Source organism: Gigantopelta aegis, chromosome 12 (genome assembly GCF_016097555.1).
Source record: "Gigantopelta aegis isolate Gae_Host chromosome 12, Gae_host_genome, whole genome shotgun sequence".
NCBI classification, from domain to species: domain Eukaryota; kingdom Metazoa; phylum Mollusca; class Gastropoda; order Neomphalida; family Peltospiridae; genus Gigantopelta; species Gigantopelta aegis.
Window position 1 is genome coordinate 36,906,970 of NC_054710.1, and position 72,089 is coordinate 36,979,058.

The window sequence follows — 72,089 nt, forward strand, 5'->3', positions numbered from 1 at the left end:
TAAGATCATTACACCATCTTTTCTCTCACTATCCACTAACAAATAACTCACTATCCTGGACTGACAGCCCATAGTCCAGTTAGTTATGTAAATTTGCTGCCTTTTTTGCTCAAGTTGGATTTTTTCATTTAGTTACCTCCGTAAGGGTGTCATGACATAAAAATCCATTGGTAAAAAAAAAAATTCGGTCATCCGATCATGGCAGCCATCTTGATATTCAAAATGGCGACTCTTTTAATATAACTGTCATATATTTCAGTTTCTGTTTATCACAGACACATAATTTTTTTTTTAAAGTGTTCATTTATGAGGTGAGAATATTCAAATATATGTTTCGTAGTAGTCATGTCAAGGCAGCCATCTTGAAATTCAAAATGGCGGCAATTTTAATATAATTGTTACATATCTCAGCTCCTGATTATCATAGAAACATTTTTTTTTTTTTTTGGATTTTACATTTTTGAGGTTAGATAACTGTAATAAATGTACTGCATTATTGATGGTTTGGCAACCATCTTGAAATTCAAAATGGCGGCAATTTTAAATATAATTGTCTTATATCTCAGCTCCAGGTTATCATAAAAAGAAATTGTTTTTCTAGATATATATTTTTCAGGTCACACAAATTCAAATATTGCATTATTGATGTCTTTCCTCCTCTAAATTTTAAAAAATTAATTATGAACCAATACATTTTTTTGAATACCTGATTAATGATATTTTATATCTATTACAATTTTTTGTTAGAAATGATATAATTAATTTATGCCCACAAATATGTAATGTTAAACTAGTGTCATTTTCATGCCTAGGCTACTTTATAAAATCTGCATTTGTCCCTGACACTAGTAGTACAGGAAGTGCCATTTCTGGTGAATCAAGAAGTAAACAACAGTATCATTATGAAGGAATTTGGATAAATGAATGCTTACAGTAAGTGAAACTTGTGTATATGATTAATTGCAAGCTGATACATTGATAAAATATCAAAGAAATAAAAAACTTGAATAAAGCAATAAACTATTTATTTTAATAATCAATAAACGGTATTTGGAGGATTTTCCCTCGAGGTCTCACTACACAGATGTCATCTGCTTTTGAAAATCTGTTTTCACTGTCCAACTTCAAGCGAAGATGCCCATAGAACGGGTTCTCGTTGGCACTAACAACTCGCCATGCAAACCGATACATTCTATAAGCATTTATTTTCACTCCAAAAGTCCATAGAACATTTTCTCAGTTTTTTGCTATACTCCGCAAACTGGCTGTAACAAAGGTCCGAATAGGTGGTTCATTAACCGATTCACTCCGGGATACTGCGCTATAAACCCATCTCCCCAAAAGGTGCTAATCGAAAATAGTAGTCAATAACATGGGCAAAATACAGCCAGAAGGTTACCATTAATATCTGTGTGGTCCTTATTGTTTGTAATTCCATATAACCATAAATAAAATGTGTTGAATATGTGACCCATAAATGTGTCCCAATTAGGAACTATAGTGGACCGTGATGAATGAACTGTCACCCGGAATTCTGTGTATGAGCCTTAAAGTCTAGCAACCGAGTTTGGTAAACTTGGTATGAAGTCAGTTTGAGCACTGGCTCCAACACTGAGCAAAGCTGTACTGGCTTCATTATGAAGAAAATAATACACGGTGGATAGATGTAGTTATAGCCATCGGAAAACTAAGGCATTGTTAGGTACTAGGTCATCGCAGCACAGAGATGGTCATCCACCCAAAGTGAGTTTTAATGACTAATGGATGGGTAAGATCATTGTTGGTCTTTTCTCTCACTATCCACTACAAATAACTCACTATCTGGACTGACAGCCCATAAAAATATTAGTTTCCATCAATTTTGCTAGCCTTTTTTTGCTCAAGTGGATTTTTTCATTTAGTTTTTTCCGTAATTTCAGTCATGACATCCAAATCCATTGGTAAAAAATACAAAATTCGGTTTCCGATAGTGGCAGCCATCTTATATATTCAAAATGGCATCAAAACTGTGTGTCATATAACTGTACATATATTTCAGTTTCATTTGCACAAAGACACATAATTTTTTTTTTGGATATTCACCTTGTGAGGTGAGAATTTTCCTTTTATAATGAGAAACTCGTGTTAGACACTCAAGGCAGCAATCTTGAAATTTACATGGCGGCATACTAGAATATAATTTTTACATATCTCAGCTCCTGAAAAATATAGAAAAATTTTTTTTTTTTAATTTGGATTTAACATTTTTGACATGTTAGATAACTGTAATAAATGTAGGGCATTATTACACTGGTTTGGCAACCATCTTGAAATTCAAAATGGCGGCAATTTTAAATACATTTTCTTTTGGCTCTCAAACTCCATATTATCATAAAAACAGTAAATTGTTTTTCTAGATATATATGGTCTCAGGTCACAGAATTCAAATATGCCATTGATTGATGTCTTTCCTGCCCTAAATTTTAAGCGATTATTATGAACCAATACATTTTTTTGGCATAACAACATATTAATGATACATTTATATATAACATTTTTTTTAGAAATGATATAATTAATTTTCCGTGCCCATTTTTTATGTAATGTTAAATCTGGCTGTCATTTTCATGTCCTAATAGGTACTTTATAACCGATCACTGCATTTGTTGCGCACATACCCATGTCCCACAGGAAGTGCACAATTTCAAAATAATCAAAAGTAACAGCCAGTATCTTACCATTAATTTGGATAAATGAATGCTTACAGGTCTTGAAATTTGCTATAAGATTAATTGCAACCTGATACATTGATAGAAATATCAAACAATAATAAACCGTGAATAAAGCAATAAACTATTTATTTTAATAATCACCTACGGTATTTGGAATTTCCCTCAACACAAACTTATTGAAAAAATAATACTTTCTAAACAGGCATCATTATTAAGAAACAGCCCCCAGGTGAACTATTTTAATTAACTATTTTTCTTTTAATTTACAAATTATACATTTACGATAGTTCCATAGAATGTTTTATTTAGTATTTGTTACATTTTAATCTTGGTTAACTTTCTCCAGGCCAAATACATTTCAGTTTAGAACATGTCGTTTTTGAGTGAGTTACAACTAAATAGTGTTTTATTTTTCTGTTTCAGAATATGGCATCACCTGAAGAGCCTCCACTGAAGAAACGGCCAACAGATTTTACCCTGTGTTTGCTATGCCAGTCTGAAACAAACGAAAAGCTAGTAGACACTCTATATAGAACTTTCAATGATTCGGCATATGAAAATATTATACGCTGTGTACACCAAAAAGCTGAATATGGGAATTCTTATTATATTTGTATAAGTCAAAGGTTAAGTACATTTATGGCTAATGAACTTAAATCAAATCAAGCTAGTTGGCATAGAGACTGTTCTTCTCAATCATTCAACAGAAAATAGATGAAGGTCTTTATATGAGCATGCCAGAGATTCATCAGATTTATCAAGAAGCATTACTGGAGTATAAAATTGAAAATGTGAAACAAACCACAAAAATTCTAAAGAAAAAAATCATGGAAAATGTCAACAACGTTGTGATTACTACATCATATGGAAATAAACCATCTAATATTCATTCTTCAGATGCCAGGAAATCAGCCATTAATGCAGCTGCAGATGCTCAAGGACATGGAACTCATGAATCATTAACAAATTTGCTCAATGCGGCAGGAGTTCCACCAGAGTTGCTTGTTTTCATTCGGTGGGTGTTACAGGGTCCAAATAAGGCAGTACGTTCTGAACAGTGTTAGGAAGATGTTGAACATTCTGCTAATATCATATCTCAGCATATTCTTAAAAATATGAAATCAGATCGCCAAGTCAACTACAAAGTAGTATCAGCTTCATCCACTGTCCGGACTGTTCATGAAACACCACCAGCTGTGGCACTGTCCCTCTTTAATTATCATATGCATCGTAGCAAGAGTGATCTCACATTAATGAATGCTGCTGCTGTAGGTATCTCATACTACCGTGTCTGGGAGATTACTGGTCAGATTACCAACAGTGTTCTGGAAACTATGAGAAAACATGATGGCATCTACATACCTCCTGGATTAATCAAAGGTATCCCAGTAAGGGCATCTTCTGACAATGTTGACATGAAAGTTGATACATATGACAGTCGGGATTCATTTCATGGAACAGCCACGTCTGTTTATCAACGAACATTACCTGGAATTCCGTAGGACACTGTATCAGAGCAGGTTGAATTGGTTGGTAACAACAGTGACTTGTTGAAAGATGTCCCTCCCACAGTTCTACACCTGGAGCCATGCATTATACATGGAAATCCAAAGCCATGTTTAAGTCCACATTATGAAGATTATAAACTTGGACAACATTCCAAAGAAGTGGCAAATGCTCAAACAACTGACCTACTCTGGTTGATATCTCAGTATATACAATGTTTAAGAATACAGACCTCCGAAATGGCAACACCTAGTGAAGCTTCAGAAGGCTTGTTAGCAGAGACTGAAAGTATCAATCTTCAGCCTGATACATATCTAGAGCAAAACACCGAAGGATCAAAACATTCCCAACCCATACCTGTTTGGCGTGCATACAACTCGATGATACACACAGATCAGTCAGAGGACCTTTCACTAGACAGCAGCCATTCGTTGCCTATTATCAATGCTCCTGCTTATGAATGGGCTACACTTGTGACAGTACTAGAGAATGTGTATCAACTGAACAAGATCACTTGTCCTGACAATTCAAGTAAGGTCATGGTAACCTTTGACATGGATCTTTACAAGAGAGCCCGCAAACTAGAATACTTGGATGAGAAGTACAGGGGTAAATGGTGGTTGCTACCTGGTGCATTCCACATTAGTTTGTATGCTATCAGATGTCTAGGAAAAACAATCGAAGGCAGTGGCATAGATGAAGCCTGGTTCAGATCTGGAATGTACAGTCAAGTGATTGTCAATCAAATCATCAATGGGACCCACTATAATCATGCTGTAGCAGCACATGAAGTAACCCTGCAAGCATTAGCTGACCTGTGGCTTGAAGAGTTTTTAATGAGAAGCCTGAATTACAAGAAGTCTTAATAAACAGTGTCAAGGAGCTGGCTGAAGCATTCAATATCAAAAATGATGTTGATAGGAAGATCGGAATCAAACAAGCTTACCAGAAGATGTTGATTGACATTGAAAACATGAATTTAGAGATGAAGTTAAACGATTTTGACAGGCGACGTTCTATCTACCCCATGTACAGTTGGATTCGAATGTACATGCGTCAAGTGCTAGCACTTCTAAACTTTCATCGTTCTGTGAAGCAGCCAGATCTCTTCTTGTACCTTGCCTCCTTGGAAAATCTGACAACGTATTTCTTTACCTATAACAGACGATTACGCTCAGAACATTCTTGAATTCATAGCACGAACATATGCCTCTGAAAAAGAAGATCCTGCTGTGTGGAAGAGACTGCTGGCTGGAGAGTTTGCCATAACAAAGAAGCCAATTCCTTTCACAAGCATCGGAGTAGATCACGCTCAAGAGCATGACAACAAAATCCTTAAAGGAGAAGGGGGACTTCGAGGTATCACAAACAAGCCAGCCACTCTTCTTAGATATTGTTTGACAGCTCCAGTACTGGGCCAGCTCTCTAAGGAAGCACAGGAAATGTTTGGAGCCACACTTGCTGTAGATACCAGTTGTCACCATCATCATTCTGCTGCCACAGTTGCACACCAAGAAGAAAGAGTAAAACTGTTTTAAAGTATGCCTGCAGCCACACAGTCTGTTCAGTAACCAAAGCAACCAACTGCATAATTTCATGAAGACCGAATATCTGGCAAGGTGAATTTATGGGATCGTATGTCCAAAGTGAAGTTTTTAAACTGGGATGATCTTCATAAAAAAATAACTTTGAAAAGCAACACCAAGGATAATCAGCTGAGATCAACATCACTGTTCTCTAGACTATTAGTCATTGCCAAGTCAGACCGTAATCTTGATTTACAGGCTGCTATATCCCAACATGAGTTTCAGTGTTAACCACATCATTATGAAAGCTGATGGTACCCTGAATCCTTGCAAAGGTAAAAGCGATCTTGTCATGGCTCTCATGGATGCAACACCACAGACAAACTCTGCATGTCCAAACAGTGACACAAGGTACCTTATTATAGATGGGATGGACACAATCTTGAATGCACAGAGTTGTGTAAGTGTGAAGCTGACGAGGACTGTTGTAATACACATACTGTTACTGATGAAGTTGATGCCTAATGTACAATTGAAACACATGTGTTTTTGTTCGTTTATTCACACACAAAAACTTTCCTAATGTTATGAACAGTTCAACATTAATGAAAAGTCACACCAATTTGTACAGGTATGTGCCTTTATTTCACAAATAGCTCAAAATCTAAAGTAGCAAAGTCATTAATTATACACTATTTGAATTCCTTGACATCAAAAAGGTACTTGTAGAGACTAAACGTTTGTTTTTATGTTTTCTAGAAGCAAAGATATATGACAAATTGATAAAAAATAGCAGCCATTTTGAATTTCAAGACGGATGTCTAAATAAGTGTTTGAATTTCAAGATGGATGTAGAAGAAATGTTACCAATGGATATATTTTATTTAGGTTGTTCTTCATTCCTAATTTCACAAACAGATATGCAAACACCAATAACAATTTACATAACTATGTTTTGGCGGCCATTTTGTTTTGTATTTTAGAAGGTCTAAAATTCAAAATTGACATTGGTAACTGATATATTTGGAATCAGCATATCTAAATTAAGTTAAAAAGTTTGATTCCTCAAAATGACCCAATGATGTTCTATTGCTTATGGAATTGGGAGTGTGAAAGGTCATGATAGCCCCACCCCTACCCCCACCCACCCCCCTTTTTAATATTTTGTATAGAAGGTACATTCCTTCACTTTGGGTGGGTAATTTATCAAGTTCAAATATTGAGCATTTTAAAGGGTTTTATTCTTAGTGACAGATGTGTTGTTAGAAAAGGACTGATTTCACAGTGTGACAAAAAGGGGGTACATATTGGTACCCCCAGTACTAACTCCCTAATTAATCTATCATACTCAAAATTTCTCAAAAACTACCTGTCTATGTCTCCAAAGTAACCAATGCTTAAAACAGGCCACAAATGAAAAAATTAATGTGATACAGGGGTTATTTTGAAACAAGGCCTTATTTTGGGGGTAAAAGGACCATTGAAACATTTGAACCCCCTGGTAGGTCGTATATTCAGATTTTGTAAATACTTCATATTTGATCATGTAGAAGACTTAAAATGCTTTAATTTGAGTGGTAAATAATCATTCTAGCATGACAATTGGCCATGTTATAACCAAGTACCTATAAGTTATCGATTTTTGGACAAATCATCGCCATTTTGAATTTCAAGATGGCTGCCGTGATTCGATGACCGAAAAAAATGTTACCAATGGATTTTTTATTCAGGCTGGTCATGGGAACATACTGCCAAAATTTCATCAACTTGAGCAAAAAGGACAGCAAGCATCAAAAATTGAACATAACTACCTGGACTACCAGATAGCTGAGGTGTGTGCCCAGGACAGCGTGCTTGAATATTAATTGGATATAAGCACGAAAATAAGATGAAATGAAATGAAATCAGTTTACAGACAGAATGATATGCCTCTGTGATGTACTGGTTAAGATGAAATCCGTTTACAGACAGAATGATATGCCTCTGTGATGTACTGGTTAAGATGAAATCCGTTTACAGACAGAATGATATGCCTCTGTGATGTACTGGTTAAGCTGTCAGACTTGAGGCTGCTAGGTACAGGGTTCACATCCCGGTACCGACCCCCACATAAAAGTTGATTTTTAATTACTCGATGGGTAGGTGCAAAACTACTTACCTCATTTTTCATTTCTCTAACCACTAATAATTAACATAATATCTTAGACAGCCCAGATATTTCAGTGTGTATAAATCTTATTTGGATATAAGCATGAAAATTTAATTTAGAAAGAAAAATGCTGGTTGTCCCTGGTAATTTAACTGAACCATTTGGAGAAATTTACACTTAGAAAAGAAACAAAATGTCTACCGTTTTAAAATAAAACATTTGCTCCTAAAGGAAGGAAAGAAATGGCGTCGGACATATGGTTAAGGACCACACAGATATTGAGAGAGGAAACCCACTTCATTGGTTATTCTTTTCGATTAGCAGCAAAGGATCTTTTATATGCACCATCCCATAGACATGATAGTACATACCACAGCGTTTCTTACACCAGTTGTGGAGCACTGACTGGAACGAGATTGCTCATAAAGATACCGATTACACATTATAACATAATAATATTTATTACCCATATGGTTCGAAATATCTTGGTACATATCTTTGAAATACATGTACTAGAATGTCAAGTGGAACGTAACACTTCAAAGTCACATGGTGACATCATCGATTGGTGCACTACACCCTTACATGAACGCCCAACCAAACAAGTTGAGTGATATAAATTAAGATCGATTATGTGTAATAAATAGGGTATTAAACTTGCTACTATTTCGTATCATGTTTATGTCCCTTGTGAAATAATTTTCATTGTCACTCGTTGAAATTCAGACAATTGAAAATTATTTCACTCGGGACATGGAAGCTTGTTTAATATCTTATAAGTATATGCTGTGTACATGCCACAGCCTTTGTTACACCAGTTGTGGAGCACTAACTGAAATGAGATGGTTCATAAAGACGCTGAAATTCAGACAATTGAAACTTATTTCACTCGGGACATAAACACGATACGAAATGGAAGCTTGTTTGATATCCTATAAGTATATGTTGTGTAAATAGCCTCAACTAATGACGGCTGGCTGGGGGTGAGGGAATAGACAGTGTAAAGCGATCTCATTTCATCTAAACTTTCCCCATACATACATGTAGCAAGGGTTACATGTAGACATTTTTAATATTTGCAATTTCACTTTTATTTACCACCTAGATGTTGGTCAAGCCTGTCATACTCGATATCACTGCACTGACCTCTTAATGACCGTTCCATCAACTGGCTGTGATGTAGTTTCAACACAATGCAAAACGATCCATTATTGGTTTATGGAACTTGTCATGAAAGCAAACAAAGGGCAATATCGTGCATTACGCTAGACCTTGAGAATGAAAGCTTCATTTGTTTAATGACAGCACTAGAGTACATTGATTAATCATCAGTTATTGGATGTCAAACCTATGGTAATTCTGACACGTAGTTTTCAGAAGAACCTGCTATATTTTTCCATTAGTAGCAAGGAATCTGTTATATGCACTTTCCCAAAAACAGGACAGCACATACCACAGCCTTTAATATATCTGCCATTGACAATAAATGCTTTTTTCTTATTTTCATGTTAAGATTCACTGGGCTGTCTATTTGGGCCACCTGGCAAGGGAGAGAAGAACTTTCTTTTGTTTAAAGATACCACTAGAGCACATTGATAATGAATCATCGGCTGCTGGATGTCAAACATTTGGTAATTTAGACATATAGTCTTAGAGAGGAAACCCGCTACATTTTTTCCATTAGAAGCATGGGATCTTTTATATGCACAATTCCATAGACAGGACAGCTAACACATACCACAGCCTTTGATGTATTAGTCGTGGTGCATTGGCTAGAGCGAGAAATAGCCTAATGGGCCCACCAATGGGGATCGATCATAGACCGACAGTGCATCAAGCATGCACTTTACCACTGGGCTACACCGACTTCTTTCTCACTAACCACCAAAATCTAATCATTAACCCACTGTCATAGACAAACAGTGCCCAGGAACCGTAATCAGATTCAAGCATAAAAATAATTTTAAATGTATGAAGAAGTGAATGAATGAACAGAAAGAATCAACCAGTATTGACAACACCACATTTATTACTAGTAAATTATAAAATATAATATATAGTCCATGTTAAATTATGAAGTTATATACATGTATACTGTTTAAAAAATGTATCATTTCAAAAAGTAAAATACAAATAAGAAGTTTTATAGGTTAACTGTAGGCATGGATCCAAGGAGAGACTCACGAGTCCTGGCACCCCCTTTCCCTCCCCTTAGAAAAAATTTGGGGTCGTAATCCTTGAGACGTAACACTGTCACAGTCCGGAAAATTGTAAATACTCATTTGTTCGACCAACACTTGAAAAGTTTACTTTTAAAACTTAAATAACTAACTTAACATCATACCTCAATATGGCGTCACTTTATAACAATGTGACGTAACATCACAAATGACAATATAATTGACAGCACACAAACCCTAATACATTTGTTACTTCAAGCCTCTGAATATACATCTATTACAATAACTAAGAGAGTCAATAAAACTATTTAATATGCAAAGAATTATAACATTGTTACTTTGATAACTTCATTTAATAGAAAGATGAAATCTTATTCTTTTTTGTTCATATAGGCATTATCCTCTGCTGTGACAATACTCCGGCCTCAGTGGTGCAGTGGTTATACCATCGGACTACAGGCTGGTAGGTACAGGGTTCGCAGCCGGGTACTGGCTCCAATCTAGAGAGAGTTTTAACGATTCAATGGGTAGGTGTAAGGCCATTACACCCTCTTCTCTCTCACTAACCACTAACCAACTAACAACTAACCCACTGTCCTGGACAGACAGCCCAGATAGCTGAGGTGTGTGCCCAGGACAGGGTGCTTGAACCTTAATTGGATATAAGCACGAAAGTAAGTTAAAATGAATGTGACAATAGGCATCATATTCAAATTTTCTATCCACCTCTCTCCCTGTCTATCAGCACCACAGCCTTAGCAATGTCACCCATGCTTGCTTTTACCTTGGATCCGCCAATTACATTTATTTTAATACTAGTATATATATATGTATATGATATATTTAAAAATATAAACCATAACAATAAAAAACAAATGCTGGTACATATATATGATGAGACGTAATGCTAAAAATAATCTCTAAGCTATATATAGAGAGATTGCAAAAAATAAAATACTGAAAAACATTTAAGGCACCCAAAAGGGGCTTATAAAATTAAAATTAAATAAAATTGAGGTATCTGGATGATTAAAATTTGTAAAAACGGATCCGTTTGACTTGTGTTAAGTGATGGTGGATTACGAAACCCATAATAGATTATGGGGAAAAGTTGAGCAAAGGCTTACGGCAATGGTTTCTACGTCATTGTACAGTGCACGGAAATCTATAAATAAAATATACAAAGTGGACAGACTTTCATAACGGCTACATATTAATGATTTGGGGCTAACTCTGGGTCAACAGAAAGTTTCACCAAATTATCTACTAAACTTGAAATCCACTTATTTTAAAACAAAAATATCCGTTATTTCATAAAATTATTTTGCCAAATTAAAAATAAAATTTGCCAACTGTTCTTGAAATTCACAACCGGTGAATTTGGTGAGTGCCAGAGCTAGCCCTGATGATTGGCTGTCACTGTTTGGGACCGATATCTGACATTAGTCCTGATGATTGGCTGTCACCGTTTGGGACCGATATCTGACATTAGTCCTGATGATTGGCTGTCACCGTTTGGGACCGACATCTGACATTAGTCCTGATGTGTCATGTCAAACATGCTTTATGCTTGGAATAAAGTTAAGTATCCCACCAAAACAAAAAGACATTACCGTAATAGAAAACAAATTTTATAATGATTTTCTCTAGTTGTAGCAAGATTTATCATTACGACAGTAGTGATATCAAGCATCGGTTCCAAGCAGTTATATTTTTGGTCTATGGATGGTCAGTTATTTGACTGTAATGTAGGAATTCTATTCCATATTCTTTCATACAAATGAATTTACATTCACCACTCATGTTAAATTAAAGCTTAATTTACACCTGAGTATAAAACTGTTCATGAAAGAATTTGCTTTATATAGTCAAATTAACTAACATGGCCAATTCTGAATGTGAAGCATTGAACTTTTTTTTACCAACCAATTCTCATATACAGAGATATTGTAATAAATAAAATATCGAAAAACATTTAAGGCACCCAAAAGGGGGTTATAAAATTAAAATATTAAGGTATCTGGTTAATTAAAATGTGTAAAAACAGATCCGTTTGCCTTGTGTTAAGTGATGGTGGATCGCGAAACCCATAATGGATTATGAACAGTATAAAAAGGAATAAAAATATCAACATTATGCTTAACACTGCAGAAAAAAGCGACACTGTACAGGGTATATAACCAGATTGTGTCTGCCATACGTGGAAAAAACCCACACAAACAAACAAACAAACAAAACAAACAAACAAATAAAATAAAAAAACCAACATACTGTATAAAATCAATCTTGCTATCACATTGGCATTTATCTCAAGGTCACTTTGTCAATAAATAATTCTTTATATGCAGATCTCAGCTGAGCACCATAAACATTACCCGGCACTATTTTGAACAGTTAATTTAAACGTATATATGTACTATAAATCATAACACAATAGCAACATATTAACAACATAGAACTTTAAATAGTGACCTCATTAAAAAAAAAATATTACCAAAAAAAAGTATACAAAAACCCAACCAAAACTAAGCACACATACTCCCTCCCCCCCCCCACCCCCTCCAAAAAACAAAAAAAAAGCACAAAAAATAACCAACCAAAAAAACTAATAAGCTTAAGTTGTTGGATCAGCTGAAATAATGTTTTTGACGAATATTAACAATATGCAGTTTACACACATTGATTTAGTAGAAAATTGCAGTAATGTGCAAGCTAACTAACTATTGTTGTTTGCTATCCTTTTGGTTTAATCAATAATATGTAACCTTTGTTGATGTTTAAAAACAATTTTGTGAAAATGGGCTGGTTATGTCTTTTCAAAATTGGCTTTGTTCAAGTGGAAGTGGTATCTAAATTTTTTTTTTATAGAATATTGTTTCAACACTTTAGATTAACACTACACAATTACCAGAATTTGTTGTTTAGAATATTGTTTCAACACTGCATATTAACACTACACAATTACCAGAATGTTGTTTAGAATATTGTTTCAATACTGTATATTAACACTACACAATTACCAGAATTTGTTGTTTAGAATATTGTTTCAACACTGCATATTAACACTACACAATTATCAGAATTTTTTTTTATAGAATATTGTTTCAACACTGCAGATTAACATTACTCAATTCCTGCTGTACTCAAAGTAATTGAAGTCGATGAGAAATGTTGCTCCAAGAAGAATTGCCTTCGTCAAAACATCCATGCCAGATGGGACTGAAATAAACGAGAAGTGAATCTGTTTATTACACATTTAGCAGTGCATTATACAATGTTATATTGTAAAAAGAAAAAAAGGAATGTTTTATTTAATGACACATTTTGCCTACAGTTATATGGAAAGAAAGGTTTTATTTAACGACGCACTCAACACATTTTATTTACGGTTATATGGCGTCAGACATATGGTTAAGGACCACACAAATTTTGAGAGGAAACCTGCTGTCGCCACTTCATGGGCTACTCTTTCCTATTAGCAGCAAGGGATCTTTTATTTGTGCTTCCCACATGCCGGTATATATATATATATATATATATATATATATATATATATATATATATACACACACACACAAGTGCATTTCATGATAATACTGCTATGTCTGTCATCTACTGTCACGTATCTACAAGGCATAACACATTTTAAACTCATACCAATTAACGATTATCTCTTATTTCCTTTACGTTCATCTGAGTATGAAAAAAAAAAAGCCATTCTCACATAAGTTTGCAGATGAACTTTTTTTTTCATACCCAGATGAACGTAAAGAAAATAACAGACAATATTTATATTTTAATTTGAATCATACTTACTAATAATAGCACTAAAGGTTCATATTTTATTGTGAATTATTTTTCGGTTCTTAAACAATAACGCTCAGTAAGACAAAGTACCACTATAAAGTGACGTCATTAGGTATGACGTTCCCTGACAAAGAAATGAACAAACTCCTGTTGCTACGGCTGAACCAATGGGATGATGTTAAATTGTAATGAATGTAATGGAAATTTAATTATTCTAACTTATTAAACCACACTGTGATGGAGACAGCCGTTTGCATATTAACTTTTGACCGGGGTCTGAAACAATTGGAGTAGCACTTTAATCATCGAAAGCCATTGCATAGAGTAATTAACCCAAGAAGGTTCCCCATATTAGTAGATGGTATCTGTATTTTTGATAGTTTTAGAGAAGTAGGGTGGCCATTATTTCGCCACTCATCCATAAATGACAGGACTGCCAAAGATGGGACCCATCTGCCAAACACCGAAACGGGGGTTATAAGCTGGGAGTTCTTTCTGTATAGGGACGGGTGGCAAACAAGGAGGCGGTGGAAACGCTGTCCGCTGGGCGAACTTTACTAGTCCAGTGGACATAGGTAACTATACTTTACTCCTCTGTGGTAACTGAAAGGTATTTTGTGTGGCATTCAAGTATTATAATTATGTGTATTCTTGTTTTACTGTGTTTTAGTGTGGGAAGGACAGCTGGTAGTCAGACCAACTAAAGTAAACTGTAGGCATCTCTTACCCAGAGGTTACTAATAGTTATAATATCTATAAGTTATAACTGGTAATCCTAGTATCATGACCTGGTAAATTGTAGGTCCTCTGAATATTGGATGTAGAGAAGACTGAGGATAATAATTAATTATTCTACGGTTGGGTGATGTTTAACTGTGAGGGGTAACTATATCCCTAATTGCCAAGTTATTAAGTTTACGTGTGGTGCTCAGCCTAGAGGTGGTGTGACACCGGTTTTAATAGGCCATGTAAGTGCTGTAACACTTACCTGGTATTATATAATACATATTTGAAACTAAACTTGTGTTGTTGTCTTTCTAGTGAATTTAACATTGATTTATAGTAAATATAAATATATACGATCCTGTTCCCTGAATACCCCTAGAGCCAGCCACTCGGGTAGAAAACTACCCGATACAGGGAGATCTATATGTACAGGTTGGGATATTTGGAGAAATACTGTTACACCCATTGCGTGTTTCTGATTCTGTTACCGGGGAACTGAGTGATGAGAGCAGTTGCTGGTAACAGTGTTAGAAGCTCCGAGACACACACAATGAGTGAATATTACATACATGAATCAACCATTGTACATGCATTTTGTGTTTCTGATTCTGTTACCGGGGAACTGAGTGATGAGAGCAGTTGCTGGTAACAGTGTTAGAAGCTCCGAGACACACACAATGAGTGAATATTACATACATGAATCAACCATTGCACATGCATTTCCTGTTTCTGATTCTGTTACCGGGGAACTGAGTGATGAGAGCAGTTGCTGGTAACAGTGTTAGAAGCTCCGAGACACACACAATGAGTGAATATTACATACATGAATCAACCATTGCACATACATTTCGTGTTCATAAAAAATTACCCATCTACACAAAACGGTATATCGCTATAATTGATCAGCTCGATACGAACCACGGTACAGTTTTGCGTATAGCGATTTTTACACACTATTTTTTCTTTGCATCTTATATGACTTGAAATAGGCAAACAAATAAACAAAGAAAAACCCCATCATTTTATTAATTGGTGATGACAGGAAATGTCACAATCACGTCAAGCGTAGTCGGCTTACTTGTTGGCATACGAAGTGATAGGTTGGTTACTTGGTTCCAACTTCTAAACAAAATGTGTTAAAAGTCCAATAAAAATAACCAGTTAATGATAATTACAAATAAATGTTTTGTAACTTATACATTGTTATTCATTGTTCATTTAAATAAAGAAATAAACCAACAAGTGAGAATTGCACTTCACTGTTTTTCCCTGAACTCGGAACATTTCGGCCGATCGTTCAAAACACCTTGGCCAATAACCTCTGGTTCAGTCAATCTGCCGAAACATTGCGACTCAATACATACATTTCTGTGTCAAGTGAGCTGCAACGGAAAAGCCTGACAGTAAGGATTTCCGAATGTGACAATTTATAAATAGTTTGCACCGTCACACTGGTGTTCTAGGATTGTGTTAAAAAATAAAAATGACCAAGAAGAACATTATGCTACTAATAAATGTTGTGGTTTATATAATCATTTAGGTCTATGCTACTAATAAATGTTGTGGTTTATATAATCATTTAGGTCTATGATGGAATCAATATTACAAATATTTCGATTTATGTACTTAGTTTATGCCTTCTGATTTCATTATAAAAAAACCCCACCCATAAATATTAAATTTAAATAATATCAACTTTATTGCAATACGGTTTCTTAGATCGCAATATATCGCAATACGGTTTTCACCTCAATATTTTCAGGTATTGCAAAACAAAGTCCAGAATTTGTTTTCCATATCTCCTAAGTTCAAGGGCCATAAGTCTGTCAAAAATGAGTAAATCGCCATGAAAGTCAAACTTGATCTGTAACAGTACACAATAAAGCTATACACAAAATGTCAGCTCAGTATCTCAAAGCCTTCTGCAGAAACCATCTGGAAAATATGTAGGACAGACAGACGGACAGACAGACAGACAGACAGACAGAAGGATGAAGATGAAACCTATAGTCCCCTCCTATAGGACTGTAGAGCATTAATACTAGGAATCCATGAAAATAACTCACAACGCAGAGAAAAGTCGTTAGCTCCTCCGAACACTTCCCTGCAGCCGCCCCAGTGTTTGATGATCTGTCCAGTCTCCACCGACTCATCTTCGCCATGGAAAACCTGAAAACAATCAAGAAGAAATAAATTTCTGTGACATTCATTACAACATAACGTCATCCCATTGGTCCAGACGTAGCAACGGGAGTTTCTTGATGAATGTAAAAATTATGTCGTCAGGGAACGTCATATCTGATGACGTCATTTTATATGGGCAAGTTGTCTTAATGTGTGTTATTGTTTACGGACCAAAAATAATTAAAAATAAAATATGAAGTTTTAGAAGTATTGTCTGTTATTTCTTTTACGTTCATCTGGATATGAAAAACAAAACGATCATCCGCAAACTTTTGTTGATGCCATCTGAAAAAATAATACTTATTTATTACCCCAGCAGTCACTCATAACAAGGAAAATATTTTTCATATTTACTCAGTGAGAAATATTCTACATTAGTGTAATGTTGGTACTAAAGATGACGTCATCACGATTTGGCAAACACGACAAGATTGCATCTTGTAAAGGCGAGACAAAAATAAACAGAGAAAAAACAAATACCTTGAAAATAACGTCGGAACAGCATTTGCAGTAGCAGCATTCACCGAGGATGGTGAACAGCGGAGTTCCGTTCATGTCAAACACTTTGTAGCGTGGTGTCCAACACGTCCAACTAAAACACACAACACAGCCACAGTTTTAGAGGGCACCAAATCTGACGCGATAAACGGCGTGCCCAAACTAAGTGTGCCCAAAACAAACAAGCCCAAATTAAAGGGACATAACTCTAATTTCAACTCGTGAAAATTAACACTAAGTTTAGTTAAAGGGACAGACCCTAGTTTCAACCCGTGAAAATTAACACTAAGTTTAGTTAAAGGGACATAACCCTAGTTTCAAAAAGTGAAAGTTAACACTAAGTTTAGTTGAAAGGACAGACCCTAGTTTCAACCCGTGAAAATTAACACTAAATTTAATTAATCTACAAACATGATAACATCAAAACATTATATCTCAAACTCAATCGAATGTTCAGCTATAACAGACACAAATTTAGTATAAAATGGCTTCGCAACACTACACAATTTTATACAATTTGTGTGTGTGTTACATCAATAAATTTACCCCCAAAATTTTTATACAGAGGATACTACCCGAGTGTCTTGTGATATCATAATTTATCAACACGATTTGATATAAGTATGAAATCCGAGGCTTGATATCACAAAACACGAGGGGGGTATTCTTTTTATCATCCATTATCATTCGTTTCATTTGTGACAGTTGTGAACAATGTCAATGTGGGTTGAATGTCAGCGGTAGACTCGTTAACTAGCAGAACGGCAGTGGTGTGATGTCACTAGTGCTGAAAGAAACAGTGACGTAACAAAACATTGTTATGTGATTAAAATTTGACCAATCAAGATTATAAGAAGCGATAGTGCCAGCAATATCTCCTACAAAAGCCTTTAATGGATGATAAATAACTTTATTCGTGCATTCCAAAAAAATATATACTGTAACAACTGACATTTCCTTGATGGTTGCTATGGGAACCCCAGCCGGCGAATGGATCTCCATCTCCTGTAGACAGCAGCACCAAAACATGCTGCCTTGACAACGGAACGGCCGGTGAAGCTGTATCAGGTTCTGACCGTCGTTATCCGTGATGTTCATCACAAATGGTCGCGCCGTCCCGCAAACCTGCCGAGTGCAGCAGTCCGTGTCTGAAAAAAACATGAATTTCACAGAATTAAGCATTACAGCCAGTGCTTATAAAACTTTTAGAGACCAGACTCAATCTCAAATGACGTCATATGTATGCAATTTGTATGACATTGCCATGACGTTAAAGTCTTAAGACTATTAGAGTCTCTATTCTATAGACTCTAAAAGTTTTATAAGCACCAGGCCAGGTGCATACAAAAACTGATTCAGTGAAGGAATAATTTGTCATTTGTCATAATTCTAGACGTTTTTCACTATTCCTTTTTAAATAGCAGTTCGGAACTAAACTTCTTTAAAACTAGACTTTCTACTTGGTCCTGTGGGTGTCTTTGTCATAGGGTTACACTGTAGTTCTTTATTAGTATTTAATTTCTGAACTGTTTAAAATGCACTGAGATGAACATGCATATAAACCAAGTTTCACTGATATAGAACATGTATTTTGTAAGAAACGGGTCTAAACACAAAACACTTAATGTTGGAGATCAGTGCAAAATTTGATGACATAATTTTCAAGGTTCTACCAAAATTATCTGATCATTCAACATACAGTAATGATACGCTACGTAGTCTTCTTTATTTATCCCGAACAGAAATCCTTATTCTGGCTTTTCGTGCCTTTTCCTGGCAAAGGTCTGCTAGGACTTGGCTCCCCAGATCTTGAACATTTTCATGGATTCTTAGAAGCCAAAGACACCGCTGTTGTGTTACTAACAAACCTTTCACAAGCTTTATTTTTTCGTCTCTGAACTTTTTTCTTCTTCTTTTTTTAATCCCACTGCCCCCTTTCTTTCTTTTTACCCATTAGCCACGAAATGTTTTTTTCTAACAATTGATTGATGGAGTTACTTCCCTTCAAATTGAAGTTCGGTAACTTTTGTGAGATATTGGGTGAAGAGTCGGAAAATAGTTTTCACGAATATTATATGCGATCTTTTTTGATTTACTCTACATCTAGCGTAGCGAGGTGTTCCGATTAATAATAATAATAATAATAATAATAATAACTATATTTAATGATTTACTCCAGCGACAAACTGGCCTTGTAGAAATTTAGTGACCTTCTGATAAACTAGGGGAGGGATGTTTACCGATACTGATGGAGTTACTGCCAAATCAAATGATTAAATATGTCAGTAAGATCTCGATGCGTTTCGTTATTTTTTGTAAGTGGTCACCTGGGAACTTCGCAGGTTTCCTCTAAAAACAGTGTCAGAATGACCATGTGTTTGACGTCCAATAGCCGATGATATTAAAGATAAAAATCAATGTGCTCTAGTGGCGTCGTTAAATAAAACAAACTTTACTTTTCAACATTTGTTTGAGCATCCTGAGCATTTGTACTGCATTTCTATTCATTGGACCAATTGATTGCTTCAAACCAAGTGTGTACTTTAATACTGGATGCATACAGAATAAAACTAACATTGCAAATTATAAAATTGGTAACTACCATTTCTTAGATACACTAGGAAAGATAATATTCATAAAAAAATTTTTTTAAATGTTATTGTTGGACAGATAAATATAGAACCCTTCTTTTCAGATTTCATTAAAAGAAATTGTTATAACTTATTTACTGGTTTCTATCCAATTAAGGTTCAACCAAGTCTGTCCTGGACCAGTACAGAAGTTCAGTGTTAGTATGAGAGTAAACCTTCTGCCTATTATTAAACAGCAAGGGGTCTTTTGTATGTATTCTCCCACAGATAGGTTAGCACCATGATGCCCTCAAAATGCCTTGCCTTTTATAAATGTATAAGTTGCCCATGTAAAAAGAAGCCTTTAAACACACCTATGTGAATAGTACTACATATTTCCTTTTTTTAATTAAGTTATGAAATAGATATAGAAAATAAAATGACCATATGGTTTTTGTCCTTTTGAAAATTGTATAATGAAATAAAAAGCCCTTATATTTAAAACTGCACATAAAATATGCCACCAAAATGTCACTTTACCATGCCTTACTTCATTTCTACGGAAAACACTGTGATGAATGGTCTTGTTGGTTTGCATAATGCATTTCTATACATGCAGAGGTTATTTTCGATACCGGTAGTCAACACCTTTATTTAATAACCATAAATAAAATTATTTTTCAAAATAAAATGTTTTTCCTACCTACCTACCCTGTATTTTTCCAGCATGTAATAGGAAACAAGTAATTTTTTTTTTCCGGCCTAATCAATATACCTTCTTTTGCATACATGAACTGCTGTTCCGAGGTGTTACAGATTTTGTATCGGTTGTTTTTCTCCCAGCCAACCAACACTGAAATGGAAAAACTAAATTATATGAAAATAATTATGATATTTACACAACAAAACAATAAACTCAGCAATGGTAATTAAACTAATTATGATATTTACACCACCAACCCCTGCAATTGCCCACGGCAGTTGACAGTGCAGTGGAGAACGCCATGAACAATGTCGTAGAGTTTTTAGTTATCCACTGCACTTTTTTGCCTTGAACTATTCAGATTTTTTCAATGGCATGTTTTTTTTGCCGTGGACATTTTCTTAATTGGAAGGGATGCACCACAATACAATAAAGACAGTTATGGTAGACATATATTTTTGGAAACAACTAGTATATCTTATGGCTAACATTTAGTTATATTTTTGAAAGCAAAATAAAAATCTGAAAAAAAAATCTGAAAAACCCCGAAAGAAATCTCATGAATTGTGTTCATTTGCTGTCGACATGGGTCTCTTGATTACAGTAGATGTTGATGTTTTGGATTTTGACTAAATTCTACAGCTCTGTAATAATTGGCTGCATCCCTTAAGCATTCCAATCTGAACATCAAAATCTTTATCCATGACCAAGACTGTATCTCTGCACAGTCAGAGTCAAATGTGTATTTGACAAAATAGTGTTTGATTCCATGAATCTCTATCCGGTGCCTCGTCTATAGGAGGACAGCCACTCCTAAGGAGCTCCTTTTCCAGACAATATCCTCGTGGTACGGGTTTTGAAGTGGATAAACAATGATCTCGCGTAGTGTAGAAATAGTGATGTTTTTCTTGTTATTATTGACAGAGACATAACCTAATGTATTAGTGGCATATGAAGGTGCCAAAATGTGGGGAGGGGGGTACACACTGCTGCTACTGGATCAAGAAAAGTGGGTGGGGCACATGCCCCCTTGCCCCCCCCCTCCCCCCCCCCACACACACACACACTTCCTATGCCAGTGTATATCATTAAAATATAAACATTAAATTCAATATATAGTGCAATTTTTATTTTTAGTTTACTTGTATAAGGGCCAACTTACAATGATTTAAGCCAGGATGTGACATTCTGTTTGGCAACCAAACCTCAGCTACTGGTTGCCCACTGGGCAACCATCACAATTTCACATTTGTGCATCCCTGTAATATTTATTATTTACTAATGCACAGGCAAGTGTTCATCTGAAGGCCACATTCCCTTTTAGTGAGGGGGAGGGGGGTGGGGTGATGTCTTAATCTTGTGATGTTCATTGTGACATATTGCAAACACACGTGGCCAGAATATTGTATATACCCACGATTGGTGGAGGCGTGGCCCTCTGCCCAACCTCACACCCACCTCTGGCTTAGTATGTAGGTGTATTTTATGTGGTTTTATATTGATTGTCTGTGTTTAGCAATACACGTTTATATTTGTTCAACTGATAGGTTGTTTGATAATGACGGACTCACTGTAACTGATAATGACTGTCATGGGAATAAATTGTTTTCAGTGTCAACGAGTTAATAAATGCATCACACATTATATGCTTGATGGGTAGGGAGAAGCAATTTTCAATCTACCCATATTTTACTCAAATAACAATAATGTATGGAATTTCCAGTAATACATTTTCTGTTAACCTATATACCCTTCTATACTTGTATTTCATGCGGTTTACACAATGCTACAACAGCACGTGCAATCATAGATTATACTTCGAAAATAATATGTTATTGACCATCCACTTGATATGTACAAACAATGTTGTCATATTTTGGACATTCAGGGCCGTGTCATGTGGATGGGCAAGTGGTGGAACCCCCGAAAAATTCTGAACAATAGCTTTTTGGTTTATAAAATTGCTTTGCGCATTACAAAAGTACACCTCCCCCCCACTCCAAACACCAACATAAATACTATGTAAATATATAATTTATAAAATAAAATTCAAATTAATAATGTATTGGCAATAGACTGCATGTACATGGAATGGTTACATGTATTTTACGTATATGTTTTGAAAAAAGGTTAGACAAAACAGGTACACATTCCAAAATATCCATAACCTTGATTAAATGAAACAAGCTATAATAGTCATCACGTAGCCTACTACTGTAGCATTTACAATATCCAAATTAAACCCACGTGTGCATGCATCATCTGTAGGACAGCCACTCCCCAAGAAAATCCTCTACTGGAGATTTTACCCCCTCTTGCATCGTCACAAAGATTATTTACCCCTCTTGCATCCCCATAAAGAGGACTGCCACTCCAGACCTTTATTCTCTTTGTACTGCATTATTTTTTTACTTCAGAGACAATGCATGTCAAGCTGTATACCTCGGCTGTTCTAGCATTTTGTTTTCACCCCTGTATTAAAAACGAGATTTAATCTGTATAATTTAATGGTACATCGGTAGTTTGTAAAAAAATTTTTTATTTATACTGTATTTCTTTTTTTCAAAACATGTTATTTGAGTTTGTATGGGTTTAAAACTTAAGAACATGTTTTTATATGAATTTTAACTTTATTCATTATGAAGTTGCATGCCAATTCATCGGTTTTCATTGTAGCAAACAGACTACAGGGTGTGCACTTTACAGTTGCCCGATTGCCCATGGTGAGTCAAAATAGCGTCGGGCAAGTCAAAACCTTTTCACATGTCGCCCACCTGATGACCGTAAATTTCCGTATATTTAATTATGTATCAAAATGCAAATAACTATACTATACCAAACACCCATTTGTCACTGCGAACGATGTCAACATAGATTGCTGTCAGCTTAGTATTTGTTTAATTCCTCGTCATACAGCCATAAAACTTAGCACCTTATTCATTCCAAGACCGAACCTTGGTAAAACATTCCAGATGTTTGATTGTGTGGGTCCCGTGACAACATAATAATTATAATTTAATTACTACAGTTTGTAATATAACTAAAACAAGTTCTATTTGCTTCTTTTGTGTAGTTATTATTGTTTGTATGATATGATAACATGTTTTAAAAGTGTAATTTAAGTAAGTTCTTTTTTTAAAATGAAATTCGGTCGCGAGCCATTCAAAAGTTGTACGGCGAGTCAGTGTTTCTGTAAGTGGCCTGATTGGCCAGTGAAAAAAAAATCCCAAGTGCATACCCTGAGACTATATACGGTGAACACCAAGCTAATTAAAATTAGCTCCACTATTACATGTGGATCTAACAGCAGCCAGTTGGAGCTCATGTCCACCAATCAAAACCTTACTTGCAGAATCATGCCAGTGATTTGAAAATAATTTGGAAACATTCCGAATTATCCTGAGGGTATACAACATGTTTTGTGTGAATTACGAATGCCTTAAAACATGTTTTATTTTATAAAATAAATAATTTGTAATGTAAAACTGAACACTGATTTAGTTTGGGTTTTTTTATAAATAAATAAATAATTTTTAATGTAAAATTGAAGACTGATAACCCATCTCGTACGTATTAGTATGGTTCGCTGTACTGCGGCCACTAAAATAGACTCGCCCGATATTTTTAGAATTTGTATTCTCCCAAATAATGTTATAAAAGGCTAAGTGTGATTGGTCAATATTTAAATTATTATTTACAGATGAAATGTTACCTGGACATTGGAGACTACGCAGAGTTGTTAGCAATTTGATTAAAATTAGCTCTACTGGTCTAAATAAGGCATTCGTAATTCACATGAGACATATCGTATACCCTCAGGATAATTCGGAATGTTTTTAAATTATTTTCAAATCACTGGCATGATTCTGCAAGTAAGGTTTTGATTGGTGGACATGAGCTCCAACTGGCTGCTATTAAATCCACATGTAATTAGACATGGTTATTATTCAACAAAGAACATTCTAATTTTGTTTTTGGTTGTACCTTTAAATTTCAATGTGATAATTGAAGGGCTAGTTGAATTTGAGAAGGGCCAGTAAGAATTTTCTTCAACTGTCCCTGCTGGCGACCATGGTTTTCATGTTAATTTTCAACCCTGCTGTCGTGGTTTGGGTTTGTTTTCATGCAAATGTGAAGAAAACAAGGATTGAATAGAAATTAAACGTAACATTTGCAAAAAGCTTAGGATCTAAACAATTGAACAGGACTATAGTAACAAGTAAACATAAAATTAATAATAATAAATTATCCCTTGAACAGATTGTAACTATTTTTTTATCCAGTGATAAAAAAATAAAATAAAAATAAATAAATTATAACAAACAAAAAAAAAAATAATAATAAGATGCCATGGCATAAGTAAAACACCTGATATCAGTGTTCGAGACTAACGGTATCCCGATATCACGGGGATACCAGAATTTAATTTTGGATACCAGATTTCAATAACCCAGTATCCCACCGGGATACCATATAATAATATTGTTGGTTTTTTTGGGGTTTTTTTAATCCAGCGTTTTTATTTTTTGCTGAAATAATGAAAGTCATCATTTTGTAGTGAAATTAAGTTTGTTACAATGTTATTTATGAATTTCATTTAAGTGGGATACTAAATTCTCAGGTGGGATACCAGATTTTGAAATGTTAGTATCCAACTGGGATACTGCCCAAAATGTTTAATCTCAAACACTGGATATACGGCAATGCATATCACGGCAACTGTAATTGCCGTCGTTTCCGCCATTAAATTCGAGCCCTGCAGATGAACTTTTAATAGCCCCCCCCCCCACCATCTCCACCATGCAGGCATAGTTAATTTTTGATTCACAGGGAAAACTGAATTTGGCTATCAGTACATTAAAATAATATTTTGTGAAAATATTGTATTACATGTCAGGGCGTAGCGTGATCTGGACCTGGGGGTGGGGGTGGGTTCGAATATGAACCAAGTGGACCTTTTTCTATTTTGTTTTTGCACCACCAGAAACTCGATATTTATAAACCTGTATGTTTTAGTACTGAAAGTGGACCATTTGCTTCAGCGGGGGGTGGGGGTGGTGTGTGTGTGTGTGGGGGGTGTTCGTCCGACCCCCCCCCCCCCAGTCTACGCCTCTGCATGTCAAATGTTGTTTCGTGTCACAATAAATGACACCGATTTCAACACCTCAAACCTTAGATCAAAGCGACTGTCGGTCGCGATCGATGCTATTTTTAGACGCAGTTTACCTTCAATCAGTTCCAGTTCTTGATGTACCCGTACTTCTTCAATAGCGCCAAGATACGCCAAACCCGGAGGGAGACCGGCTGGAACGACGACTGTTGGGGGTGGTGCGGTCATCATAGCGAACTCCTGACCCTTCGCCCCGGCCTGTGGCTGAGTAACGACCGCCGACATGGTTAAAATCGAGAGATTTTTACTTACGTTTGTTATTGTTTAATATATGAACAACACCCAAACAAGTCCAACTAGTGATGAAAAAATGCTACGGACAAATACGAAAACCTTCGAACGCCTGTTCGCTTGAATTCGGTAAATTCCGATGAAAAGAAAGACATGTTTTATTTAACGACGAACTCGTCACATTTTGTTTACGGTTATATGGCGTCAGACATATGGTTGGACCATGCAGTTATTGAGAGAGGAAACCCGCTGTCGCCACTTCATGGGCTACTCTTTCCAATTAGGTCAGGTCAGGTCAGGTCAGGTCAGGTCATAGGGCTTTACGTGCACATTCAGAGCAAGATGTTGTAGCGCACGCCTGTCCTGGGCACAAGAGCCGGTTCCTCCGTCCAGGACAGAATTCCGATTAAAGGCTTAAAAGGACTTTACGTGCACATTCAGAGCAAGCTGTTGTAGCGCACGCCTGTCCTGGGCACAAGGCAAAAGGTGTGTGTGTGTGTGATGGTGGTGGGTGTGTAAAGAAGGGACGCCTGCACTGGCAAGTGCAAGGGAGCACCAGCAGTCCAAGTATTGGTGGCAGGGTATAATATCTGCCCGGTCCCCTCCATTATTATTTTTAGTTAGGGTTGAGGGTTAGGGTTAGGCCCAGGGTTAGGGTTAGGGTTAGGCCCAGGGTTAAGGTTAGGGTTAGGGTTGGGGTTATGGCTGGGGTTAGGGCTAGGGTTGGGGTTAGGGTTAGGGGAAGGGGGGATAGGGCGGATATTTTTCCCTTTGATACGCACCATCCCACACAGGGAATTCCGATGGAATATATGCACTATGGTACGAAATGACCGTCGCCATGGTACGAAGTGAGTAGCAACCGTTATAATTATGGCGCAAGGCAGTTTGCCAACCCTACCGCTTCACGTTAGGCCCCTACTGTTCTACCGCCTACCGCATTTCAAAGCTTTCCTACCATTTTCAGCCAAAAAAAAAAAAAAAGTAAAGAGAGAGAAAAAAAGCAGCTTTAAATTGCGTTTGGTTTAAATCGATATAAAATAATGATTAATCCATCTTATTTCAGGCCCGTAGAAGGGGGGGGGGGGGGGGGTCTCCCACTTTTTTGACCAGTTTTCATTTCGGGACTTTAAAATATCTTATAATGCTAATTAATACGGAAACCTGACGAACGAACAACCATAAAATGAGCCCCTACCCCCCCCCCCCCCAAAAAAAAATCTGTCTGTATTTCAGTAGACCTAGCTATGCTCTGATACTCTGATCTCTCCAGTATACATCAACCCTCCTCCTGCACACGTGCCTAAATACTCTGATCTCTCCAGTATACATCAACCCTTCAAACCCTCCTCCTGCACATGTGCCTAAATACTCTGATCTCTCCAGTAAACATCAACCCTTCAAACCCTCCTCCTGCACACGTGCCTAAATACGTCTGATCTCTCCAGTAAACATCAACCCTTCAAACCCTCCTCCTGCACACGTGCCTAAATACGTCTGATCTCTCCAGTAAACATCTACCCGTCAAACCCTCCTCCTGCACACGTGCCTAAATACGTCTGATCTCTCCAGTAAACATCAACCCTTCAAACCCTCCTCCTGCACACGTGCCTAAATACGTCTGATCTCTCCAGTATACATCAACCCTTCAAACCCTCCTCCTGCACACGTGCCTAAATACGTCTGATCTCTCCAGTAAACATCAACCCTTCAAACCCTCCTCCTGCACACGTGCCTAAATACGTCTGATCTCTCCAGTAAACATCAACCCGTCAAACCCTCCTCCTGCACACGTGCCTAAATACGTCTGATCTCTCCAGTAAACATCAACCCTTCAAACCCTCCTCCTACACAGGTGCCTAAATACGTCTGATCTCTCCAGTAAACATCTACCCGTCAAACCCTCCTCCTGCACACGTGCCTAAATACGTCTGATCTCTCCAGTAAACATCAACCCTTCAAACCCTCCTCCTGCACACGTGCCTAAATACGTCTGATCTCTCCAGTAAACATCTACCCGTCAAACCCTCCTCCTGCACACGTGCCTAAATACGTCTGATCTCTCCAGTAAACATCAACCCTTCAAACCCTCCTGCACACGTGCCTAAATACGTCTGATCTCTCCAGTAAACATCACCCTTCAAACCCTCCTGCACACGTGCCTAAATACGTCTGATCTCTCCAGTATACATCAACCCTTCAAACCCTCCTCCTGCACACGTGCCTAAATACGTCTGATCTCTCCAGTAAACATCAACCCTTCAAACCCTCCTCCTGCACACGTGCCTAAATACGTCTGATCTCTCCAGTATACATCAACCCTTCAAACCCTCCTCCTGCACACGTGCCTAAATACGTCTGATCTCTCCAGTAAACATCAACCCTTCAAACCCTCCTCCTGCACACGTGCCTAAATACGTCTGATCTCTCCAGTAAACATCAACCCGTCAAACCCTCCTCCTGCACACGTGCCTAAATACGTCTGATCTCTCCAGTAAACATCAACCCTTCAAACCCTCCTCCTACACAGGTGCCTAAATACGTCTGATCTCTCCAGTAAACATCTACCCGTCAAACCCTCCTCCTGCACACGTGCCTAAATACGTCTGATCTCTCCAGTAAACATCAACCCTTCAAACCCTCCTGCACACGTGCCTAAATACGTCTGATCTCTCCAGTAAACATCAACCCTTCAAACCCTCCTGCACACGTGCCTAAATACGTCTGATCTCTCCAGTAAACATCAACCCTTCAAACCCTCCTCCTGCACACGTGCCTAAATACGTCTGATCTCTCCAGTATACATCAACCCTTCAAACCCTCCTCCTGCACACGTGCCTAAATACGTCTGATCTCTCCAGTAAACATCAACCCTTCAAACCCTCCTCCTGCACACGTGCCTAAATACGTCTGATCTCTCCAGTAAACATCAACCCGTCAAACCCTCCTCCTGCACACGTGCCTAAATACGTCTGATCTCTCCAGTAAACATCAACCCTTCAAACCCTCCTCCTACACAGGTGCCTAAATACGTCTGATCTCTCCAGTAAACATCTACCCGTCAAACCCTCCTCCTGCACACGTGCCTAAATACGTCTGATCTCTCCAGTAAACATCAACCCTTCAAACCCTCCTCCTGCACACGTGCCTAAATACGTCTGATCTCTCCAGTAAACATCTACCCGTCAAACCCTCCTCCTGCACACGTGCCTAAATACGTCTGATCTCTCCAGTAAACATCAACCCTTCAAACCCTCCTGCACACGTGCCTAAATACGTCTGATCTCTCCAGTAAACATCAACCCTTCAAACCCTCCTGCACACGTGCCTAAATACGTCTGATCTCTCCAGTAAACATCAACCCTTCAAACCCTCCTCCTGCACACGTGCCTAAATACGTCTGATCTCTCCAGTATACATCAACCCTTCAAACCCTCCTCCTGCACACGTGCCTAAATTCGTCTGATCTCTCCAGTAAACATCAACCCTTCAAACCCTCCTCCTGCACACGTGCCTAAATAAGTCTGATCTCTCCAGTAAACATCAACCCTTCAAACCCTCCTCCTGCACACGTGCCTAAATAAGTCTGATCTCTCCAGTCAACATCAAAAACTGGCGAATTTTATTTTCATTTGGCGAAATAACTTTATATAATAATTTATATTTTGATACAAAATAACAGGGTTTTTGCTATATTTGAAGTTTAATAGATAATTTGGCAAACTTTTCTATTGACCCAGAGCTAGCCCTGTATCTCCTAAATTCAAGGGTCACAACTCTGTAATGAGTAAATCGTGATGAAAGTAAAACTGCTACATCATAAAGTTAAGTTTGTTTTGTTTAACAACACAACTAGAACACATTTATTTATTATTGGCCATTAGATCTCAAGCATTTGGTAATTTTGACATATAGTCTTAGAAAGGAAACCCGCTGCATTTTTCATTAGTAGCATAGGATGTTTTATATGCACCATCCAACTGAAAGGATGGCACATACCATGGCATTTGATATACCAGTCGTGGTACACTGGCTGGAACGAGAACTAGCCCAATGGACCCACCGACGGGGGATCCATAAAGTTATACACAACATTTTAGCTCAGTATCTTGAGGCATTGTGAAAGAAAAAAAAAGTAATGGGGAACTATATTTGGGACAGACAAGACAAACGGATGGATGGATGGAAGACAAACAGACAGCGAAACACAAAGTACAGTCCCCTCTGTTTGGACCAGTAGGAAGGGCTTCTAGAATTTTTATAAAATCAACTTGCCATGGGATCAGCGATTTAAAACATTTACTAGCCACCATTAAAAATTCAGTAGCCCTACTTTTCTTTAAGTTAATACAGTTTTACTAAATAATAGTAAAAATCAGATATGTCACTTAAAGGAGATAGAGCTTAAAACAGTAACATTAGAGGGTTGGGGTGCCATGAGGGCAGAATATTCATATTTACAAAATAAACAAGTGCAACGTTTTTTTTATTTTATTTCCTAGCCGTCGGGCATGGCAATATTAGTTATTTACTAGCCCCACATTGAATATCACTAGCCATGGGAATGGGGCTACCATAATCTAGAAGCCCCGAGTAGGGGACTAGTAACTATGTAGAGCAGCATGCCCTGTCAATGTACACTTCAGGTATCTGATTGACTACCGATTCGTCTGACATTTCCTCATCACTATCCATGCTAGCGTCACAACTAAATTCTGATTTCTGTGGAACTGGTGAAGACGAACTATCGGAGACATTTGTTTCACTGTCCGAACCATACGTCCGAGTCTCCAAATGCGGTACAGTGTTTAAAACACATGTCTTCAAACATGGTTCAGTGTCTGAAACACAGGTTTCCAAATGCGGTACAGTGTTTAAAACACATGTCTTCAAACCTGGTTCAGTGTCTGGAACGCAGGTCTCCAAATGCGGTACAGTGTTTAAAACACGTGTCTTCAAACATGGTTCAGTGTCTGAAATGCAGGTCTCCAAATGTGGTACAGTGTTTAAAACACATGTCTTCAAACTTGGTTCAGTGTCTGAAACGCAGGTCTCCAAATGCGGTACAGTGTTTGAAATGCCCATTTCTGCACACGGTTCAGACATGGCATTGAAATTGGACGGCAGGACAACAGAGTCTTTGAGAGGATTGTGCCAATCATCTCGCAGGTAGCACACGATCGTCCCAGTGGACTGGTTCACCTCATACACAAAATTACAACTCGCTTCAGGGGTGAGTCCCAGCCCTCTCTTCGTTTTCTTGATCGGCAGCTCGTGCGACTCAATCATGCTGGGACAAGGTCTCGAGGCTTTGTTTTTCGTGACGTCGTAACTGATGTATTTACACGGCTTCCCACAATGTTTAGAATCCGAATGTACTTTGAGTTCAGGTTTGGAGCAACACTTGAAATCACAGTACAGACAAGCCATGACCGCCACTGATGACGTATCTGAGGTTTGTGTCTCCTCCTTAATGGCCCTCAATGACCTATCTGAGGCTTGCGTCTTCTCCTTAGTGCATTCATTTTCTGTCTCCCAAGAGTCTGGTTTAAGATCGGCAGTGAAGCTGACAGAATGGTCATCAATCTTGGAGTAACCTATAGGGAAAGGGAAAAGAATGTTTGTTACAATCTACACTCACCATTACATATCATAAATAGAGATTATTAAACAAGCTTGTGTGTCGTAGCCTACTGATTTTATGAAACAAGTGTCAGGATTTTTGTATTGCTAGAGTAGAGCGAGAGCGAGTGTAATACATGAATCCTGACACAAGTTTCGTAAAAAATCAATATGACTCACATGCGAGTGAAATAATTTCTTTTATTATCCATATTATTATAATTTTTGTTTAATGACTAAAAATGACGTTGCTTCCCTAAATTATGTCATTACACTTGTTAATTACATGTGCGCTTCGTATGGTTTTTGTTAACTCGGTTATGTTGAACCACGTGGACAATTAATGACATAACATGGCATGGCTTAGATGACGTCACTTGCAGAAATGTTGACATTGCGTCATCTCATACATACATACGTCTTAAATGTTTTGAAATAAGAGGGATAATAAAGAGATTATTACACTTGCGTGTGAGTCATACTTATTTTATGAAACTCGTGTCAGGATTCTTGTATTACCCTTGGTCTTGCTCGGGCAATACCACACTCCTGACTTTCATTTTGTAAAATTGGTACAACACACAAGCTCGTATAATAATCTCTATTTACTATTATGCAAATACACAAACAGCCTGCATGTTACACCGGCCTCAGGGGTGTTGTAGTTAAGCTACCAGACATAAGGCTGGTAGGTACTGGGTTCGCAGCCTGACACTGGCTCTCACCCAACTCAGTGGGTAGGTGTAAGACCACTACACCCTCTTCTCTCTCACTAACCACTAACAACTAACCCACTGTCCTAGACAGATAGCCCAGATAGCTGAGGTGTGTTCCCGGGACAGCATGCTTAAACCGTAATTGGACAGAAACACGGAAATCATTTGTGAAAAAAATGTGTATTACCACCAATAACTGTTAACATCACCTGACCTCATACAAATACAAGTCTGTTGCCATGTTTCAAAAAGGAAGAAATCTGTTGCTTAGTAGGGCACTCAACACATTTTATTTACAGTTATGTGGCATCAACTGAGCTAGAGGGCGGGACATAGTCCAGTGGTAAAGAGCTCGCCTGATGTGAAATCGCTGTAGGATCGATCCCTGTCAGTGGGACCATTGCGTTATTTCTCGTTCCAGCCAGTGCACCATGACTGATCTACCAAAGACTGTGATATGTGCTATCGATGGTGCATATTAAACATCGCTTACTATTAATGGAAAAATGTGGCATATTTCCTCTCTAAGATGTCAGAATTACCAAATGTTTGACATCCAATAGCCGATGATTAATAAATCAATGTGGTCTTGTAGTGTCATTAAACAAAATGGAGAAAACTTTAGGTGTTTTCTCTTTTACGGATAAATGACCTGTCCTCAAGAAAGTGCACTCCCCCGCCTATGACTAGTAGTCTGGTCTGAACATCCCAAAAGCCACTGGGATGGCCTAAATTCTTCTACTGTATGCTCCCTCTAATGTTGGTCACGTGACTGTAACTTCCTTCTTTTTCCTTCACCATTTGGTTCGGACGTCTTTTTATTTGGCTCTGACTTATCCCATTGGCTTTTGGGATGTTCTGACCAGACCTACTAGCCATGGGGTGTGTGTGTGTGTGTGGGGGGGGGGGGGGTTGCATTTGTTTGAGGACAGGTAATGTTGAAAAGAAACAAACTTTTTTACTGAGCTAGATCCCACCCTTGAGAGAGAGAATAAACACTGGTTGACAGTTGAGACAGTAAAAACTCTTGGAGTCCGACACGGGCAATTGACCCCAAGACCCATCGTTCCTCAGGCTAGTGCTCTACCACTGAGCATCACTCCGTCCCTAGTAACTATGGTAACTGACTGTAAACCCAGATAGTACATAAATAGAGCCTACCGGGAGGTTTTCTGCGTCTACGCTTCTTCTTTTTCACCATCAGAGTTTTGTGTATTTCTTCAGGCAACTTTAAAAAGAAGGGTGAAATGTATGGAGAAGCATCATGTATCACAAATACACAATTAAACACTGAAGAAGAATCATACCTGTAGATTTACTACACACACATACATATTACAAGTATAGACACAGGGCTTCTAGAATTTTTATAAAATTCACTAGCCATGGAATCAGTGATTTAGTTTTTTTTTACTAGCCATGATTAAAATTCACTATCCCTACTTTACTTTAAGTTAATACAATTTTACTAAATAATAGTAATAATCAGATATGTCCTTAAAGAGGGAGACAGAGCTTGGGGCTTGGGGCAGAATATTTATATTTACAAAATTAACTTCTCTGCAACATTTGACCCAAAAAGATTTCACTAGCTGTCGGGCATGGCAATAGTAGTTTAGTAATTTACTAGCCCAACATTGAATATCACTAGCCCTGAGACATAAAATAAATACACAATTAAACACTGAAGAAGCGTCATACCTGTACATTTACTACACACACATACATATTACAAGTATAGACATAAATACATAATTAAATACTGAAAATGTAACACACCGTACTATTCAGAAAGGCAGCCATCATAGAAATATCAGAATAGAAGAAGGAAGGAAATGTTTTATTTAACTACTCACTCGACAAATTTTATTTACGGTTATGTCACGTCAAACATATGGTTAAGGACCATACAGATATTGAGAGGGGATCGATCCCAGACCGACTGCCCATCAAGCGAAACGCTTATCAGAATAGTAGCTTGCGAAAAGCGAAAAGCATTTGATTTTTAGCCCCACCAAAAACATTGCATGTCATTTTACAAAAGAGAGAGACGTATGGACGATTATCTTATCTGCTGGAATAAATCTGACAATAGTTATCATGTTCAAAACTGTGGGGGCAAGAAATAGCCAATAGACTCGCTGACAGGGAATTTCTCAATCCAGCCAGTGCACCACTGGTATATCAAAGGCTGTGGTATGTACTACCCTGTCTATAGGATGGTGCATATAAAAGATCCCTTGCTGCTAATCGAAAAATAATAACCCATAAAGTGGCGACAACAGGTTTTCTCTCTCAATATCTGTGTGGTCCTTAACCATATGTCTGACACCATATAACCGTAAATACAATGTGTTGAGTGCATCGTTAAATAAAACATTTCTTTCTCTTTTTTTTCACTGACAGGGATTGATCCCAAAACCCGACCATACATCAAGCAAGCACTTTTACCACTGAGCTGAGTCCCATCCCTATAAATGTATGAAAGAATGAAACACACCTGCTGCCCATCTTCGTCCTTGTGCAATGCGTAGTGTCTCTCGAGGAACTGTCTCCTTGTGAAGTGCTCCAGACACAGGTCGCACTGCAGCAGTTTGCTGCGTGGTCGTTTGTCATCATGTACCATCATGTGGTAGTGCAGATTGTTCGCTTGGCGGAATGTCGTGGAGCACACTCCACATTTGTACGGCTTCTCATCAGGATGGGTCTCAGGGTTCTCGGTCAATGGATGGTGGTCTCCTTTACTTAACTCACTGTCAACAGAGCTGGTTTTCGAGTCTGAGCAGGTCTTGGGGTTCTCATTCAATGGGTGGTGGTCTCCTCGGAGCTTTTCTTTATTTAACTCACTGTCAACAGAGCTGGTTTTCGAATCCAAGCAGGTCTTTGGATTAGAGGAGGTCTTTGAGTCGGAGTGGATCTTTGAATCTGAGTGAGTCTTTGAATCAGAGTGGTTCTTTGAACCAGAGCGAATCTTTGAACCAGAGCGAGTCTTTGGACCAGACTGTGTCTTTGAACCAGAGCGAGTCTTTGAACAAGAGCGGTTCTTTGAACCAGAGCGAATCTTTGAATCAGAGTGGTTTTTTGAACCAGAGCCAATCTTTGAACCAGAACGAGTCTTTGAATCTGAGCAAGCTTTTGAATCTGAGGGAGTCATCGAGTCGGTTTTATCCATCATTTGTTGCACATGACAGACAAACCTGTCAAGACGATTGTCATATTGTGCTCATGGTACAAGACTCGGTGCAGTTTACTGGATAAATTGGCATCTATACCACCAGTTCACTGTGCTGTAACAAAGGAAAGGAAGAACGTTATATTACTTATACATGTACTTGACAGACAACTGAAGTAAATACAGAATTTAGTTTATATCCGGTGGCCAAAAAACCCAACAACTATAACCCTACTAAACATGGAATTATTTAAAAAGTATGTGGGGACTGTAATTTTGATATTTCATTAATTACTATATGAATATTTGTCACCTTCAGTGAAAATTTTAGGCCCAATTCACTATGCCCCCCCCCACCCCACCCCACCCCTCAGTCTACGCCCCTGATATCTCTGGCTACATAAATTTATATTCATGTACACTGAACACTGTATATTTTAGGCTGAATATCTCAGGTTATATATACTGATAGAAAGAAATAAGGGAACACATGGTATATGAGACCAAATGTAATTCACTACTGGAGTAGGTTGACGTCCAGTAACATGGTTAATTTCCTGATACTTGCATGTGGACGAGGATTTTGATTGTAGTCAACATTTGATGTTACTACTCGTGTGTTCCTTTATATCTTTCCATCAGTACCGGGTATATTATATAGATTAATTAAGGTATAGAATCAAGGTGAAAAACAGAAGAATATAACACTGATCACAAAAAGTACATTAATGCATTTTGCTCTAAACAATTAAATTTCTGCTACCACCGAGGCTGGTTATTTATCATTTTCTTTCTTTCTTTTAACTTATTTTTGGGCTTATATTCAATTAAAGTTCAAGCATACTGTCCTGGACACACACCTCAGATATCTGGGCTGTCTGTCCACGGAAATGACTATGGTACGAAATAATTAGTAACCTTGTCCATAACAGTGAGTTAGTTGTTAGTTGGTTAATGGTTAGGAAGGACTTTCCTTTTGCACTGTCACTAACCCTAACCCTATTTATAAGTAGGCCCCCTATTTATAGTGTTCTTTATACGTGACAGTGCCAAAGGAAAGTCCTACCCGGTAATTTATCATTAAGAACAGCCTCTCGCCGTAAAAGAGTTCCCTAACAGTGTTTATGTGAAGGTTAACTTTATCTCGATGTGAGACCTACAAGATTGAAGATACCAGCCCTAGCCACAATCCGGTTCCTATTATCAACGCATTCAGATCGTTATTCTAGTTAGCTAACTCGAGTGGTGTAAACAAGTTTGTTTGCTGTAAATTGTTGTCTTCAAAACTAATATGTTTTTTGTTTATCGGAATACACATTATGCATTCCTCCAGCCCAGGTCATTTTAAACAAATAAATTACCAAACGATAACAAAACATAGCATTTCCGGAACTTCCTACTTAAGTCAATTCAAGAACGGACTGGGGGAACGGACAAGCACATATAATGTCAGTAATGAAAAATGGAAATTATAGACTTTACATTTTAGGAAGTTTATATAAACATTATTTTCGTATTCACGATATCCAATTAAAGTTCAAGCACGCTGCATGGGCACACTTTTATGGTAAAAAAATATATATTAGTCTTATAACTGATGCTAAATGAAAGCCTATTTTCATGTTGTCTTACGTTTAGTGTTATTTGCTATATGTTTGTCTAAGTTGACAAAAAACCGCATATACTTGTTCTATCTTTGTGATATATGTTTATATATTCATCAGTCCCCCAGCTTGTCGATAATGTGTCAGTGAATAGTAGCATTTAGCAAAATTTGCTGTCGCCTAGAAAGAGTGCCTACCTTGTAGTTGTCAAATACACCTGCGTGAACCAGGAATGATGGGTGTTTTGGTTGGTCTGACAATAGTAACACCATTGAACATCATTCGATGTTCATATCAGTGGGAAATATGTTTGGAGAAAATTTAAAAAATCTGTCGCAAATTTCATGATAGATACGTTACTAGAACGTATCTGTAAGCGTAGATCCACATTACCAGAATAGAAGAAAATGGTAATGTTTTATTTAACGACGCACTCGACACATTTTATTTACGGTTATATGGCGTCAGACATATGGTTAAGGACCACACATATACTGAGAGAGGAAGCCCGCTGTCGCCACTTCATGGGCTACTCTTTTCGATTAGCAGCAAGGAATCTTTTATATGCACCATCCCACAGACAGGGTAATGCATACCACGGCCTTTGATTTGCCAGTCGTGGTGCACTGGCTGGAACGAGCACGCGGTTGTCCTGGCCGAATCTATGCCGTGTCCGACATGCCACTCAGTAAAGTGGTGGCCTTGCTCTTCACAACGACCCCAAGTTGGGCCTTGACTCGACAGATGTCATCTTTCGCTGGAGTGTGTGTGTGTGTAGAGTGAGAGAGAGTCCGTTCTGAAATAAGTGAAGGAGGAGTCGGCTGGCCGGCGGTTCAACCACGATCACGTGGAGTGCTGCGGCTGGCTTGGTCGCTGGCTTGTCAGACTTGTTCAGCTTGAATCGTCTGGCAGGTTAGACCAGGAGCGACGTCGCAGAAGTAGCCGCTGCCGATAGTTGAGTCGCCGGTGTTGGCTTCCCCCGTGCCGCACATTCCTCTTCCTCGTCTTCTTTCTATAAACTAGGGTAACTGAAGCTTGGTCTTCATTACAGGAGACACGAAACTACAGCAAAACTGAATCACAATCAATCAACGCCTCCATGGCCTAGTCTAAGTAGTGGAGAATGTACATGGAGGTGTGGATTAATGAAAAAATAATTCAAGAGCCCCCGTAGGCGCGAATTACTTCAATAAAATAAAATAAATAAATAATAATAATAATAATAATAATAATAATAATAATAATAATAATAATAATAATAATAATAATAATAAAAGAAAATTTTAATACTTTTTTTTTTTTTTAAATCCACAATTCCGGTGGAGTATCCAATTTAACCATTTTTTAAATATATTTTTTAAATGTTTACTTCACTGTTAAATTAACGAATTAAGGAATATTTACAAAACTAATAACCCAAAACGAAAGGTTTGTGTGCCACGTTTTGAATAACGGAAATTGTGAACGTCTAGGTTTCATACGTTTCACCTTTTCGACCACCTTTTCCTTTTTGGAATTCATGTCTTGCTGTGGTACATACAACTGAAAATAAGCATTGTCTTAAAAGCACATCTTATAAATAATGAAGCTATTCAATATATATATATATATATATATATATATATATATATATATATATATATATGTTATGCTCACATGGCCCGCGGGTCTGGAGTGGGAGGAACTCGGACGTGACATTGCCCCCCCCCCCCCCCCCCCCCTCCCCGGCACACACAACACTTTCAAATACACTCCGCGGGTCTCGACTCATATAACGTAAAACAAACAAAACGTCTTGAAAACTCACTTTGAAAAAACTGTCTTTGAAGAATGATGCGATACATGACTCATGATTTTGCAAAACGTGTAATCTCTTTTTTCCGATTTAGTTTACGACAATTGTAATTGTATTCCATTAGAATACATTACAATCACTAGCATCAGGGGGAAATTCAGTCAACCGCTTGTAGCTAACGTCCACTAGACAGGATTTTACGCTACACAGTAAACCGAATGACCACTTTGGGAACCAGTCAAATTAGTTTGCAAACGTTAGCGAAAAACGGCTGGTTGAACATGGGACTGGTTTGTAAGGCATGCGTATTTCATTTCATTTCAACTTATTTTCGTGCCATCTGGGCTGTCTGTCCAGGACAGTGGGTTAGTTGTTAGTTGGTTAGTGTGAGAGAGTGAGAGTGAAAGTGAGAGAGAGTGTAGTGGCCTTACACCTACCCATTGAGCCCTTAAGAACTCGCTCTGGGTTGGAGCCGGTACCGGGCTGCGAACCCTGTACCTACCAGCCTGTAATCCGATGGCTTGACTACTGCGCCATCGAGGCCGGTTGCGTATTTCAAGATGCAGATGTTTGGCCCCGTAGGCTAAAGCGTTGTACTTGCTTACAATGTACAATTTCTGGCAGTAGTGGGTTCGAATCCCTGAACTGAACGCACAGTAAGTTGAAATTGTATTGTTTCAGGGATGTAGATTATATACAAAAATAATCTACAGGTGGAACAGTAGTAATTCATAGGAACCAAAACGATATATTTTAATTATTATTAAAACTCATTTTTACATTCAGCAATTGATCTGTGGAATGTCTTGCCATTTGAGGCCCGTGGAGGAAATCTGCTACGTTTCCATTAGTAGCTGCCGACGCCATATGACCGTAAATAAAATGTGTTGAGAGCGTCGTTAAATAAAACATTTCCTTACATAGGGATCTTTTCATAAACACTAGACACATGACAGGATAGCACATACCACAACCTTTGATATACGAGTCGTGGTGCAGTGGCTGGAACTAGAAATAGCCCAATCGCCGATAGGGATCGACCACACATCAAGCGAGCTCTTTACCACGGGATCAAGTCCCGCCCCTCTTTCAATTTAACAAATGGACAAAAAGGGGCGGGACGTAGCCCAGTGGTATAGTGTCCGCCTGATGTGCGGTCGGTGTGTGATCAATCCCTGTCGGGGGACTCATTGGGCTTTTTCTCGCACCACGACTGGTATATCAAAGGCCCGTAGCATGTGCTATCCGGTCTGTGGGATGGTGCATATAAAAGATCCCTTGATGCTATTGGAAAAAGATAGCGAGTTTTCACATGAAAACAACAGAAAAAGAAAAGAAAAAAAAACCTTTTGTCGTTGTGACCGGTTTCGGTGGCGCAGTGGTTAAGCCATCACACTACAGGCTGGTAGGTACTGGGTTTCGGATCCCAGTCGAGGCATGGGATTTTTAATCCAGATACCGACTCCACACCCTGAGTGAGTGCTATCCTGCCTGTGGGAAGCGCAAATAAAAGATCCCTTGCTGCCTGTCGTAAAAGAGTAGCCTATATGGCGACAGCGGGTTTCTTCTAAAAAAAAAAGGTGTCAGAATGATTAATTAATGTGCCCTAATGGTGTCGTTAAACAAAACAAACTTCGATGGCATTTTGGATACTCCACTTATGAATCGTCATCGATTGTTTGGTCATAATAAACTTCACACACTTGCTCGCAAAATAAATGAAGGGAACGTTAATAGTTTTTGTTTGACACCACTGGGTCGCATTCTGATTCATCTATTAATCATCGGCCATTGGATGTCAAACATTTGGTAATTCTGACATAGTCTTAGACAGGGAACCTGCTACATTTTTCCATTAGTAGCAAGGGAGGTTTTACATACACCATTCTACAAACAGGATATCACATACTACGGCCTTTGATATACCAGTCGTGATGCACTGGCTGCAACGAGAAATAACCCAACAGACTGCGTATCAAACGAGGGCTTTATCACCGCGCTACATCCAGCCCTCCAAAATGCCATCAAACTTTGAAAACCTGATATTTTTGCCATTAGCAGCAAAGGATCTTTGATATGTACGTTTTTCCCCCCCGACAGAACAGCACAAACCACGGGCTTTGATATACCAGTCATGGGTCATGGACGCGAAAAAAAAAACCTCAATCAGAGAATGGGTCCACCAAGGGGATTCGATCCTATGATACAATTACCTCAAGCGAGCACTCTAACGACAGAGTTAGATCCCGCCTCGAAATAAAAGGAATAGTAAATAAATAGTGAAACTTGACGATATTAATTTTATTAAACTTTCTGACTAGAAAAACATAATTAATTTATAAACAGTTCAAATCTACGTTTATTCGACATAACATCGTAAAACTAACAATATGCATTTCTTACGCCCCCCATTCTTAAGATAAATGGTTTTTAAATCTAACGGTCTCGTGTAGTATTCTGTCAATGTACAGTTTTGTATGTTTGAAACCTGGCTTAGGCGCGTGTGCAGGCGGTAGGTTTCGGGTGTCGAAACTACTCTACTCGTGCAGATTACCTTTTTTCTCAACATAATTTACGGGGGAGCATGACAACCCCTCTTTAAACTTGTCGCTAGTCCCCCCCCCCCCCCCCCCCCCCCCGGTTAAAATTCCTGCACACGCTCATGCTTGCTTTACTGGCTTGTCCCTGTATGTCGTAGTACAGTATGGAATTTCAGATTTTTCTGTTCGATTATACATTGTGCTCAAAATAACCGTACGTCATCACAAAATTAGCATAAATGCCAGATGAGATTGGTGCATATTAAGCAGATGACCGAGCCACTGGTGGTCCGTTCCATGAAAGAATCATAGTTAAGGTTAATAGAACGCGACCCATATGTCCACTTGGCCAACGAAAAAAGAAGAAAGTGTGTATCGTAGTATTCAGGGACACAATTCACTAAACTCTCGCAACTTTGCGATCTCGCAGTGCAATGCTAAAAGACTTAAAAAGAGGATGCTTTGTTGTCTAGCAGAGCCTAAGAAACCTTTGTGAATTAGGCCCCTGATGATGTGTGGTACTGTTGACCTACTCAACAGAGTACGTTCGGAGAATTAGGAATTATTGTCAGTGTGGACTCTCATGTGAGATTTCAAACCCCATTTCTGAGAAAACGTCCTTGAGCAAAGGTCACAATGGAACGGCCGTTCCCCGGTGTGCAGCTTCATGTGTGACTTCAGACAGTTCGTCTGCACGAACCGCTTGGAGCAGAGATCGCACTGGTACGGTTTCTCGCCGGTGTGACTGCGCATGTGCCGGGTGAGGACGCTCTTCCGCTGGAACCACTTGGCGCACACGTCACAGTAGAACGGCCTCTGACCCGTGTGCACCATCATGTGATACTTGAGGTCGGAACTACGCGAGAAGCCCTTGCTGCACACGCCGCACGTGAATGTGTGTTGTCCGGTGTGAGACAGCACGTGCACTTTTAGACTCCACGCACGTGCAAAGGATCTCGGGCAGAGTTCGCAAGAGAAAGGTTCTCTTCCAGAATGGACACTGACGTGTCTGGTGAGATCTCGCTTGCGCGCAAAGCTTTCGGGACACAGTTCACATTTGTACGGCCGTTCGCCAGTGTGGATTCGGAGGTGGATCTTTAAGATTCCGCTCTGCGAGAAGGACTTTGAGCAGACGTCGCAAGTGTACGGTTTCTGGCCCGTGTGAGTCAACATGTGCCTCCTCAAGTTCCTGCTCGTTGCAAAAGACCTAGAACACACTCCGCATTTATATATCTGGTTACTCCTTTGCGTTAATCCATCTTCCTCAGGACGAACTGGAACATACACAGGGCTCAAATTAGACTTCGAGATCTCGTCACCAGTGTTGGCTAATTCATGCTGACTCATTTCCGAAAATGCAGAAACATTCTGAGAGGAAACACCTAGTTTAAGAACTCCGTCGCTAGTCATGTTATCGTCAAATATCACTGAATGTCTTGGAAAATCTTCAGTGCAAACTGGATCCTTAAAGGTTTGGTCAGTTGACACAGTTCGCTCATGTTTGAGAACAAAATGAGTTGGGAAATTATCGGCGCAAACTTCGGCGTTAAGACCTTGGTCATCAGTATGAAAGAATCCATGTCCACGAACCTCTGAACGTGTCAATAAACGTTCAGAACATGTCACACATTTAAATGGTTCATCAGACTTATGCACAATTCCATGTTCGTTTAGCTTGGAATGTGTTGAAAAACTATCACAACACGCATCACACTTAAAGGTTTTATCGTCCAGATGGAGCAGCCTGTGTTCATTTAGCTCATGGTGTGTCAGGAAACTCACAGAACATGCAGCACATTTAAACAACGTCTGGCCGGGGTGAATAGTCCCGTGTGATTGCATGACAACAGAACACTTGCATTCTTCCCGACAAGTCTTACACTGGAATACGTTATTCACAGCATCCATTATCACGTGTTGTGTTTCTATATCGCTAGCTACACACATCAAAGAAACTACACGTGCACAGCAGAATAAAATGATTTGACATCTGATCTAGATTAAACATAAGTTCTGCAAATGTGTATTGACGAATGGAACATCAAGGGAAGATTGTGAAACAAGTCTGTAAAACACTCCTGGTCTGCATTTTTACTTCCAGATATTCAATTACATAAGTACTAGCAGACACACAGAGCACAAAGTTATCCTTGTCTGATATTGAGACGAGTCGGTCACTGGCGAAGTCAGAGGCTGAATCCGGGGTGGGCGTGCCTGAACCTTTGTGGATAGGGGCACGTAAAAAGAGTTTCCCAGTTCCCAGAGACGAGAAAAAAGTCTGGTTCTTAAATCTGTAGGACTAAGACGAATACGTCTTCTATGGAATTTTGTTTTTATTAAAACAAAATACATTCGTCGTCGTTTCCACCTGAAACGAATTATATAAAATGAATGGTACAAGTGACAGTAATAGTAAACATATACATATATTTATTATTCATTGAATATGCGAAAACTGAATACCACTTTTCTTTATTGCCAGTGACGTCAAACTCGGGGTGTGTGTGTGTGTGTGTGTGTGTGTGTGTGTGTTTAGCTTCGTACACAATAAATATAACATATCCCAAGGTATTTGTTTGATATTATATATCTGACAAAAGGTACTTTTTATTTCTTTCATCTTTTAAAATTTAAACTTAATATTTTGTCCAGAATTATGGAAATAAAAATACACCGACCTGTAAACAGAGTCAAGGTACCGTTACGGTTAGTAGACCAGTTTAAGTTTTAAAAGATGAAAGAAATTTTTAAAAAAAGTACCTTTTGTCAAATACATCATATCGAAAAATTACCGTTAGATATATTTTATTTATTGTGTACGAAGCCAAAACAAGGGTGAGAAAAGTGCCTGTCGTCGACCTTAACTGAACAATATCAAAAGCATCAATTATCAAGATCTGATGATGTTTAATAAATAAATCCAGTCGGGTCATATCAGGTGAACCATTAGCTCGAGTCACCTCCAGCCATACCCCTTATTGATATTGATATGTTATCAATATCAATAAGGAATAGGGATGGAGGTGACTCGAGCTAAACCATTTTTCTTACACACCCGTTGGTGAGAACACCATGCGTTATTTTTGGTTACACGTGGTTGTTAACACATGTACGCGTATGACTGGCTACTCCTAGGTGATAACAAAGTCACCAATGCCATACAACTAATGAAAAACTACACGATGGAAATCGATTAAATTGTGACGTATAGTTAGCCTAACATGTCAGATACAAGTGCAAAGGCTGTAAATACCTTTTAGTTCAAAAAGATGTTAAAATTTGCTTAAAACTTGGTTTTTGGGGATATGTAAGAAATAGAATAAATTGATGCTGCAACTAATTTCCACTTCGTTATTTTAAAGTCCCTTATTAAACGTACTATTTTCTTCGCTGTGTATGTCATATTTTAATAAATTGATTTAGTAAGGGTTGTACTTGTTTTCATTACAATACATGTTTCAGAATTAATGCATATAGTTCAACGTAACCACACAGGTGTCAAAAAGTAAATAAATATACAGAACTTCACATACGTTTTTTTCGCTTCCTACTTATTGCACGAGTTTATTGTGCGCAAGAATATTTACGACGAGACCGCGTAGCTTAGACCGTAGTGCTTCAAACGGATACATTGGGGTTTTTTTCCTCACACCTGCAATGCTAGGCCCGTTCTCTTACTATTTTATTCCAAAAATAGTTATATTAGCCAAAACACGTCAGTTTACATTTTCTGACGAGCGATTATAGTTTTTGCACGAACGATCCGTCGTTCGTGTCGATATTGGTTTTGCATAACCGACAGACGAACGACAAAATCGTTCGTGCCAAATTTTATGCCCTGAATTTAATACATTCGTGTCCATTAGATACCATTTATCTCACAACTCGTTGTTTAAAAACGTATCAAACTCACTTTCGCTCGTTAGCAGGGCTTCTAGAATTTTTATAAAATCCACTAGCCATGAGATCAGTGATTTAAAAAATTTACTAGCCACGATTAAAAATTCACTAGCCCTACTTTACTTTAAGTTAATACAATTTTACTAAATTATTGTAATAATCAGATATGTCACCTAAAGAGGGCGATAAAAAACACACTAACATTGAGTTTGGGGTTGGGGCAAGATATTCATATTCAGCCTACAAATTCAAGTGTACAAAAGACTTAAGTGCAACATTTGAATAAAAAAAAACACTAGCCGTTGGGCATGTCAATAGTAGTTATTTACTAGCCCAATATCGAATATCACTTGCCATCGGAGTGGGGTTACCATAATCTAGAAGCCATGCGTTAGATACATTTTAAAACAACTCGTGATAAATGGTATCTAACGGCCGTTCATGTATTATTCTCTATATATGACCCGGAAGTAGTGTAATAATCTTGCACCTAAAAGAAAGCTCTGTTAATCTGGGAACTAGTCTGGCTGTAAATTATTATTAGACATATTTTGACGAGATTAAAAGCGAGAGAGAGAGAGAGAGAGATAACAAAAAGAGTATGCATACCTTTTTTATGTCTGTTAGCGTTATATCGGCAAGGCATAGCGCTCCAGCAACAAAACAAAACGAACTGTTCACTTCTTTCTTATTTTCTGGTATTGTTTCCAGAGCACCAATAACACATTTGGTCGACTAGCGCATCTTTTTATTTCTACAAATAATTACATGAAAATATCCAGAAGGGTGGGACGGTTTTAACACCCACATTATAAAATTAAGTGTTTATTTGCATTTTAAAATATCGCGGTATATCAAATCTAGCATTTTATCGTTACATGAACACCGTTTTAAATTACATTATTTTGCAAATCTAAAGGTAACCCAGGTCAAACAGCCTTTTTGTATCGGTCAGTTGGGTTTATCTCTTGTCTTAATACATTTAACACTACTCCATCAATACAATTAATTAAACATTATTTAGAAATTATATATAATATGGAAACTATAAAATAGCAAAATAACATACACTCCTATATTTAACTGTTTCAAACATTTAATAAATATGCAAATAAATATATTACATGAATGAAATAAATATGCAAATATAAGGTACCACTTGTGAAACACTGCAGAAATGTTATATATACATTTTACGCGATCTTTTCATTTAAGATCATACTTTTAGGGATCATTTCTATAGTATGCATCGCCAAGACGTCAAGTAACACTGACGAACCATCGAGACCACGAGGACGAGACACAGCCTCCCCTTCTGAGCGCGAAGCGGGCTGGGAGTGTCGCCGTTTTCTCGGCGACTCGCTCCCGGTCATTGATGACCGTTCCTCTCTTCCTTTTGTGGGGAGTTGGAGGAAGGGGAGGCATTCTGAGTGGTCCCTCTTTTTTAACAAAGCAAAGCAGAATTCTAAACAATAAGTAGTGTCATACCATTGCAAGGATCACGAGATGAGGGTTAGGTTTTTTTTTATCTGGCATAGATAGATCTATGTAAACTAAACAAATTATTACAAGTGTGTATTCTTGTTGTAGTTTTTGGTCCACAACTTAGATTGTATATATACTCTTAAAAAAAAGAAACGCAAAAGGGTACAAATGGGTTATAACTCCGATTTTTTGTTTCCTACCGGTTCATGCTTTGTGAATATAAGGTCATTGCATGTCCCAAACACATTCCCACGGTTACATTCGATAAAACGCAGCTACTGTACAATAAAGTTCCAAAATGTGAATATTCGTAAAAACGCAGCCACGTGCAAACCATGTCACCACTGCACGTGCATTGTCTGCACGTGCAACATGAACACCGACAGTATAAAAGTGCAGGGTGTTCGCTTGCCTGGCCTCTGTATCTGGCCGACAGTTGACAATCCAGGACATGCCATGTCTCAGTGAACCGCAGAGAAACAATGCCATCGGCCGACTAGACGCAGGCGAATCCAGAACGGCCGTTGCCAGGGCATTCCATGTGTCCCCAAGCACCATCTCCAGACTGTGGGACCGTTACCAGCAACATGGATCAACACATGACCTCCCTAGATCCGGTCGACCACGGGTCACTACCCCCGGGCAGGACCGCTACATCCGGGTACGCCACCTTCGGGAACGATTGACTACTGCCACCTCCACAGCCGCAGCAATACCAGGTTTGCGCAGGATATCCGACCAGACCGTACGGAACCGCCTACGTGAGGTAGGAATTCGTGCCAGACGTCCAGTTCGAGGTGTCATCTTAACACCACAACACCGTCGACTCCGACTGCAGTGGTGCCAGATTCATCGACAATGGCCTCAACTGCGATGGAGACAGGTGTGGTTCAGTGACGAGTCCCGATTTCTGCTCCGACGTCATGATGGAAGATGTCGCGTGTATAGGCGTCGTGGTGAACGTTATGCGGCAAACTGCGTGCAGGAAGTGGACAGATTCGGTGGGGGTAGTGTCATGGTGTGGCAGCCATCTCACACACTGGCAGAACTGACCTGGTCCACGTGCAGGGCAACCTGAATGCACAGGGCTACATTGACCAGATCCTCCGGCCACACATCGTTCCAGTTATGGCCAACGCCAACGCAGTGTTCCAACATGACAATGCCAGGCCTCACACAGCACGTCTCACAACGGCTTTCCTACAGAACAACAACATTAATGTCCTTCCTTGGCCATCGATATCTCCAGATTTGAACCCAATTGAGCATCTATGGGACTAGTTGGACCGACGCCTCCGACAGCGACAACCACAGCCCCAGACCCTGCCCGAGCTGGCAGCAGCCTTGCAGGCCGAGTGGGCCACCATCCCCCGGGACGTCATCCGTACTCTGGTTGCTTCAATGGGCAGGCGGTGCCAGGCAGTTGTCAACACACGCGGAGGCCACACCCGGTATTGACTCCAGATGACCTTGACCTTGGTGGTGTGTCCTATCACTTACTCACAATGAACTAGAGTGAATTGTGAACAATCCTGCAACATTTGGTAATTATCGGACTCACCATTCAATAATTAAATCAATTCTCCAAATGTTACGACAATGTGGTTTTGCGTTTCTTCTTTTGAAGAGTATATTACGTCGGAGACTTCGTATATTAGCAGTAGTTAAAGTGTGACTTCGTCAGTAGCAGGTTAACAAGACTCAGTCTTTTAAGGTATTTAAGAATTGTGATCTTTCATAGCCTGAAAGTAATTAGTTTTATTTATTTAATTATTCATTTGAATTGTATCACTAAATGAATCAGTGAACACACAATTCAACTGTATATTTGTTTTGAGGTTATTGTTAATTTTAATCTTGTTGGTTGATCTTTTGCCGTCATAGTAATTATGGTCATTTACAAGGACACCCTTTAATCCAATGAAGGGAAAGTTAAACGTGTTTGGTTAATGACACCACTGGAGCACTTTCATCTATTAATCATCGGCTATTGGATGTTAAACATTTGATAATTGTGACATATAGTCTTAGAGGAAATCCATTACATTTTCCCCATTAGTAGCAGGGGGGGGGGGGGGGAGGGATGGGGACGTAGCATCGTCTTTCCTTCCTTCTTTGTTCCATTAGTAGCAAGGGATCTTTTATATGCACAATCACATGGATAGGATAGCACATACCACAGCCTTTGATATACCAGTCACAGTGCACTTGCTTGGAACAAGAAATTTATATAGCCCAATGGGCCAACCAACGAGGATCGATACCAGACCGACTGTGCGTCAAGTAAGCACTTTATACCACTGGGCTACATTGCCCCGAGGCAGTAACAGTGTCAGGGCCTCAAATCATGGTGCTCAAAGAGGATGAGAGTCACCTCCAGCCCTCCCCTTATTGATATTGATATGTGGCGTAAGGCTAGAGGAAAGTCTATGTAATGCTTTGGCAATTTTCTCCTAATGACACAGAGATTTAGTTTGATTATTCTTGAGGCTAGTCATGACATTAAAGTTACATGTTGTTAACCAGTACCAATGCTACATGTAACCAGACCCCCCCCCCCCCCCCCCCCCCCCGCATACGCCATAAAAAAAAGTACACTACTGATTTGTCTTGCATAAGGGTGTCTGGTTTCTTTGTGTAACGTTTGTACTGGTTAATAACATGCAAGTTTAATGTCATGACTGGCTTCAAGAATAATCAAACTAAAACCATTAATTTTGATCCTTTGTATAATGAAATAATGAAAGTTAATTTTTCTTCTCATGTTCCTCGTCTCGTGGAATTACCCTTATTAAAATATTACACGACTGGTACATCAAAGGCCGTGGTATGTGCTATCCTGTCTATGGGATGGTGCATATAACAGATCCGTTGCTGCTAATCGGAAAGAGTAGCCCATTATGTGGCGGCAGCGGGTTTCCTCTCTCAATATCTGTGTGGTCCTTAACCATATTTTTCGATGCCATATAACCCTAAATAAAATGTGTTGAGTGCATCGTTAAATAAAACATTTCCTTCCTTATTGAAATATTAATATCTTATCACAATGTGATAAACTGGGAAAAAAGGGGGAGTCATAAAAAAAGAAGTCAACACATTATTATTTCTTGTTATTTACCGAGTACTATAACAATTTCTTCTTTCCATACATGTAAATTCAAAATATGGTGATGGAGGCACATTATGGACAGAAACCTCAAGTGTAAGATGTTACCTAAATACTTAATTGAAACTGCAGTTCTAACAGATATTTATGTCACTTGGAACCAGTGAAAATATCTTGTTCAACATATGCATCATTACAATGTTTTAACAACTTTTTAGAAAATCAACTCTCCTTATTTTTGCAAAAATTCTGATGTTTCACATCATACATGATACTCTGCTTTAATTCCTTTAAGACTAATTTTTTAAACTACATGTGCTCCCTTGACAAGGTTGCATCTTGTTAAATGGAACCTAGACCAAGAATGATTGCTTACAAGCAACTGGAAAAACCTAACTCTCCTCCTTTTAGAGGTAATGTCGTTCTCAAATATACTTCAAACACCGAGTAGAATAATTTCAGCTATTACTGGAAGTAAGACTGTTTGTGTCACTTGACCGTCAACAAACTGACAAAGGCAAATTCACTTCTTCATCAATATTACTGGATGTAACATTGTCAGCGTTACTTGATCATCAACAAATGAACAAAGCCAACTTCACATCTTCATAAATATTACTGGACGTAAATCTAAACAACAAAACCGTATTCCATTATCAAAATCGTTTCTCTGTACAAGGCAGATTGGAAAGGACTTTAGGCAAAGTCGTGACTGCTTCTGTGATCCACTATCAGAATTGTTGGTGTCATTTCAATGTCAACAATGGATGAAGCCAGATTTGCATGTTCATCAATGATACTGGATGTAGGATTCTCGGCATCATTTCACAGTCTACAAATGGACAAAGCCAGATTCCCTTCTTCATCAATATTACTGGAAGTAAGGCGGTTGGCGTCACTTGACATTCATTAAATAGACAAAGCCAGATTCCTGTCTTCATCAATGTTACTGGAAGGTGGTTGGCGTCATTTGACATTCATTAAATCGACAATGCCAGATTCCTGTCTTCACCAATATTACTGGAAGTAAGGCGGTTGGGGTCACTTGACATTCATTAAATCGACAAAGCCAGATTCCTGTCTTCACCAATATTACTGGAAGTAAGGCGGTTGGCGTCACTTGACATTCATTAAATCGACAATGCCAGATTCCTGTCTTCACCAATATTACTAGAAGTAAGACTGTTGGCGTCACTTGACATTCATTAAATCGACAATGCCAGATTCCTGTCTTCACCAATATTACTAGAAGTAAGACTGTTGGCGTCACTTGACATTCATTAAATCGACAATGCCAGATTCCTTTCTTCACCAATATTACTAAAAGTAAGACTGTTGGCGTCACTTGACATTCATTAAATCGACAATGCCAGATTCCTGTCTTCACCAATATTACTGGAAGTAAGGCTGTTGGGGTCACTTGACATTCATTAAATCGACAAAGCCAGATTCCTGTCTTCACCAATATTACTAGAAGTAAGACTGTTGGCGTCACTTGACATTCATTAAATCGACAATGCCAGATTCCTGTCTTCACCAATATTACTAGAAGTAAGACTGTTGGCGTCACTTGACATTCATTAAATCGACAATGCCAGATTCCTGTCTTCACCAATATTACTGGAAGTAAGGCGGTTGGCGTCACTTGACATTCATTAAATCGACAATGCCAGATTCCTGTCTTCACCAATATTACTGGAAGTAAGGCGGTTGGCGTTACTTGACATTCATTAAATCGACAATGCCCGATTCCTGTCTTCACCAATATTACTAGAAGTAAGACTGTTGGCGTCACTTGACATTCATTAAATGGACAACGCCATATTTACATCTTCGTCAATATTATTGGAAGTAAGGTTGTCAGAATCACTTGAGCATCTACAAATTAACAAAGTCATATTCCTGTCTTCGTCATTTAAGCTGCCACAACCGGCATGAAGTATTGCAGTGATACGTCATCATGCATCACATAGAAGTGGACAGTCTTGTTACTGACAATATCTGAAAAATAGCATCATTTGTTAGAATACAAAATCGATTCAGGTTTCTGAGAATTTAAAATTTACATACAGGATTTATAGGTTATGCAAAATCAAATTCAGGTAACTCATTTCTATTAAGCATATCATGTCCTGACCTAATTACAAATGATATCCTAAATTTAACACGCAAGCAAAAAATTACTTGTACAAGTAACACACAAATTAAACAGACCTTTTCATAGCCCTTCTTTTTTTTTCCATTTCAGGCAGGTCCCGAACATGCCGGGTGCCCCATTTATTCCAGAAAAGACCTCCCTATTTACAATAAACCAGGTTCTCCTTGAATGTGGTCAATAAGAATCTACCTATGAGTCTCAGTGCTTGTTTCAAAATAATATACATTTTAATTAGTGCGTGTTTGTATTTTTGTTTTCTTTATATTATTAGTGTGTATGACTTAGGTGGTGTGTATTTACAATATCTTAACCTGGTTGACGGACCTGGCCTCCAAAGCTACAAGCCGGGGGGTCCAGGTCTATTTTGTCTACAGTTTGTGCAATTTGCCAATCATTTTCATAGTTTATATGTAATATCAAGGGCATCATTGCATGATGCAATTACACCCTTGAAGCACCAGTGATTTAAGAATTTTTCTTTTCTGTTTGGCCACTCTAAGGCGGCGAAATATTCTACTTCAACCCTTGAATATATTAAATGTTTGAAAAGAGCCATTTCATTACATGGCTTATCTCCCTCTAAAAAATTTCTGGATGTCCATATTACCCTTATCGCTTTACTCCAGAGAAAAATTCCCAATTGCGATGCATAATCTCCAGGCTTATGTTTTATGCCGAAAATCATGGCATACGGATTCAAACGAAATTTGTTACCAAAAAGTTTTTTAAAGATCGGTTCAATTTGCTTTATAAATAGTTTTGTTTTGTTGCAGTGAAAAAAGGCATGCAAGACTGAATCCACTCCGTTGCAAACATTTTTTATTTATTTTTTTAAAGTTCAAGCAACTCCCGAACATGCCGGGTGCCCCATTTATTGATCAAAAACCTACCTATTTATAAAGAACCAGGTACTCATTGACTGTGTGAATAAGATATACATAAGAGTGTTAGTGCAGTATTTGAAATAAATATATATACATTTTAATTAGTGCGTGTGTGTGTTCATGTGTTCTTTAATATATTTAGTGTAGCTTTAATGATGTGTATTTACACAACTTTTTACCTGGTTATCGGACCTGGCCCCCAAAGCTACAAGCCTGGGGGTCCAGATCTATTTTGTCTACATTTTTTGTGCATTAGCCAACTTATTCTTATAACTGATATGTAATGTCGAAGGCATCACTGCACTTGGCAATGACCCCTCCGAGACACCAGTGTTTCAGGAATTTTTCTTTTCTGTTTGGCCGTTCTAAAGGGGCGAAATACTCAGTTTCTACCCTTGAATAGACTAATTGCTTAAACAGAGCCATTTCAATACATGGCTTATCTCCCTCTAATAATTTCCGTGTTGTCCAAATTACCCTTATTGCTTTACTCCAGAGAAAAATTCCTAATTTCGATGCGTAGTCTCCTGGTTTGTGTTTTATGCCAACAATCATGGCATAGGGGGATTTAATCTGAAATTGTTGCCTAAAATTTTTCTGAAGATCGGTTGTAATGGTTTAATAAATAATTTAGTTTTCTTACAGTGAAAAAAGGCGTGCAAGACTGAGTCCACTTCGTTTACACACCAGGCATTCCGGAGTGGGCTCAATCTTCCAGTCGTATAGGTGTTTTCTCACTGCAATAACATTTCTTATCATTTTATAAATTAAGTCATAATCAGGATTTTCAATGAAACCTGAATTTAGAGTTTTCCAAACATTTTGCCAATTTATGGTTTCATTGAAAGCAATTTCCCACCGGGTTTTAAACGACGCATCTTTGTAAGTTCGTTTTAACAAGACTGTGTAGATGTCTTTCGTCTTCGCTACTGTTATGTCCTTTTTCGTATGACCTACGTCGATACGAAAGATGGCGTCTAAGTCACCATCATATGGGGCTTCATTTCGTAATGTCCATAATAATGTCCGCGGAAAGTTGTCTTGTAGGTCTCTTAATTGGCTATAAAATGCCGCACTAGTTGAACAACCAGTGAAGTCCAGGAAGTAATTTTTACCCATATCCCAAATGTCTTTGACTAAATTTAGTCTTTCTCTACGTATAATATTGTGTAGTTTTTTGGATATAGTCGGATTATCGTGTAAGGGTTCAAAAAATTGTTGATAACTGTCGGTGTCTCTTGTTAAGTCAAGGTCATTCCATATTAATAATATTTCTTTGTAAATATTCGGCATTAAGACGAAATTTACTTTATTGTTTATGATTTTACATTTTAGAATATGTCTTTCAACATTTAAATTTTTGTAAAGGCCTAAAAAATGGTCAGCTAGAGCTTTCCAATTCCCGTCCCCCTCCAAACTTAAGAGTCTACTTACGAATTTCATACGTTGAGCTTTGATTTTTTGCCGAATATTTACCACACCCAAACCACCTAATTCTACAGGTAGTTGAATTTGTTCCTTTGATATAAAATGCTTTCTATAACTCCAAAGGAAATCAAAAATCATTTTATCAATTTGTTTGGCATATTTTTCTGGAAGTTCCAAAACATTTGATAAATACCAAATGCCACTTGTTGCAAGGGAGTTAACTGCAACTACTTTACCATGTAAAGTTAAATTACGATTACTCCAAATGTTTAAGATAGTTTTAATTTTTTGAATTTTTGGTTCCCAGTTATCAGCTGAGACATCAATGTTTCAAAAAAAGAAGCCCAAATTTTTTATTTTTTCATTAGTCCATCTTATGTCAAGCGGAGTGTCCTTCTCGTACCGAAGTTTACCCATTAGGAACCCTTTAGTTTTCTGAAGATTGACTTTAGCTCCTGATGCACGTTCATAAATATTAAGAATTTTGAAAAGTTGCTCAGCAGAGTCAAAGTCAGCTAATGTCGCGTTACCGTCATCCGAATACCCTACCCACTTACTAACGAAGCCACCAGGTAGAGTGATCCCAATAATTTTTGAACTAATAGCTGATGATACTTCGTCAAGAGTTATTTCCCCTTCACAGGCGTCTCGGTCTTCATCATCTAAAGTCTTTGTCATTTAGTTTAATAAATAATCTTGGGCAAAAACGTCCGTCTTTTTCGATGTATATAGATTTTTATAAAAAGTTGCTGTCTCTTTTAAACTTTCATTGGGTGATTCAATTAATTTACCATCATCAGTTAATAAGGAGTCCATGGCTTTCTTATTTGCTTTTTGTTTTTCTAAATTAACGAAATAAGCCGTGCATCGTTCACCTTGTTCAATTTCATCCACCTTGGCCCTAATTCTAGCCCCTTGTAATTGTAATTGTTCATAATTTTTAATTTTGTTTTGTACATTAATTAATTCAGAGTAATCGTCTAAATGTCCACGTTCGTCTAATTGCGTCAGAAAAATTTCGTCTTGTTTTAAATTGTATATATAAGTCCTTTCTGTCTTACGTTTTTGTTTACAGTATTCAGTTGTTACGTTTTTAATTCTAGTTTTACCCAAATCCCACCATAATAGTAGATCAGAGTAATTTCCCTTGTTGTTTTCCAAGTTGCCCAGAAATCTTTAATTAACTTTATATAATTCCTATCTTTTAAAATACTATTGTTAAATGCCCACAGTCCCGGTCCTTTATTGTTTCTGTCAAAGGCGAAATCTGCCCAGACAAGTTTGTGATCAGTGTATAGACACTGAGTCACGCCAGCTTCTTTCAGGCCAGTAAGAAACTGCCCTGAGATTAAAATGCGATCGATACGGGAGTATGTTCTGTATGCTTTGCTGTGATATGTGTAAGAGGTTCTGTCTGGGTATATGTATCTGTATGCATCAGTTAGTGTGTGCTCCGTCATAATAGTGTTTAATTGTTTTACCCCTACAGTGCCCCTGAGCTCCTGCTTCTTGGAGCCTGTCCGGTCAAGCGTTACGTCGTCTACACAATTAAAGTCACCGCAGAGAACGCGGCTGGTCACGGTTCGTCGGTCATCTGTCAAAACAAAGAAATTAACACACCTCGCAATGAACTCAGCCCTGTGTCAGGGATTCACCGGAGCGTACATATTAACTATATTGAACGTTTGGCTATTACATAGGCAAAGTAAACTTAAAACACGTCCTTCTAAATCTTTAATTACTTTAGTTATTTTAATATCTAAGCCCTTTCTAAATAGAATGGCAACCCCCCATTTACGCCCAACATTACATGAATTAATATAGTAAGTCTCATCAAAATCTTTAAATAAATCTTTTATATTGTCTTTATCATTAAAATGAGTTTCTTGTAAACAAATTATATCTATTTTTTCAGTATATAATAATTTAAAAATTAAGCCCCGATTTGTACTACTGTCTACAAAGCCGTTAACGTTTAGTGTGCCTATTTTCAAGTGTGTGCTGTTAACTGCCAGCGTTTTAACATGTAAGAACTAAATATAAATAAATACAAATGCAAACATGAATAAATAGTGAAGAACAACAACAACAACAAAGTGAAATTATTATGTCCGTGACGTTGATCCATAGACCCCGGTATCACCAAGTCTTTGTTTCGCCCTGGCCATAATGGTCTCAGGGCGGGGTGGTGGCCTGGGTCCAAACAGTGGGAACTGGGAAACTCTATTAACGTGCCCCTATCCACAAGGGTTCAGGCACGCCCGCCCCGGATTCAGCCTCCGACTTCGCCAGTGACCGACTCCGGGGCGGGAGGGGTGGGGATGGGGGTATGGAGGAGAAATGTAGGGGGTAATTTTTAATGATGTGGTATAACCACTTACAAAAAATTCAAAAGAAATTAAAACAATTTGGGGTCTACCATTATCTTATGTCTTCTGTTATATATTAGTTATAATAGCACCAGAAAACCTAAATCATTCTATTCTTTTATTATATAGTTAGTAGGTGCATAATAAATAAAAAAAAAATTTGATCGGGCGGTTCAAAAAGAACAAAAAATTTATATATTTAGTTTAATCAATTATTTTAATTATTAATTATTAAATTAGCCCTGGAGGATCGAGGATTCGCAAAGGGGGGAACCCCGCGCCACCGTCAGTCCGGCGCTCCAACAGGCGGGTGGCCCATTCCGGTCAGTCCGGATTTCCACGGGGGGGGGGGCGTTCCGGGGGGGGGGGAAGGCCTCCTAACAGGCTTCCCTATCGGCCCAAACCGCCAACGCCCTATCGCACCCTACCACGGCGTCCCCCCCCCCCCCCCCCCCCCCCCCCCCCCCCCCGGTTATCCATGCGACACAGGTGGTCCATACTTAGAATGAAATGAATGTTATATGATGATGAATATGAAGAAAGCCCGCGAGCCGCCGTCCGGGGTGGTGGAGAAACGTATACGTTGAAGTTGTTGTTGTAGCATATCATATTGTGTTGAGGTTGATCCGAGTATTAGTGAGAGGTGTCCTCGCTGTTCTCCCCAAGCATTCGTGAGCTCTACACCCGATAGGGTGCGTCACCTATACGGATGACAAACGTCATTGCTATATAAGCCTCGATGTCACCCAAGAAACCACTCAATCGTTAAGTGGGTGGCGCCGAGTACCGGTCAAGGTGTATTTTTTTTTTAAATTGTATATATACAATAATGACCGATCAAATTAATACCGTTTAAAACCTGTTTAATTAAAAATAAGAGCATGTAAATTAAAATAATACTAAGTTAAAAATGCTAAGAGGAAAATTAACCACTAATTAATGCATTTATTATACCAATTAATTAAAAATATAATAAATATACCATATATAATTAAAAACTAAAACAGATACACACCCCAGCCATAAATTCCGCCTGTGGCGGGCGGCACAGACACTGCCAGGTGTATGCGCCGCCAAGCCACGGCGAAAAAACATACATTCACGCAACCGCTCTCACACTAGGTTCAGAAACTTGGTTTTGGCCGGCTAAACGCACGGACCGAATAGAAGACATGTAATTGGAGACCGAGCTCTGATTGGTCAGAACTCGATCCCCCTCAGCCAATAGCCCCAACACCCAATAGAGAATCATTTAAGTAAAAAGAACAGTAGAGAATAGACGTACTGACCAAAAAAAACACAAGAGAGCAAAAATAGAAGTTGGGGTGGAGGAAAAGAAATCAATATTAACTTTAGATGAGAGAGATTAATAGAAGAGGCCGCGCAAGTCGGCATCACACGGCATCACACGGCAAGACCCGGCTCTCCGGATATCACCGATTGTCACCTCGGGAGCGCCCGTGAGCGGTCGTCGTCAATTAAGACAGAAGAAAGAATACACAGTGTGTGTTAGGAATGGAGCGGATCGATAGTCGACTCAGTATGGAGAGGTGCGTTGCGACTGGCTGAGGGTAGATCACTAGCTGGAGCCGTTTGGATTAAGAAGAAGCCAGTGTTAGAAAAAAACAACAGGCGACCTGAATAAGAAGCTGCGATTGGCTGGATTTCGATTCCTTCTCTGGAAAAAAGAAGAAGAGAGGAATGTGGATGTTAAATTTCTCCAGTCAATGCGCTAATACGTGAATGAAAGAATAGTGTGGATAGGCTGTTCGTTGTTTCTAAAATGGATTAAGAAAAGGAAAAAGGTTATAATTAATATAAATTGATTAAAAAAGAAAAAGTTTTTTTTTAATAAAAGGAATTAAAATATTATAAAAGTGATGTTTCGGTTTGCCCACGGGAGGGTAATGCCAGAACAGTTACCGCCGTGGACAAGAGTTGCCACCAGCCAACTGTCGGGGACCAGACAACTCGGACCCATGGACAACTCGGCCCAGACAACTCGGCCTCGGGGCCGAGCTGTCCGAGACAACTCGGCCCCGAGTTATTGATACGGGTTCATTGATACTTGCGGAAAGCGGCTATATGTCGAAATCAGATTTTCAAATAGCAGAATTGAACAGTTTATCCTAGTATTTCTCAATCAATACAGTATTCATATGCCAAAGCAGTAAAATTACAACAGTATTACAGGTGCGGTGTTGCCATCGTGAACAAACGTCGCAGCGTAATGCATGTTGTCTGGGTCGAACTTCATTGGAAAAAAAGGAACACGGATATGTCGGCATTTTGTTGGAAAGTGATATTAGAAACGGGGGGCAACGGGCAAGTCTTTTTACGTGCCCCTATCCACGAAGGTTCAGGCACGCCCACCACGGGGGGGGGGGGGGGGCAGATCGAGAGAGCAAGGGCTAACGTCCGTCATCATCGCGAAAATAGATTGAAATGTTAGATATTAGAAAGTGATAAATCCAATAATTCGGACGGTTATATACATTATTTGAAAATGGCATCATGCTCACCAATTGGAATTACTTCTTAAAAGCAGGAAGTCAGGAGGCTATATCCGCGAGTGTTGTTACAACGATAAATAACTTTAGCATGTTTTTTCTGGAATCATCTCCAATGTTTAGGTCACTGATTGTAGAACAAAAACAAATTATTCGAACAGCGGAAACTATCTTCAAAGATAAATAGATCAGCAATTTATCAATCCGACATGACACTTCGTTTCGGGACGTTTATGTTAAGGTGAGACTAATTCAAAACTAACAAAAAACACACTCTTTTATTTCTGTGAGAATACTTTAATTTAAAAAACAACACTTGTTCAACAATATTTTTCAACAATATACAATATTGTGCATGTGCCGAGTCGTCTCTGGACTCCGGGCCGAGTTGTCTTGAGGTGGGCCGAGCTGTCTCAGAACTATGGGCCGAGCTGTCTCGACGTGGGCCGAGTTGTCTGGGCCGAGTTGTCCACGGGTCCGAGTTGTCTGGCATTCCAACTGTCCACACTGTAAGGTGAGTGTTAAAAATGAGCAGGCTCCTGATTGAATAAACTACTAGAGTCCTCGGACCGTCCTTAACTATTTAGATATTTTTAAATTTTATGTGCCAGCTACTTGTTATATAATTATTTTTGTATCCTTTACAAACGTTAAGATGGCCCGCTCCACCTCCTGTTTGTGAGCGGGGGGCGGGTTGAATATTTTAACAGGATTAAATTTAATATTTATATTATCCATTACTTTTTTAAGAGTATTCCTTTCATTAGTATATTTATTACAATAGAAAAGATAGTGTCTTATATTATCTAATTTATTACAGGTAACACAGAGCGCTGTGTGTTTTTTTCTTTATTTTAAATTGAGTATCGTTCAGACCAAAAACAACGCCAAGGCGCAATTTAGTGATAATTTTTTCGGTTTTAACATTAGAATAAATAGGTCTTTTCGAGTTAATTTTAGGTTTAATTAAGTAATGCCAATGTCTTTTTTTTGTATTCCATTCGGTTTGCCAAAATTTAAAAAAGTTTTTATGCGCTATGGCCATAACTTCATTAAAGTTAATATTAATATTAATTTCAATTTTATCCATTAGTAGCGCTTTTTTAGCTAATAGATCAACCTTTTCGTTACCAGAGATGCCGACATGTGCAGGGACCCATTCCAAAGTTATAAACAGCCCTTTACTATTATTATAATTAATCATATTTATAATTTGTTTAATTAAGTAAGAACTCTTGAACTTAAGATTCTGGAGAGCTTGGAGTGAGCTCAGAGAGTCAGATAATATAAGAAATTTCTGAGGGGCCAGATAATTAGTAGCATTAGTAAGAATCCACTTAAGCGCAGAGTAAATGGCCACCATTTCTGTAGTAAATACAGAAACGTGGTCTGTCAGTCTGGCCTGGTGGGAGCTGGGTAAGTTGGGCAAGCTGGGCATGGTACAGAAGGCCATGCCTGTTTTACCAGAAAGAGGGTCCTTGGAGCCATCTGTGTATATATGAATGTGATCGGAATAATGATCATTTAAAGCTGCTCTAAAAATTATATTTTTAAATGGTTCAAATTCTGTTTTTAAAATTTCCTTTCTTAAAAGCAAAGGGACATTCGGTGGTTTAATTAGCCAAGGGGAGAGAGTATACATCCAGATTGTAGTCCAAGAGTTCTAGATTGGATGCCACTCTATTATTAAGGTTAACTGCAGAATTAATATCAATATGTAGATAATCATCATTATTAGGTTTCATAGTGGATACCGGATTTAGTGGTACTAGATTTTTGGCTTTAAACCAGTGTTTAAGATAAAACTGGGTATGCCTAACATTGAGAGGAAGAATGTTAAGCTCCACACGCAGACTGTCATTTGGTGTGCCCGGGGAAATCTTAGTTATTATTCTAAGTCCTTTATTGTATACTGATTCTAGCTTATCTAGTTGGGTAGGTGAAGCACAGCAGAAGGCTTGGGCCCCGTACTGTAACCTGGAGACGATAAAGGCTTCAAAAATCATTAAAAGAGTATGTCTATCAGCCCCCCAATCTGTTGTCTATCAGCCCCCCAATCTGTTGCAGATATAACTAAGTAAATTAATATAATTATTACAATTTTTAACTACTTCTTTTATATGCTCATTGAAAGATAATGCAGGGTCAAAAATAACTCCCAAAAATTTAACTGATAATACTTGAGCTATAGGGTAGTTATCTAGTGTATGGTTAAGTTTATACCGTCTCCTAAAACGGTTATGTGTGAAAAGGATAGCAGAGGTTTTAGATCTTGAGATGGTAACACCCCAGGTTTCAGCCCAATTTTGTAGTTTATCTATATCTTTTTGAATATCTATTTTAATCTTTTCAATACACTTTCCAGAACGCCAAAAAGCTGTGTCATCAGCAAATAAACCAATACTAAGATTAGTGTCCTCATTAGACGAGCCAGTGAGGGCAGTAGCTAGGTCATTAATAAAAATACTGAAAAGTGTTGGGGCTATTACAGATCCCTGGGGTATGCCATTCTCCAGATTAAGGATATCAGAAAAGGTTTCTGTAACGTTAACAGTAAAAGATCTATTATTAATAAAGCGTTCAATGAATACAAACATAGGCCCTCTAATGCCCATGTTATACACCTTAATTAGTAGCCCGTGTCGCCAAACCATGTCATAGGCCTTTTCCAGATCAACAAATATTCCGACCACTTTGTCGCCATGACTAAAAGCATTTTCAATTTCAGATTGTAATCGAAAAAGGTGGTCGGAAGTAGAGTGGTTTTTTCTAAAGCCACTCTGATATATGGTCAAAAGGTGGTTACTTTTTAGGTAATAGCTGAGTCTGGAATTAACCATGGCCTCCATGGTTTTGCAGACACTGGATGTTAGAGAGATAGGACGGTAATTAGATGGGTTAGTTAAATCTTTCCCCTTCTTGGGGAGGCTAACAACCTCGGCATGCTTCCATGCAAGGGGAAGATAACCCTGCTTCCAGGCTTTGTTATAAAGTTCCAGGAAAAGTCTGAGGGTAGCTTCAGGCATGTTTTGGAAAAAAAGATAATTAAATTTATCCAAACCAGGAGCGGTACCCTTCCTGTGAGCAAAAGCCTCAGTCATTTCCTGGAGAGTAAAAGGAATATTATAGTCAATAATATGATTGGGAAATTTTGCATCCAGGGGTATTTTATGGGTTTTTTCTATCAAATGTTTTTTTGGAAAACTTTAATGGAAAATTACCATTACTTGAATTTTTTGGGAAAGTTTGTCCAAATACTATAGCTTTTTGTTGATTGGTAGTGTATAGTTTATTAGCTTTTAGTAAAGATGATTTTTGTACTGGTTTTCCCTGGATGCGTTTTATCTTTGACCATACTTCTCTGAACTTAGATTTACTGTTTAATGATGAGCAAAATTTGCTCCATGATTCTTTTTTAAGTTTAAACAATTCTTGAGTAACTTTAAATTTACTTTCTTTAAATTTACCTAAATTATCTTGAGTTTTATCTTTCTGGTAATTTTTACGCATTTTATTTCTGTATTTAATAATTTTAGCAAGATTATCATTCCACCAGGGAACTGAGTTATATTTAACTTTAGCATTTGAAATTGGGATAGTTTTATTTGCTATTATAATATTATCAATCAAATTCTTATTAAAAGTATCTATATCATTATTTCTAATATTCTCCGGCCTAAGATTCAAACACAATTGGTAGAAACCTGGCCAGTCTGCTTTATTAAAATTCCACTTTTCTTTAACTTTAAGTATTTCCCTCCATGTCCCATTTAAATTATAATGTGTAATGATAGGGAGGTGGTCGCTATTAAAATCATTAATGACCCGCCACTCGCATTTGGATGCCATCCCCTCTGAGACCATAGTGAGGTCTAGCCAGGTCCAGGAATGGTAGGATTCAGAATAAAAGGTGGTCGACCCATCATTTAGACAAACAGTTTCAACAGTTTCCATAAATTGTTCCACAATAAGCCCTTGTTTATCATTAGTAGGTGCTCCCCATAGAGAGTTACGACAAAGTCTCCTAAAATAAATAACTTATTAGTTTGTGTTTTAGAAATAGAGTCCAGGTAGTTATTAATAGTGAGTTTGTTATGGTGACTACCTGGGTGGACATAGAAATTATAGATATCTACATTCTCGATTCCGCCATACACTGTAATGCCCAAGACCTCAATATTGTTGTTGGTCTCCTTGAGCGGGATGCGGGAGTAAGACAGGCCATTCCTGACGAAGGTAGCTATGCCTCCTCTAGTGGAAAAATTATTATTATAAAAAACCCCAAAATACCCTGGAATATTAAAATTAGTAAAATATTTTTTTATTTTTAACCTTATCTTGATTACCAGTGGTTAGCCAGGTTTCTTGTATGCAGATGACATCCAAGGCCGGTTTAGCGTCTATAACAATTTTTTTTAATTCGTCTCCATGGTTCATTGATTTAATACCTTTAGCATTCCACTGGAGAATGGCCAAACCTTTAAATTTATCTATTTTACTTTTAGTTTGGTTATTTTTTTTTTTTTTTTTTTTTTTTTTTTACGTTTCAAAATATTTATTCTATATTTTTCAGGTGCAGACAAACGAACAACAAACGAACAACAGGGACTTCTGGCAGCCCTACGCCTCACAGGTACGTCGGAACGAACCGGAATTTTCGATATATGCAATAATAAATATGCTATATATAATATTGGCAATTACCATTTTTCCTTATATATGTATATAGATTTTTTAACATTAAGATAATTTTTAAAATCTTATTTATATATAGCCAAAACAATGTCTATATGATTATGCATATGATGTATTTATTTTAATGATGATAAAATATTTTAATTTTACTAATTAGTAAAACCTAAAGAGTAAATATCTATTTAATAATAAATAGATCTAATTTTAAATATTCTATATTATTTTTTACATGTTAGCTTTTAACTTTATTCCTTCTTCTGTCTTTTCCAGAAAAGTGTGGGTTGAGAAAAAACGGTGCGTCTATGAGAGAAAAAGGTGAGTAATTATAAATATATATAATATTGCTATTTACAAAACTTGTCATTCTTATCTTTTATCTATATTCCTCCTTCTGTCTTTTCAGTGCCTAACGGTGGACGAACAGTGAGTATTATATAAAAGGTGAGTATATTTATAAATATATGTATGTATATATATATATAATGTTGCTGTTTATGTTATTTAATTAAATTCATGTATATTCCTCCTTCTGTCTATCTTTTCCAGATCATCATGTCGAGATAAAAAACATCGAGAAAAAGGGTGAGTATTGTATAAAAGGTAAGTATAATTATAGGTAGTCATATGATATTGCTATTTATGTCATTATTCCATCTATATTCCTCCTTTTGTCTATCTGTTTATAGATTGTTTAATCAAGGCCAGAGTCATCAAAAGAAAGGTATATATATTCATATACTATTTATGATAATAATAAATGTATGTTTGTTTGACATGTATATATATATACTTATCTTTGTTTCAACAGATTTTGATCTATCTGAGTATATAACAAACACAAAATGGACACAAAATGGGACTTATGGCAGCCCTGCGCCTCACAAAACCTCGGAACGAACCGGTAAGTATGTCCTGGTAAGTGTTTATGTTGTTCATCTCTAAAGTTCTTTTGATTACTTAATTATCCTTCCATCCTTTAATTTAACAGGAATGTTTTTACCTTTGGCTTGTAAGTGGTCACTCTTGTCACTAACACTGTCGCTGCTGCTACTGTCACTATTGCTATCACTATTGTCTGTTACCTGTCGTCGTCTTAGCGTCTTGGATCTGGGCTCCTTTGGATATCCAGAGTCGCCCACCTTACTTGTTGCTGTCTTTACCGGTGTCGCCGTTTTCTTTGCTGGTGTCGCCGATGTTTTTGTTGACTCGTCTGTGTCTGTACTGGTTTCACTATCTGTCGATGTCCTATTGTTCTCGCTGTCACTGTTGTTTTCTTTTGTTTTGTCTGCGCTTGTGGTCCCCTCTCTCTCTGCGTTACTGTCACGCCTCGCTGATTTTCCTTTGTCTTCGTCTCCGGCTGGTGTTTCTTTGTTTACACTGTGTGTTACCGTGTTACTATGTTGTTTCGGACAATCCTTTTTCTCATGGCCAGTTTGTTTACATATAAAACAGATTGGTTTCCGGTTTTTTAAAACAATCAAGAAGTCCTGTCCCAAGAATTCCGCACTGTGCGGAATGTTGTTGTACTCTTCTGTGGTGCACATGATTCGAACATTCCTTACATTGGTCTTAATGCTCCCGATCTTTTTGAACGAACTAAAAACCACTTTGCCACAGTTATTTTCCTCGAAGAAATCACTGACGAATTTCTCATTTATCCATACTGGTAACCAGTGAATGCGTCCTTCAACCAGTCTTTGTTCAACATCACAACATTTAAAACGCGTGGAACCAATCCTAAAACCTTCAGCAACTGCACTAATAAAGCTATCTCTTACTTGAATGTCTTTGAATCCAACAACCCAATCACAGTACTCTTTCATTTGACTAATCGACTCGATATCTTTCTCATCTACGAAGTCCAAGATGGCGTCGCGCACTTCATTCCACTGCGGCGGTCGTAGGTATCCGTGCAGCACGGGCAGAAGTCGTACGCAGCATTCCCGGATGTCAGTCACAAAGTAGTCCTCGGTCATCTTCGACAGTCTTCGGCAGTCTTCGGAAATATGCAAATCAGCACAGAAAAAATAAATCAAAAAAGTAACTCACAATGTTTTTGTTATCCTTTTCCTTTTTCCTTTCTTATTTCCACATCTGTCTCTTCGACTCGATCGTTTCTTTTTCTTCCAGGGATGCCCGATCAAAAACTCCACAAAAGGCCGAGTTTGGTTATTAGTACTGGTGTTATTATTGTTATTGTTATTATTACTGTTGTTTACACTATTGTTATTGTTACTGTTATTGTTAAGTTTGGTTAAATACTTAGGTGTTACTTTAGTTCTCTTGTCTCCCATAATTAGTTTGTAGCAATACTTTTTTTTTTTTTTTACTCTATTAGTTTATTTAAACTAGTCAATATTATGGTGACTAGGTGTGGAGACAAGAGTTGGTTTGGTCATTCTCGGTGCATACCAATTAAAGCTATTTGATAGGACTTTAGGATCTTTAATCGTAATCCCAAGATAGTGTGAAAAGGCTAAACATGCTGAGTGTGTAGCCATTTTGATAATTACCTCATCTATGTTCCCCTTAACAGGAGCCCCCAGAGAACCGTCCAGGAACAGCCCAGTTAAAACACGCAGAAGCTGTTCTGCTGTTATGGGCTGGTCTGGACCGTTATTTCTATTCCTCATTAAAGGGGGGGGGGGGGGTTTGGGAGGGCGTTCCCAGCGTTAAAGTTGTTTGTTCTGAGAAGGGGGGGGGGGGGCGGCTGCCGGTGTGTGTCTATGATGCATGACTGGGTTGTAAGCCCCCCTTGGCGGGTGGACGGACTCCTCCCTTGGCTTGGAGTTAAGTACCTGTATGGCTTCCTGATGATGGTGGCACTCCTGGCTGTATGTATAGTGCTGACCCTTACAGTTAGTGCATTTTAGTGTGTTGTTACATGGGTTGTCCGTCCCCCGTTTTGGGTGCTTGTCCCCACACCTAAAGCAAACCGGGTCCCCCCTAGAGCGACATTTTTTAATGCTGTGTCCCCATCTCTGGCATTGCGCACATTTAATTGGTTTTGGTCTGAACAATAAGAGTGGGTATGATTGGGACCTGAAGAATATCAGGTCCACACAGTTGTTTTTATCTTTTAAAAGGACGTCCCAATAGCCATTTCTCCATATTGTTACATTTTTGATATCTAAATCTGGGTTTTCTTTTATTAGAATATTTTGAAGTTGAACTGCAGACAGCGGTCCGGGTGGCATCCTGACCAGCCGTCTGCAGGTGAAGTCTTGTATAGTAGAGCTACTGTTTACAGGGGTTTTTTAGTTTCTCTTTATTTGTTTTAGTACCGACCACAGTAAACTGGGGTGGTGCGGTTGGTCCCACACTATGAAGGGGGGCGATCCCAGAACCGCCCTTAGCAGGTTCCACCCCTTTATAGAAAGCATTGGGTAGTTGAGTACCCTTGGTTAGTGGATTGGGACCGGGGGTTTTGGGTGGGAGTGGGGGGTACTCCTCTTCGAATATTAGTTGATTAATTGTTTTTTTTAATGGTTCACCCCCGGGACATGTTGATTTAAGAGCTATTTTCCGTTTACGGGGAGGGGATTTTTTTGTTAGGGAGTGCAAAAAGTCTGTTCGAACTGGGTTTTTGTTTACATTATCAAACTGGAGGCTACGTTTAGATTTTTTTGATTTTACTTCAGTGAACTCTGTTACAAAATTAGTACGGGAGACAGTGGCTATTGGGCCGAAGATATCGCACGGCTCGTCCCCCCATATTCCCTCCGCAACCGGTGGGGTATGTTTTTTGGGAGGGACCGTACAGTCTTTTTGGGAGGGATTTGAAGTTTGTAGGGCAGACGCTCTAACACTAGGTTGGGAATTTTGTTTATTGTTGGGAGGTTCGGGCTTGCCCGTAGATGGTAGTTTACTATGTAGAGGCCTCCCGGCCGTCTCCGAACCCACTTCGGGAGGTGTCGGAGACCGCCGAGTGGCCTGAGAATTAACTAGAGATCGCGTGTCGGAGTTTTGTTCGGGTTGGTCTGGGACTGGGGCTGGACTGGGAATTCTATTAACGTGCCCCTATCCACAGAGGTTCAGGCACGCCCACTACGGATTTAGCCTCTGACTTCGCCAGTGACTAACTCCGGAGCAGGGGGGGGGGGGGGAGGTAAGTTTGAAGTGGGCAGAATTTGGAAAAAAAGCCATTTAGTGAAGTCAACGCGAGCGCGGACCGAATCGTGCGATTGTAGTTTGCTGGCCTTGAGTGACCAATGCTCCTCAGCGTCAGTAGGTGGAATTGGCGGTTGTGTCGGGGGTCCTGGCTTGGATGGTTGTTCCTCTGGTGACACAATCGCCTTCCGCTTCACAACGGCCACAGGTCGGGCCTGGGACTCGACTGCGGCACTCTTCCTAGGTGGAGGTGGCATCGCAGTTGTCCCAGAAGCTGAAGTCTTCGGAGTTGATGGGGGCGACTCCATAACCGCCTGGTTAAGTTCCGCCCCTGGTGAATCGACAGTTGGTTCCGGCTGGGCTGGATCCTCTGGTTTCACCGGTGTAGATCGGTGCATGGGGTGTCCAGCGGAAGGGGTGTCCAGCGGAAGGGGCCACCGCCGGCAGTTGAGCTGCCGGTTTTTTCCCCCCCCGGTCCGCCCCTGGCGCGTCCGTCTTCCTCCTTCTCTTCCTGGGTGGTTTCTTGACCGGGTCACCGTACACCAAAGTCACGGTTGCCCGTGGCCCGGTGTACGTGACGCGGTACTCGAGCAGCACTCCATAACGAGCTATGAGTCCCCCCAGGTGGGGTGGTAACTCGAGAGAGCAGGCGCACACGTCTTTCCTCATCTTGAGCTGCGTAAGTGCATGTGGGTTGTGTGGAACTGGAACTGGAATTTCTCGTGCCCCTATCCACAGAGGTTCAGGCACGCCCACTACGGATTTAGCCTCTGACTTCGCCAGTGACTAACTCCGGAGCAGGGGAGGGGGGGGGGGGGGGGGGGGGGGTAAAGTTTGAAGTGGGCGGAATTTGGAAGAAAGCCATTTAGTACGGTCAACGCGAGCGCGGACCAAATAGCAGACACTTCATAAAGCTTGAAGTAACACCGAGTGGGAGCCGTGCTCTGATTGGCTGAATTTCGATTCCTCGGTGAAGCCTGTTTTTTACCTAAGTCTACAAAGAGTAACTGCATCCAAAAACATGTCTGGACTCTAAAATTAAACCCAAAAAGTTTATGACTGCTCGGCCAAAAGGTTTTAAGGTGATTTTGAGCAATTGAGATGGGCGCCAAAGTAAAATGCGTTAGACTGTTTATAAAAAAAATAAACATAAGAATTTTGAACTGCTTCCAAAAAAAGTTAAAGTCTAACTAGCCCAAAAAAGAGTTAGTACTCACGGAGGTGAAGGAGGTTGGCAAAGGGGAGGACGTCACGGTGAGCCGATGAAGTTGGAGGCGTCAAAATGCGGGATGGCCGGCCGGTAGGTGGATCCTGCTATCGATTTGGCTAGTGATCGATACTCTTTCCCGGCTATGATTTTGATGGCTCGATGGAGGGTCGGGTTATCCATTTCTGGGAGTAGCAGTGCTTGGTTGTAGATCCCATTCCGGCGTACGGTGAAACAGAGTCCATGGCCATCCCGCATTGTGACGCTGTGGACACAGAAGTCTCCCTCTGTCGGACTTGCTGGTAGCGGTCTGAAAGGCGCTGTGCTTCGGTTGGGTGAATAAGCTCCGCACGTCCTCGATGTTGGTTTTGACTAACTGGGAGTAGCGCGTTGGTAGTTTGCCGGCCTTGAGTGACCACTGCTCCTCAGTTTCAACAACAGGCTTCGGCGGTTGCGTCGGGGGTCCTGGCTTGACTGGTTGGTCTCCTGGTGACGCAATCGCTTTCCGCTTGGCAACGGCTACCGATCGGGCCTGGGACTCGACTGCGGCACTCTTCCTAGGTGGAGGTGGCATCGCAGGAGTCCCGGAAGCTGAGTTCACTGGAGTTTGTGGGGGCGACTCCATAACCGCCTGGTTAAGGTCTGCCCCTGGTGGTTCGACTGTTGGTTCCGGCTGGGCTGGATCCTTTGGTCTCCCCGGTGTAGATCGGTGCCGGGGATGTCCAACGTAAGGGGCCTCCGCCGGCAGTTGAGCTGCCGGTTTTGTACCCCCCCCCCCCCCGGTCCATCCCTGGCGCGTCCGTCTTCCTCCTTCCTCTCTTCCTCGGTGGCTTCTTGACCGGGTCACCGTACACCAGGGTCACGGTTGCCCGTGGCCCGGTGTACGTGACGCGGTATTCGAGTAGCACTCCATAACTGGCTATGAGTCCCCCCAGGTGGGGGGGTAACTCGAGAGAGCAGGCGCACACGTCTTTCCTCATCTTAAGCTGTAGTATGTGGGAGTGTGGGAACTATTTTCTCGTGCCCCTATCCACAGAGGTTCAGGCACGCCCACTACGGATTTAGCCTCTGACTTCGCCAGTGCCCCTATCCAAAAAGGTTCAGGCACGCCCACTCCGGATTTAGCCTCTGACTTCGCCAGTGACTAACTCCGGAGCAGGGGGGGGGGGGGGGGGGTAAGTTTGAAGTGGGCGGAATTTGGAAGAAAGCCATTTAGTACGGTCAGCGCGAGCGCGGACCAAATAGCAGACACTTCATAAAGCTTGAAGTACACCGAGTGGGAGCCGTGCTCTGATTGGCTGAATTTCGATTCCTCGGTGAAGCCTGTTTTTTACCTAAGTCTATGAAGAGTAACTGCATACCAAAACATGTCTGGACTCTAAAATTTAACCCAAAGTAGGTAAGACTGCTCAGCCAAAAGGTTTTAAGGTGATTTTGAGCAATTGAACGGGCGCCAAAGTAAAATGCGTTAGACTGCTTATAAAAAAATAAACATAAGAATTTTGAACTGCTTCCAAAACGTTTAAAGTCTAACTAGCCCCCAAAAAGGTTGGTACTCACGGAGGTGAAGGAGGTTGGCAAAGGGGAGCACGTCACGGTGTTCCGATGAAGTTAACAGCGTCGAAATGCGGGATGACCGACCGATATGGGGATGCTGCTAGCGCCTTGGCTGTTGAGCGGTACTCTTCCCCGGCTGTGATCTTGATCATTCGATGTATGGTCGGGTTGTCCATTTCTGGGAGTAGCAGTCCTTGGTTGTAAATTCCTTTTCGGCGTACTGTAAAACAGAGACCTCGGCCATCCCGCATTGTGACGTGGTGGAAACAGTAGTCTCCCTCTGTCGGGCTCGTTGGTAACGGTTGAAATGCCTCGTGCTTAGGTTGCGTGAAGAGGAAGTTGACGTCCTCGATGTTGGTTTTGGAGAGCTGAGCGTGGCGTGCTGTTAGTTTGCCGGCCTTCAGTGACCAAGGCTGGTCCCCGTCCATGTCCGGCTTCGGTGGTTGACTCGGAGGGCCTGGCTTGTCTGGTTGGCCACTCGGGGGAGTGGTTGCCTTCCGCTTCACCATGGCAATCTTTCGGGCCGGCGCCTCAACGGGTGCTGCCTGTATAATCGGCGGCACAACCGGAGGCGCTGAAGTCCTGGTCTGTGGAGTGGGTCTAGTCAGACCTTTGGTTGAAGTCGGGACGTCCGGGGCTGGTGCCTCTTCCAATCCTGTCTTCTTCCGGGGTACGGCGGTTGGCGGCGCAACAGAAGGAGTCGCTGCCGGCGGTTTAGCCGCCGGTTTTGGCTCCCCCTGTGCCTTCCCTGTCGCACGTCTCCTCCTCCTCCATCTTCCAGTCTTCGGTGGTACCGGGTCCCCGTACACCAAGGTCACGGAAGCCCGTGACCCGGTATACGTGACCCGGTACTCCAGTAACGCTCCATAGCTGGCTATCAATCCCCCCAGGTGGGGGGGTAACTCGAGAGAGCAGGCGCACACGTCTTGTCTCATCGTAAGCCGTAGTAGAAGTCGGACTGAAAATGACTGAAAATGAAGCCGTAGTAGAAGTGCAAGAATCGACTGTGGATTTATGTTGGTTTGGTTTAACTTAGCCGGAGTCCTTTCTGTGCGGACCTGAACGGAGCCCGCAATATCGTTAGTTGGATATAATTGTTATGGCTTTATCAGCGTTTTGTTAGTGTTCCGCTCTAAGTTGCTAAGTAACTTTGGCTTTTTTTTCTCCAGCTGTCCTTCGATGAAGGTGGACGTGTCAACGTGCGCTCTCGAATTGCCCCCCCCACCTGGGGGGACTGATTGCCAGCTTCGGCCCGATGTTGGAGTTCCGG

General features: G+C 39.3%; 3 protein-coding genes and 1 non-coding gene across 6 annotated transcripts; 1 reads left to right on the forward strand and 3 right to left on the reverse strand.

The window, feature by feature from the left end:
- Positions 1–9,898: 9,898 nt before the first annotated feature.
- Positions 9,899–26,070, reverse strand: LOC121386227 (phospholipid scramblase 2-like). Its single transcript, XM_041517059.1, has 6 exons — positions 25,787–26,070; positions 20,633–20,710; positions 18,240–18,435; positions 17,270–17,381; positions 16,672–16,774; positions 9,899–13,291 (listed from the first exon to the last, which is right to left on the reverse strand). The coding sequence occupies exons 1-6, from the start codon at positions 25,953–25,955 to the stop codon at positions 13,200–13,202; spliced, it is 750 nt and encodes a 249-aa protein (XP_041372993.1). The 5' UTR covers positions 25,956–26,070; the 3' UTR covers positions 9,899–13,199.
- Positions 26,071–30,437: 4,367 nt separating this feature from the next.
- On the reverse strand, positions 30,438–36,860 carry LOC121386400 (zinc finger protein 26-like). 3 transcript variants are annotated; one of them, XM_041517283.1, is made up of 4 exons: positions 36,646–36,860; positions 34,800–35,586; positions 33,461–33,527; positions 30,438–31,558 (listed from the first exon to the last, which is right to left on the reverse strand). In XM_041517283.1, the coding sequence occupies exons 2-4, from the start codon at positions 35,472–35,474 to the stop codon at positions 30,570–30,572; spliced, it is 1,731 nt and encodes a 576-aa protein (XP_041373217.1). In that variant the 5' UTR covers positions 35,475–35,586; positions 36,646–36,860; the 3' UTR covers positions 30,438–30,569. The 3 variants fall into 3 exon arrangements, with proteins under 3 accessions (XP_041373217.1, XP_041373215.1, XP_041373216.1); XM_041517281.1 differs by having other exon boundaries at positions 36,632–36,860; XM_041517282.1 differs by having other exon boundaries at positions 36,628–36,860.
- A 4,296-nt stretch (positions 36,861–41,156) lies between these two features.
- LOC121386330 (zinc finger protein 234-like) lies at positions 41,157–45,989 on the reverse strand. The gene is made up of 2 exons (XM_041517199.1): positions 45,920–45,989; positions 41,157–43,778 (listed from the first exon to the last, which is right to left on the reverse strand). The coding sequence occupies exon 2, from the start codon at positions 43,355–43,357 to the stop codon at positions 41,966–41,968; it is 1,392 nt and encodes a 463-aa protein (XP_041373133.1). The 5' UTR covers positions 43,358–43,778; positions 45,920–45,989; the 3' UTR covers positions 41,157–41,965.
- A 533-nt stretch (positions 45,990–46,522) lies between these two features.
- Positions 46,523–46,745, forward strand: LOC121386983. Its single transcript, XR_005959762.1, has one exon. It is a non-coding gene; the product is annotated as a small nucleolar RNA U3 (small nucleolar RNA).
- The last annotated feature ends 25,344 nt before the right edge of the window (positions 46,746–72,089 follow it).

Excerpts from the sequence above, each read along its gene's own strand:
- LOC121386227 (XM_041517059.1), bottom strand. The coding sequence starts at position 25,955 with ATGTCGGCGGTCGTTACTCAGCCACAGGCCGGGGCGAAGGGTCAGGAG. Across the intron at positions 18,436-20,632 it reads GTTCATGTATGCAAAAGAAG|ACACGGACTGCTGCACTCGG; the intron begins GTATATTGATTA and ends TGTTTTTTTCAG. Across the intron at positions 17,382-18,239 it reads ATAGCAACCATCAAGGAAAT|TTGGACGTGTTGGACACCAC; the intron begins GTCAGTTGTTAC and ends TGTGTGTTTTAG.
- LOC121386400 (XM_041517283.1), bottom strand. The coding sequence starts at position 35,474 with ATGATGGATAAAACCGACTCGATGACTCCCTCAGATTCAAAAGCTTGC. Across the intron at positions 33,528-34,799 it reads AGGACGAAGATGGGCAGCAG|TTGCCTGAAGAAATACACAA; the intron begins GTGTGTTTCATT and ends TTCTTTTTAAAG. Across the intron at positions 31,559-33,460 it reads TAGACGCAGAAAACCTCCCG|GTTACTCCAAGATTGATGAC; the intron begins GTAGGCTCTATT and ends CTTTCCCTATAG.
- LOC121386330 (XM_041517199.1), bottom strand. The coding sequence starts at position 43,357 with ATGTGTGTAGCTAGCGATATAGAAACACAACACGTGATAATGGATGCT.